Source organism: Azolla caroliniana, unplaced genomic scaffold (genome assembly GCF_043228905.1).
Source record: "Azolla caroliniana isolate FFs.n. ecotype wild unplaced genomic scaffold, voAzoCaro1.0.p SCAF_1, whole genome shotgun sequence".
Classification (NCBI taxonomy): domain Eukaryota; kingdom Viridiplantae; phylum Streptophyta; class Polypodiopsida; order Salviniales; family Salviniaceae; genus Azolla; species Azolla caroliniana.
In genome coordinates, this window is record NW_028230436.1 from 27,806,390 (window position 1) to 27,870,884 (window position 64,495).

Consider the following 64,495-nt stretch of genomic DNA (forward strand, 5'->3'; position numbering starts at 1 on the left):
GCTTACATAAGAACAATGTCTTGCAATATTTGTTTTTATCCAGATTAAGAAATAGACATTATCCTATGCTATTAAAGCTCAAGTGTATGGTTATAACTTATAATGATGCATGTTAGAGATATAACAAAATCGACTTGCATAACTTTGTCAGACAATTACTATTAAAGCTTTATGGTGCGTTTTCGATTCAAAGGAGGAATTCGACTAAAGATAGTATTATTGTATATTCACTAAAGCAATGTGACTGAATTTTAAAATACTTCACTAACAAGGAAATCTTAGATTTTCTTCATAAACAACAAAAACAATGATAAATGTGCTTGTGCTGGCCAAAAACAGGCATGTTGATATATATGTGTGCACCTCACAAGAATCTAAGATTATGTTCTGATGTATCTTCACAATATATGCTTCAATGATGTTTTCATTTCTCAATGTAGATATTAAACTATATGAGTATTTTAAAGGGTGCATAATGGATGGATGTATCATAAAAGAATGCATTAAAAAATTTAGAGTGACGTAATTGGGGCACCCCTCCCCCCATTGAATCAAAGGTTTGAAAGGAATCAATAGTGTTTCCTAAGTGAACAGATGTTTTCGTGTATTATAATTGATGTACATAACAAGCACAATGTACTCAATGAACCACTTTAAGGACACAAATATATATATATTATGCCAAGATTGCCACATGAAATACCATATTACCATGCACAATGTATAAGGCTGTTGAAGACACGAAACTATAGCCAATCATGGCACTGTTTGGTGCTCGACACACTACAAAATATAATAAATTAACTTTAATAAGGAGAGCACAAACGAGTCGTTTAAGTGCGGATGTATTGCATTTCAAATACCTATCGAGGAACCAACAAGTTGTGGGCTTTACACCACTTAGGTGAAGGCGAGTGGGTTTTGTTTATACTAAATTCTAATATGAATACCTTTAGTATATTATAAAGGCCTTACTTGTATGTATATGTACATTGAGTGTGTGCATAGATATGTATATATATGAAGATAGAGAAAGCCATAAGAGCCAATGAATGAACACTCCCGAGCTATAATGGCTATAAGGACCTTCTTCACTACCAGACCTTCTATTGGTAACATAGCTCCTTCTTCTTCTAGTAACATTAACCAACATAGATATAGCCATGGTCGAGGACCAGCCCCCCTTAAAGAACAACCCACAAGCACCCACCCTTTCATTGGTGTCAATAGAGCTCCTAAGAAAACCCAGCATAAAGAAAAGAATGAATTCCAACCATTTTCTCATGAACAAGAAGAACCAATTGATGATGCCATAAGAGGCTACGAAGGAAGCTCATGTAGAACTAACTTTAGAGGCACAGGTAATTCTAGCTACAAGAAATTTAGTAGGGTATTGGAGAAACTCATGAGCCAGAAGGAGAAGAAGAAGCAGAGCAAGAGTTATGATATTGGTAGGAGGGGGGATCTAACCATAATAGGGAGCCCAAATGGATGCTCTCCATTGAAGCTCCAAGAACAAAACAATAAGAAGAAGAAGCAGCATGTTGGTATGCATGATAATGAGAAGGTGCACAACCATGGTGATGTGGGTTTGATTTGGTGTCCTTACTTAGAGTGTTGGCTTGGGCTTCTCCTATGCTTGTTTTCCTTTCACACTAGTAATCATCCCTCTAGTGGACTCCTCGTTTCTGTCCTTGTTCTCACCTCTTGGTGGTATATGGCCGCCCAATTCCGCCCCGCACCCAATTGCTCGCCCGTCCATTCCTTGTGTCAAACCCCCACCAATCTATCCCACCTCCCACAATGCATGCACTTGCCATCCTCACCTCCTCCACTACTTATTGACCGAAATTTAAGGCCCCAGCTGCCTACCCAACGTCGTTGTAGGTCGTTCTATATTCGACGATCACAACCACTATCAATGGTTCGGGCTTCCTCTATTCAGGTCTTTCAAACTTAACTCCCATCACAACACCCTATTTGCCCCTAAGGGTAGTCCTACTTTATCAACTAGTCCACAATGGTCTACGACACCATGATTCACATAGTCCTTGCACTAGAAGAATACTTTTGTAGACTCCATGAAGAGATATTTACAACTCTTCTCCTTCAAGAAGATAAAGGAAGAAGATAAGTTCCATCTTCCAAAACTATCATGATTTGTGGAGATGTACTTCCATGGCATTGTTGGACGAAAGAATGTTTCATCTTGACATGACAAAAGTAAATCACAATGACATTGTCGAGCAAAATGTACTCCAATCTCATTTTCAAACAAAAGAATGGTGTGCTCAAAAAGCATGGCATTTGAGAAAGACAGCCCATAGCAAAGAAGGATGGGAGTCATATGTGTAGCTTGAGAGCATGGGAGATGAATAAAAAATAAATTAAAATCTGTAATTTAAAACCAATTTCATAAATTACATGGCTTAATTGTAAATAATGCTTAGCAGCATGGAGAATTTTGTTTTGGCTTTACCCAGCATACATGATGAAAAACCTGTAACACTTATAAACTAACTAGAAATGGCAAACTTATCAATGTTCTGGAACAATAAAAAGGCAATGTTGGATTATCATTTAAGTAATATCCAATTACTACATTATTCTCGTGCATAAAAGAAAGTCCATGTGCATGAGAGCATGACCCATGGTCTTAACCATGTAAGAATAAACTAATCTTTTCAACGCTATAAAAGCATGAAAATAATAATGTTTAGGACCGACAAGAAACTTTGGTACTCCCTAAAACAAGAACTTCCATAATGTGAGAGAACAGCTTTCTCATTTATACTATACAATTAGAAAATATCTATGGAAATCTAGGCATTAAGACTATGTTTTAGGAAACTCCAAAATTTCTTCAAATACAAGAACCCAAAGTCAACTCCTTCGTATTGAACATATGGCATGTTGGTCATTGATGATGTTTACACAATCCTTCTAGCTAACTTGTAGCTGTTGTGTCAACACTGCCTAACCATTTAAGTCCCTCGTCTACTTGGTTGCACATCCTCCATCTAGCAATGCTCGTCATAAGATTACAATATCCTTTTATGTAAGGTTGGATAATCTTTTATTTCATAACACAACATGATACTTCTGGTTGAAAGCGAATCATTAAAGATGCATTTGAGGTCCAGCCTCAACCCACTTCTTCTCTATATCCAAGGTAAAAGTAGGTTCGAGAAACCATCAATAACAAGTAGGAAAGTCGGACTTATGGAATTATGGAGATTTAACAATGGCATGTGACCAATCTGATAAATTATTCAAAATAGTGGAAACAGTATATAACCAAATGGATATTCATATGGATGACTATTTAAGATTAATATACTTATATCTTACAAGTAACCACGAACCAAGACTAATTGACAACATATGGCAGATGAATAGATACATTACAATGTAAAACAATACTCAAAACATGTGTGGTCTTAAGCTCTATATGAATATGCATCACTCCGGACTCACATGAATCATCTGATCTAGAAATTTAAAAAATGGATCTGTATATGTATAAATGAACAAAATGTTACATGGACAGGAATCTTATTCAAGAGAGAGATTCAGCATCGAGGGGTTGTGCAATTGTGATGAATTTTCTGCTATTCTTAAGGCAGTGAAAATGCTCGTTAATGCAAACTCCACAGACCCCCAGACCCCCTTCCCAAGGAAACAAGAACGAATTCTTGGCAAAATCAATTGCTCATACTATTTTGAGTTACCATTCTCAAGGTCGATATTGGCACCGCTCTGGAGAAGGGCTACTGCATCATCATTGGTGAAACTAGTCTGATTAAGAAACAGAACAGGTTGAGGGGCAACTTCAGCCCTCTTTTCCTTCTCAACTGCCCAACTGTAAACTACCATTCCCAATACTGCCGTCAACATGCCTATGATGTTCTTTGTCGTCAGGACTGAATCGAGTAAAATCCAACCCAACACAAGCACACACACAGTCTTCATGTGACCTAAAACTTGGTAACTTACAGCTGAGAACCTCCCAATGCAAAGGTATTGGCTGGTGTTGCAAAATACTGCCAATACGCATGATAACCCTATGAAAATCTGTACAAACCAAAGAGTAAAAAGGAGACCAAAGCAATAAATGAAAACAAAATGTTCTCTTAGTAAAATTTAGAGAACCAGAAGTGCTTTTCTATTGATTTTTTGGCATTTTAATTTTGTGTTATTACTTACAATAGAGCCAGCTGAGAAAGGATACTCCAAGATATTTTGGCCATTCAAAATGTAGTCTATGAAAGGTCCTACGAATAATAGGGACATGGCTTGCAAAGGCGCAGTTTGCTTGAGCAAGTCAAAAGACTTGACTGAGTACTTCTTCTGGAATGACCCAATATACTGAAAAAAGAGACAGATTTCTCGTCAATCAGGACTACTTGCGAACATGAACAATCAAATGGGTTAAAAGCATAGAATGTGAACTATATCATAACTTATGTATGGGGGTAAGTGTAAGATGGTTAAATCAGTATGCATATTGTGAATTATACCAAACTATTGAACTCTTAATATCTCTATAGTAGTTAGTTGGTGTTCATGGAAACCTACGCCATTTTGTGTTTTTAACTTGTTATGTCACTTGAGAGAAATATCATTTATGATTTCTTCACTGGCAAGGTCAGAAAAGGTACTCCACAGCTTCATAGTTGGTGTTGATGAGCACTAAATCATTGAGACACCCTTCTATGTTACTATGCTTTAATGTTTCTATTGAGACTCTTATACCTTCATAATTGATGTTCATGGACATTTAACTATTTGAGACAGCCTTCTATGGTTTAACACATAAGATGAGTTTGGGAAATGTTTGCAAGACAGATAGGTGGGCACTTACAATTTGTTGCAAGGATGAGCAAAGCACGGCCATGACCGAAGCAACAAAACCTCCAAGGTTGATATGTACGTGAGTTACGGTGCATATGCCTATGCCAAAGACCACAACCACTATGGCTGACTTGATCTCTTTGGTGTATGTTTTGCTATGAAGTATCCATTCCAGAACACATACCACTGGTATCATGCTCAATTTTGATATCTATAAATAATTACCCAAAAGACTCAGTAAACTAGCTATACAGTTGGTCCAATCTTTCTTCTGAAAATGTGCATTCAAATACCTGATAAAATCCGACAGAATTTAGCATAAGGCTTAGATTCATGCAGACTATGGATGAATTACCAATGAAAGAGAACCACAGGAGGTCATTGAAAGGCACAGTCTCCTTTAATACTTCTCCCGATATGGATGAAGATATATAGCCCACTATTGCTGTGACCGTAAAATGGAAGGCAGTGAGGCTAGTTGCTGCATCCACAACATGATTACTTTAGTTTTTGAAGCATATCAAAGAAATTGACATCCTTTTTAATATTACAGTAATGTCCTTTGAAAGGCTGAATGGTCTTGGCTTGGCTCATATCACGACATGAATGAAAAAAGCATGCAGAAGACACATTAGTTTAAAATCCTTAATTAGGCTGGATAATCTTGTCTTGCTTTACATCATCACAACATGAATGATGAAAGGCTTATTATGTAACATGATTTATAAATTATAAGCTGTCAAAATCTTGTCAAAATCCTGTAGTTCTCAGAAAAAAATACAAAAAAGCTATTGAAAAGGCAAATATTATGGAGAAACTCTCCATTGTTCCATTTCTATCATATGCATACTCACTCTTTATGTAGGAGATTTGTGTGACGCCTAACCATCGGAGGATTTGTGTCTACTATGCTTGGCAAAAGAGAGGGTGACATACTCCATTTTTTTAAGCCTTTCGGTTTAGAGAACTGAATAAATGTGTCACTTTTTTGTTACTATCTGTCTTCGTTATAATCAATCACAAAAGCACCCTACGTTTGATGGATTTAGGAAAAAGAAATGATTAAGGTACCAAAAAAACTTGATATATCCCAAAACATGGAGTGTACACTGACCACATTTAAGGACCTACTAGATACAAGTCCTAAATATTGCATTTGATGGATCTACATGAGCTAAAAGTGGTGCAATTGATGGATCTACAACATCCAAATGAAATGTGTAGCATTTGATGGATATACAAAAACCAAATGATATGTGTTGATTCATAGAGTGCATTTACTTGCACATTTCATAGATTTCAATAACCCAGTGTTAATTCGTGATCTATTCATTTATTTACATTATGCTATAGTGATTTATAATGCATATAATTACAACATGAAATCACATCAAAAGTAGCTTTGTTTAGATATCCTACTGGATAAATTTTTAGTTCTTAATCACATCATCACAACATGAAACCACATCAAGCGGACATTAATGTAGAGCTACAAAGTAGAGAAGAAGAGAAATAAGATTACCGAATCTGAAAGCATAGCCTGTGTGGGACATGACCTGTTTGTTGACCATGATGATGCCCACTGAGCTTATGATGTTCATGCCCCATGCGCCCACATCGCCCAACAGATCCTCTCTCTTCTTTATCATCTCCACCTCAACTTTGTCCGCCATCCTCACACTCTTGTGTCTCACTGCATCACTGGCTTCACACAATGCCTGTGGGAATGAATTTCAGATGCCAATGATTGGAGCTCGTTGATATAATAAGATTCATATAAATGCTGTGAACGAGTGATGCTAGGGCTTGGACGGCCCTGGATTCGTTTCGGGAATGCCAGATGATTATATCTATACATATAATAAAAAGCCGGAAATGTAAAAAGTAGAGAGATTTTTAAAAGGAAAAGAAAAGTAATCAAAAAAAGAAAACGAAGAATAGCGACAAAAAATGCTTCTTTTTTGTGTGGTTTTGGGGGGGAAGATTTGAAATCTCTTCTTTTCTCTGCATGTGCATCTGTGTTGAAATCTCATTATCTCTCTGACACAGCAGGAAAGTGGAGCAAAAATAAGAAGACATATAACAATCTGATGATTCTGTTGAACTTACAAATGCAAATGCAAATGGAGAATTTACAGCCCAACGAATTTGTCTACTCCAACCATGAGTAGACATGTATACAAAACTCCAAATATGAGTATTATAGCTTGTAATACACTGCTTGATCTCTGGTCTTATTGAGCAGGATCAATGCCTTTTTGCTTTGAATAGTGCCGACAGAGTGATTTCCACATACAATTGATGTATTCATGATAATAACATCTTTTTCTTAAACATTTCTCGTATCTTCATAATAAAAACATTTTCGTTCTCATTTACATTCTTCTTGGTTAATCAATGCACATGGGTACCTCCCAAAACCATTACATTACACATGAAAGAGGACCTCAAAGACTAGAAATTTATTGCATCTATGAAAACAATAAAAGATAAAATCACCATATTATACAAGAGGCACACATAATCAAATGGAACTCAAGTTTCCTCAAGTGTCATATATTCAAAAAAGGTATATTGTTCGAGTATGAGTATTTACAGATGTTGAAATGTGAAGATACAATGTTCCGACGTACATGATTAAGACAGATAAAGTAATTTTGCCATCTACGCATAGAGCCATTACATAACACTAAGAGATACAATATTCTGAGTATGAGTATGAGTATTTACAGAAGATGAAAACTGAAGATACAATATTCATTATCTAGACTCGCCAGCAAAACTTAGTTTACAGTGCTTGTCTTGACGACAAGATTATGCTTAACCATTCGGGATCCAGTAAATCTTGATGTAGTGATTCAGGGAAGATCTTGACACCATCTAGGTTGCCAGTAGCACAGATTTCCTATGTGTGAATAGCCGCCCTTCTAAATAAAAAAGAGAGATTTGAAAACATCACTGCATCGAGAAAGATTTTATCAATATCTTTAATCATATAGAAACGGAATCGTATGTAGAAGAAGATTGATACATGCTTACATGCTCATTATCCAATACTAACTAATGTAATGTAACATGAGATCTTGCGGTTGAATGTTGAAAGGAAACATGAGATCAAATGGAGTCTTTCCCATTCGGAAAAACATCAACTTCCTGTTTTAAATGAGTTATTCGGCAGTTATTGATACCAATGGAATTCGGAGTACACTTCGAATCCCCTACATTCTGGTCATGAACATATTGCACATGAATAAATAAATAAATAAACAACATGGGCATGCCTCTCCGACATCCATGTATTGCAGTGCGACAATTCCAACTGTCAAGTGCTTTTGAACTTACATGTTTCCATGTTCCCCCTACTAGAAATGCATCTTTCATATGAAGTTAATTTGTTCTCTTTAATTCTTATATGCATTGGTTATTCTATCATCTTAAAAGACATTTCTGCTCTTTAATTATCATACACATTGGTTATTCTATCATCTTAAGAAACAATCATATCTCTTCTCAATAGTTGTTAAATTAATTTCACTCTCTTTGAAGCTACTTGACATGCCAAGGAATTTATAAGTATATATATGCAAAGTGCATGTACCTACGCGTAGACCGGGTCTTAAGGGTATAAAGAGGGTACCATGATTACGTTCCAAGTCCTCCAACTTTTTTTGTTTCTAAGTGAAAAATAAGAGAATGCAAATTTATCTCTACAAGCCTTTTGATGTGAGGTTATTCTCATATTTAAATGTATTTCCTCTTTCACTTCAAGAGTACACCTCCCCTTTAGAAATGCACGTTTTCATATGCTCAAACACAATTAGGCATCCTTAACACTTGAGAAGTGGTGTGCCATTTATAAAGATTGGATCTCCTAAACGAGACTGCAAAGTTATAACTCCAACTGTCATTACATTGAAATTAAGAAGTAATTGGAATCGCATACTTAAAAGATACTTCAATTGTTGTCAAGGGTACAACACAAACTAGGAAATACACATCACAAAAATGAATATTGTATTATCATTAAATAGAAGAAATAATTACAATGCAGCTTCAGCCCTTTTCCAAGCTAACATGAAAGCCTTTCCTTTCATGTCTTTGGCAATCTATTCAAACCACCTCATGATCATATAACATGCCCACCTTCATTCTAGGCTAGCTTGTTCCATACTGCCTAGTTAAAGTTGAGACTCTAGACAATCTTCATTGTCCAATTGCATTAACACTGTTTTAATTCTCGATATTGTCATTTACAAAAACCCTGGACCAAATTTACAATTATCAGCCAGAGTTTGTCCGTGTGTCCAAAACAAACTGCATGGAGAAATCATGATATGTCACATGTTCTGGGGATCAACATCATGCTTTCCATGTCCCTCACATCAAAGGGAATCATTATATGACCCAATATAGCAGCTTATAAAACACTGCATCAATTTACCATATCACCTAAGTTTGATATCATGCCCGAACATTAAAGCACATAATAGTGAATTTTAATTTTGCCAATGGATTGCATAACTGTTAAGTGTAACACAAACTTACGCCTATCTCATGACTCGCCATAACTTTTCCTTTTTAGATCCTCTGTGAATTCCCATTAAAATACAAAAATAATCTCATGGCAAGTATAAACCATCAATAAAAGTGAGTTGGACTTATAATCAGAATTCCGATATCCAACTTATAGTTTTCCCTTATCAAAAATATTGCATTCCTTCTAAGGTCAACAGGCATAAAAATTTTATGAAGTAGGCTTGAAGACTCGCAAACTAATACATGGCTTGAGAAACATTTATAAGCTTCAAAGACCAAATATGATCATAGGCTTCAAATACATTAACTTCCATGTAAAAATATATGGTTCGAGAATAACTTTACCGACCTATCTGCAAGACAAGTAAACCTTCGAGCATCAATGCCTTAAACGTAAGCAAACTTTCATTGGTTAGAAAAATATGGTAATTCAATAGTCAAAATTTCAAGTAGTAAGGTGGATGATAAGTTGAAGTATTATAATTTGACAAAAGTTGCCCTTCATTTGATCATACTCTAGACATCTAGTATTATTTGGGAAACCGATCCTGATCTAATCACCCCCAACCAACACGCCATCTCTATTAAACAATAATCACCCTAATCAAGACCTCATCACCCCAACTGAAGCTCTTATCCTGTTAATCAACTTCAATCATGATTTACGACATAAACACCATCTAAGGCTATTCAATAACTAATCACCTCCTATTGACTGTATTTCACTCCTACTTAGGCAGCATTCATTCAGGTTTTACCTGATGGCTGTTGATCAATTTCTCATCATTTTGAATGGCTTTATGGAATTTCCTCAAAATAGTGAAATATTATATAGGTAATTTGCCTAAAGAAACACTTCTCTTGCCTCCTATTATTTTCTTGTAATTGTCTCATAATTTCCTAAATTTCCTACATTTTGAGGGGAACTAAACCGATCCACCAAATAATTTTTCTTTTCCTAAGCACTGGGAAAATTTGTTCAAACTTATGTTTCAATGACCTTACTTCAAACTTCTAGAAGAGTGAAAAAGAGGGGTGAACTTCCTCAAATAGTCTGGCTGAAGCTTGTAACTTCAATAAGATACATGAATTTCGTCAGTCAAAAAAGAGTTCTCTCCGATCTACATGGGCATACAAAAAGAACATAATTAGTGTGTGGAGCCATAATGCCAATCACCTTGTGATTTGGTAATATGTTAAATTTGGAAAAAGAAGATAAAATACTATGATTTCAATAATTACATCAATCATTACACCTAAGCAGCTACTAGCCATTTAAGTAAAGCAATATATTTGTTTTCTAAAATATTGGACAAAAAACTTAATTATTTTCCACTACATTTCCAATCACTTTTGTGACTTAAAACTGATAGCCAATCACAAAGAAACAATCATACATCAAACTTTTTTTCTCTCATGGGATCCATTCAGTTGCATTTACACTTACAAACACTTGCACATCACCTCATTCGAAAAGTTCAGGCTAAATTGGCATCAAGCACATTTATGACCTTGAAAAGTTAATCAAATTCAAACTGCTATTGATCCATATCCAATTTTAAGAAAATATATATATGACTTACCGGTGTTAATCCAACCTTTGCACAGCAATAGGAATAGAGCCAGAAAATCTGTACCACAAGATGATTATATTCTTTCTACCACAGCGTAATAAAACCACTATATGTGAAAAACATTAGTCATATTGTGGAGCCGAGTAACTTTGGCTCAATGAAGCCAATTCAATTTCTATATCTGAATGGTGTTTCTCATGTTGATATGATATAACCTAAGATAGGATTTGGAGATCATATGGGAAAAAATAATTTGTTAATGTTTTAACTCCACATGTGATCTGAAATTATAAATGGTCAAGAAACTGTCAGTGATGTTAATTTTTACACTTGATGGGCGATGAAGCTGAATATAGGTAGAGAGAGAGAGAGATTTGCCAACACAAGAATTGTTTACGATGATGCAGATGAGCAGTTTGATGGATCAGTAGAAAAGCGAAGCTTCAAGCGCAATCTAGAATCTTTATTCCTTTGAAGGGGGTTTTCCAGACTGTTCTCAAATTCCAACTGCTTACATAAAACTGCTCAAAGTTGCATAAATCCAATAATGCTCAATTTGAGTAAATTCTTTACAAACAGAGTTATACTCACCATGGTTGAGGTACAGCTTTATATCAAAGCATGTATTTTTGGAGCAAACAGAGAATGAATCACACAGAGTTCCGAAAGACGTTTTAAGCATCATCCCTTTTTGTCTGATCTTTTCTTCACTGGGCATATAAATGAAAACCCCAAGAAACAACTCCAACTAACCGTTGAATGATATTTTCAAAGGCCAGAAAAACCGTTTTGGCACCCTTTTTGTTTTGGACGCACGGGGGTTTGGGGGTTTGGGGGAGATAAAATATAGAAGGCTACTCTCTTCATGATTTGTTACACTAATCCTTCTGCCCCTCCACTTCTTTTACTTTCTTTATGCTCAACCAATAATTTGGTAATTCTGATGTATCACCATTGGTTCAGCACAAGCCCCCAGATTTACCTCAATCTCTTTACTTACATCTTGCAGCGGTGAGGAAGATATCACTGAGCTATCCGCAAAGATATCCTCAATTAAATTTGTAGCTACAAAAGTTGAGCTGCTTAAATTAGCAGCAACTCCCAAATCCAATATCTCCCCATCCACATTTTGTGTCGGTGCTGAACTCATCTCTTTACTCTCCTCCACCATTGTATCACCATTATAAATTCCCAACAAAGGCTTTTGGAGCAATTCAGTTCCCGGAAATACCATCATGCTTAGATCTTTAATTTCTAACCTCGGAGATTTACACAAAGGTTTAAAACCAAAGGCATGTGTCCAAGTATGAAAGAGCTCAGGAATTGCAGGTAAAATGAAGGTAGACACTTCAAGCGAACACAAAAGCTGAAAAACATAAATAACAAACCACAGACATTGAGATCCATAGTAGATAATCATTCAGTTCTGTCAATACAAAGAAAGGAATGAAAAACAGGATAGGGGGCTCATAGCCACCTTCTCAATAACATCAACAAGCAGCCTACACATTCCTTTCCGACGATACTTTTGGCGTGTCCCTATTAGAGGCATTTCAGCCACCCGTGAACCATGTATCCTGAAGCAAATTACATAAGAAAATTAAGGCTGTCTTGATATGACCTAGCATTGCACATTCATACAATAAACATGAATGTATGGTAAAGTGGCATGTACCTTATTGTTGCAACGGAGATAATTTCCCCTTCCCTCTCTAAAATTGCTGTGTAGAACCCATCATAATTTAAACGATCAAATTCCGACCTAGCATATAAGAGAATAATTAATTTGTTTTCAATTGCTTCCAAAGATTCCATCATATATATTCTTTCCATTCTTGCTCTGTACATCTGGAAAGAAGATTTGAACCTACAACCATATATTCCATGAATATGAAAACATAATATATTGTGTACCGTCCTCTAGTGTCAGTACAGAACAAATGCACACTACATAAGAGGAACCATATATAGCGCTCCATAAGATAAACAAAATGCTCACATACTGACCATGATAATCCTGCCTTGCAAACCCACATCTTTGCATAAGTCTCTCTATACATGAGAGGACTTATTGAAGCACACTCCTGATGCCAATATATCCATCTATATCCTTTTTGAAGTTTTACTATCAACTGTGCAATGTAACAAAGGATCATGACCCCAAAACTTGCAAATATACATGTCCAAATACAAAACAAGGGTAAGCTAAGAGTCTATTATTGGCTATCATATTCACCATAACTAATGATGGGTGCGTGCATTTGGAAAAGAAGAGAACATAAGAAGTATCCTTGTCATATTGAGCATGACAAACGGATGTTACGTGTCCCCAAATTAAGTAGAATGTGAGAAGATGGGCAAAGATAAACCTTGAAATTCCAGGTCCAAACCCCATGTGATCTAGCAGTCTTACTCAAAACCACAAGTCAGACGATCTCTTCTTGTGAGTTTCTAACTGCTACATACGCAGGAAGTTAAGAAATATCCCCCTGCCCAAAATGAGTCATATTGAGCACAATTAATCAAGGACGCCAGATACTTCTGTAGTCTATTAGCCAGGGCTTTGTGAAAGATTTCATACAATTCATCTAAAAGAAAAATAGTTATTCAATGAGCAAAAACAAGAGAGGAATGCACTCTAGGAAGAGCTTTATAAAGCCAACGATCAACACTCTTGCTAATTGCATAGCCTTCCTTTATATGCTTAGGAAACATTGATGATCAACAACACTAAAGCAATAATGCCAGTGACCAATAAATAATTGATCATACTAGGGTTCTTGGGTAATCACTTATTAGCATGTGTTTCTGCTCAAATGTTTGCATATTTTTGGTTACTGATATTACATGCATTAGGGATCCTTGTCTCAAGTATTTGATGCTCAATTTGGCTATCTAAGAACTAATATTACTGGTAGAGATGACAATGGTTTGGTTTGGATGATAACTAGTGATGTTTAATGGAGTTGTGATCATGTGTTTTGTTTGTTTTTTAAAGATGAGTATGCCTTGGGACTTTAATTTGAATAGTGTGGGAACAATGAGTGATATTGGGAGTGTCTATGATGGATCACCGTTCTGGAGAGAGACCCTACAATGAGGCATGGGTTCTTATACTTCTAGGGCTTTGAGACTAGTATGGAATTGTGATGATTTGTTTTTAAAAGATGAGTATGTCTTGGAACTCCAATTTCAACAGTGGAATAAATAGTGTACCAATGATTAGTATGGAATTGTGATGATTTGTTTTTAAAAGATGAGTATGTCTTGGAACTCCAATTTCAACAGTGGAACAAATAGTGTACCAATGATTAGTAGTAGTTAACAAGAGACTTTATAATGAGGCATGAGTTCTTCTAATTCTTGAACTAGATTTGCTGACTGTGATGCTTATTGCAGTTGTGACCATCTGCTGTTGGATTTTGTTTCAAAAATATGAGTGCGTATCTTGGAACTTCAATTTTAATAGTATGTGAACAATGAATGTAGAATGTCATAGTGATATTGGGAGTCCAATGAAGGATTATGGTTTTAGAATAAATACGTTTATAATGAGGCATTGGGTTCTTATATTTGTAGGGACTAGAGACCGGTGTCGGCTCAATTGGCTGCAGAGCTATGATAAGCAATATTAATACATGGAAAAATAACAGAATAGACATATTTAGGGATGATGCTCAATTTTCAGCTATGCATGTATGAAAGATATAAGCCTTTCATCAAGATTATTAAGGTAGTTTTTGGAGAGGATTTGTGAGGCTTTAAACAACTTTTTGGCAGTGGCGAGCATCATATACATATGATTAATTATGAACATAATTCTGTGTGGGTGGCTGCATGTAGATAAATATGAAATACATTATGTTAATGGATATTTGCAATGCCGATTGATGCAAGGACGGTTTGAAAAGGAACAACATCTAGATGGAATGTGTTTTTTGTACATGACATTTACTGGCTAATGTTCTGTCCACAAGTAATGCTTGACATGAATGAGTGGAAAACTTTCTTGAGGAGCTAATATGGTGGCTGCAGGAACCCAAAAAAGGTATGAAGAAAGAAAAAACAAAAGATATAGCAGGAGTTGCTCATTGTTGGTATGCAAAAATGATGATTATGACTAGCCTTCACCACACATAATGTGAGAGAAATAAATCAGGCTACTGATGAAGACCAATGTACCATAGTCTATTCACAACCATCAGTTGCTACACAGATACATCGGATCCTCATCCATTACAAAAAAAAAAGATACCATGAAATGAGCAGCTATTGGTGAATCAGTAGTAGTGAGCAGTGACGTATTGTGAGCAATTTACAAGCGTACACACAAATAACACACCAATAAGATACTGGAACTACAATCCAGTTCATTATTGAAAAATAAAACGAGACGGGAATGTGTCACACTAACAGTAATGTATCGTTGTTGGTCCTCGGTGGTGCACATACCATTAAATATTGGGTCCACATTGTGCAGTTCTAACCTATAAACTTTTCCATCTTTGAGATCAAGCATTTGGCACAATCTATCCGTACCTTAAAATTTGAGCATAAGTAAGTTACAAACAGAGAAAACAATTAAAAGATACATACCACCGGTTATACATTGATTGTGTGATCATATCAATGTTTGTCCGAGGATCAACCATGGGATTGAAGCACTCCTTTATGACAAGGAGTGCCACAGCAAGTTTACTATGTTGTTCCACCATTGACTTTCTGTCAGTAGGCCCTGTCTCAGTATCTTTATCCATGCATCGCAGCAAACTCCACGACAATCCTCCAGTGAGTGGTTGCGGAATTCCAACAAGCTGTCTCAAACCAGAAAATATCTGCCAACAAGAAAGCACACAATCATTATTCTCACTTAAAATAAAGAATTAATGAGATCTTTGCCATTTTCAATCAGATATGTATTACAGTTTTCAAGCACATGAAAAATATTTAGTGAAAACTATTATTTTGCTAGACACATGCATTGCAGTTATTGCCAAACATCATTAGAGAGCACAACCTTTTAGAGATGCTAAAATCTATAATTTACAACTTGTTTCCTTTTTATTTGGCTCTGAGATTGCTCTAAAGATCAATCCTATTTTATATCAACTTTTATTACTAACCTTGTTTTTGTTATTTCGAAAGTCATTAATTTGATTGTTTTTCCATGACATTGTGCATACTAACTGAAGGCATGTATTTCACATCAAATTCCCAAACTCTAGGACCATTCAACCATGTTATATGTGGAATTCCCATGATACTGCTAATATATTTCAATGCCATAAGCCATAAATCTACACAAGAACATTCTTTTGTGCTATAGATCTCAAAGGACAGATACGTATTTAATCTTTCGTAAAAACACATTGGCAGCAACTAAATTCATGGAAGTAATTATACCATTACTCCTACATCAAAAAGAAGTAGCAGATCTAATAGTAAATTCTTTGTAAACAAGCATAATTACAAATATCGATTTAAAGGCATACCTTTTTACATGCATGCCCACAAAAAGATACTTTTCCATCCACGATAGGATTGCTTTGTAAACACGCAACATGATCTGCCAAGGCATGGTTGAAACCAATTTATCAGTGAATCACAAAACCCTGCTGAAATCTGAAGAAATTGGTGCATCACAAGTTGGATCCGAACTTCATGCACATGATTACAATATTTTGGGAAAAAACTTATTAGAAAATGTACTTACAGCTATGTTCACACTGTTTGCATTGTACCATAGTCAGCTCGTCCTGTATGCTGTGCACACTACCACCACATTTACCACATCTACACTTTGGGCAATACCAGTTCCCTTCTGGAATGTCCTGTATCGTGGTGTTCAGATATCAAAACTTTTTAACCATAATCTAAGCCCCAATAGCTTCACCATTATTGTATCTATCAAACTAAAATAAAAATGAATCCAAAACTTCAAGCAACACTCACATCAATTTCTAAGCAAGACATATGGAATGTTGACGGACATCGATCACAACAGATTAAGTCCCCTCCATCACCACACAGGATACAGGTATCATCATTTGTGTCATTTGCACTTACTCCAACATAATTTTGGGTCTTCCTAAGATCCAGTTCAGCAGTCCAGGCTTCTAATTGATGGTCTAGAATAGACCTTCCTGAGCTAAAAACTAGATCAAAGAGTGGCTCTGCAACATGATGTGTAGCATGTGATTCAAAAGCATGGCTTGTGTACACTTTCTTGCAGCATCTACAAAGAATTCCTTCTCGCATAACTACCCCATCCTTCAAAGTTCGGTTGCTAAGACGATCCACACAGAAAATCTTCTCTTTTTCTAAAACTGCCCCTCTATCTATCATCCACGAAAAAACTGTCCACTCACAATGGCTTTCTGGACCATCATCGATATTTGTAGGACGAGCCTCAAGCCTAAAACCGTTTCGTGCTCTAGCTTTCTTTCCCTTTTTAGATGAAGCCTCTTGCTTTTTACATTTGGTTTTTGTGATTTTCGAAACATCTTTCTTTGACACTTTTTCTTTCCGATTCTTTTTACGAACAGTCTCAGATCTAGATATATTACTAATCTTAGATATTTGAGGTGTGTGTTGCAATGCCTTCTTTACTTGCTTTGACTGCACCTTGTTACTTGATGGGGTCTTGACGACAGTCATTGAAATATTGCCATTGCCTCGTTTTCGCTTTCTCTCCTCTCTCTCATCAATCGGAATTGGAATCTTACAAGCTTCTCTTTCTTTAGATTTACTGGTGAGCCTTCTCAAAAGGCCCAAATCTACCAACAATATGTCAGCCAATGTTGCATTTGTCACTTCTACTTGGCTAATGATATCGTGTATACATGTACCAGAGAAATTACACGATTTTTTGAGAGCTGATAGAAGTCGCTTATCATCACCGAACGATAGGAGCACTTGCTTCAATGTCCTCTTATCAACTCTGCCAAGGCCATTCATTCTTCTCCCATTCAATATCTCTTCATATTTGGTCTTTTTTGAGTTTTGATTCCTATTAATTTTAAGATTCATCTCAGCATTTTCTTGCTTGAGAGCCTCCCATGCCCTTGGGAGAGACCAATACACATGGCCTGCTGGTGAAATGTACACTGAATCATTATATTCCCTACTCTGCCGGGGCCTTAACTCTATAGTAAACCCAGCCTCCAGAAGGGCCTCCTTCGCAACATCTCGTGCAAGTTCATTTGGAGTTTTTGTCACTATAGTGACAGGTTCCCTACGTAACTCTCTTGGTGTCTGCCTACAACCAAAATCATGAGTTCTCTGCAGCACATACTTATTATCTGTGTTGATATCTATTCTCTTCTTTAACCCTGAAACTTTTGCATTTGTCTTCCTTTTCAATGCTTCAGCTTGTTTTTTGCGTAGCAACCGATTTTTGAATGACCTTAGGGTTTCTCCTATATATTCATCATCACTTTCGGATACATCATTGTTTGGCATTCTGCTACTCGATCCCTTGTCTTGCAGGTTAAATTTTTCTTTGGTCTTCTCCAGAGAAAGGTTACTCATAGAGTTAACTTGCTTCCTCCGGGGAGATGTCCACCTCTTGAAGTTCAGTTTCTTTTCCTCAATAAGAGCTTTGGATTCCTTTCTTCGTCTCCCTCTCACGCCACTGCTATGCAACTGTTGTGACCGTGGTTTTTGTAAAGACTTTACCTTTTGTAAAATTGACTCCAATTTTGTGTCCTCTGGCATGTCTGATAAGAGAATGTTTTCCCCATCTAAACAAGACTGTGTTGATTCCGAGATGAGATTGCATAAAGGGTTTTCTATCTCATCCTCCAACGTAAATTTGGATATTTCATCTGAGTGATCTTGGGAAAACACAAATGCACAGGCGTGTCGATCCAAATCTTTATCGCAAGCACCTACATTTCCACTTTCTACATAGACTTTGCCACAAACAATACCTTCATCAGGAACAGGAGATAATGCAAATGCCACTATGTCTTCTCCCTCTCTCAGTGTTTCATCAACATCAAAAGTGGGTCTCACACACTCCAAATTTACATAACTAGGCTTTAAAACTTTGAATTTGGGTTCTCCCAACTCTGATAGACCATTTGCATGAATGTCATCTGTTAGTGTGAAATCATTTTCCATATGTAACTGCAGAGATTCTTCACCACCGACATCGAGATTACTGTTTGATTGTCGTCTTAATAACAATAATTCGGCCAGAGAAATGGGCACAGAACTTGAAGCATCTAGCATACAATAAGAAAACACTTTAACAATCCAGTATTAGGCAGTAGCATTGCTTAATATCATGGAATTATTTCAGTATCCTACATAATGCCTTGTTTTTAATTAGCTGTAAGGCAAGTCATGCATTGTTGATATCAAGACACTTTCTAGAATATTTTCCGTATCTTATACCATGGTTTTCCAATTAATTGTCAGTATTACTATGCTTCCTTAAGGATTTCAATATTCTAGACGAATGTTTTTTTCTGATGAGGTGTTACACAACACAGGCATTGTTAATATTATGACATGTTTTTAATGATTTTTGTTACTTTATACCTCTTTTTTTCTGATTAAGCATCATCCAACAAATGCAACATTGAAATTATGAAATTTTCTTGAACATTTCAAGTATCCTATTTTTTCCCATAGGCATGGTTGATATGATCACACTTTCATAAAGATTTTCCATCATATCCCCTGGCAATTCAAGATGAATTCGCCCTACCTTTATGTTCGATACAACATTCAGATCTTATTTTCGTCCTATAGCCTTGATTTTCACCTTCAGTTTGAGTATGAATAGCATTAATGTTGGCCACTACCTGTATATCAAAGACAAAAAAAGGAGTAAGAAGAGGGAAATGCATGAAAAAACTTACTACATTGCAAAAATATACTTCTTAGTGTACTATTATGCAATATACTAGTTTGTTATATACTACTACCGAGTAACATACAACTACCTAATGTTATCCTATGTGATATTCTATCATGTAATATACTAATATAGCATTTACTCCTATGCAATAAACTACCATTTGACGTACCACTATAAGATCCACTACAATGTGATATACTAATGGAAGATACTAGTATTTGACATACTGGTAAGCAATATACTATTATGTGGCATTCTACTAAGCATTATACTACTATGCAAGATACTAGCATGTCTTATACTATATAAAACATATACTATAAAAATGGCCTCTTACCACTATTTACTGGAGATTATCACATAATCCTCAAATTTTTAGGAAAGGATGAATGAAATCTCAATCTTTCACAGTTTTAATGGAAGAAAATAGCATCCATTTTATATCACAGATGATGATGGGTTGCTACTTGTCTGCAGAAAAAATTAGGGGTTTTTTTGTGTCCGAGACAGAGAACAAATCAAATTAAACAAAAGAAAACGAAGAATTCATGGGTTAAGAGATGAGTATGTATGATACCCCGACATGCTGTGTTTCTGGTTGTTGTGTTGGGTCGGAGTCCTGGTCGATATGCATGTCCATGATGAGCTCTCTCGATGTCTTCAAATCGGGAAGGAAGCCATGAGTAGGGTAGCAAAGAAACCTTCTGTTTTTGGGAAAGGGAGAATGGAGACAGAGTAAGCAAGTCGGGCGTCTAACTAAATCTATCTCTCTCTGCCCCTGCCCCTGCCCCTGCCCCTGCCCCTGTTCTTTTCTTCTGTTTTGTCATCAAAACATGGCATATGTATGTATGTATGTATGTATGTATATTATTGACTCAACATGGACCCCATCAGAATTGGCCTCTCACATCGCCTCATTCCCCAAGGTCCTACATACATCCGGAGAGGTATAAGCATTGCATGTATTACAAAAACCAACTACAAATACAACTATTAGCACAACCCATTATATAGATCGATCAATCAATAGATAGATAGGTCGATCGATTGATAGATAGATCGATAGATTGTCTCCTCACATACCTCCTGAAATAATGCCCATTCCTAAGTCGATTGAGCTTGGATGATTTTCTACTGGGTTGAAATCTCAATATAGATGGAACCTTTATTCTAATACAATGAAAGGCCTATGATCAATGTGTTTCCCTCAATGGACATGGAAGCTCCTAAGTATGAGGAGGTGAAGGAGAGTGTGAAAAACACCTATACAACACTGAATGCATGGCTTATATAGTTAGGTTTTCCCTCAAGATTAACGATATATAAATTGGATCAAGACACTATACAATGAGAGAATAAAAATAAGCTCATCAACTTTCACGTAATTATAGTTGGATGTGTATGGCTAAAAAATAAGGAATGTTGTTGAACATCAACTTAATGAATGGGTTGGGAAACACAAGAAGAGAGATGTGGGATGACTATGTTTTTTTTATCAAAAACAACTCACTTGATCACCTTATTTATATGCATGTCATAAAGGACGAGAGTTGGCATGAAAGAAAACCCGTGTACTATTGTTTTGTAGATTTTCAAGACAAAATTTGACACAAATCCAAATGTGAATTTATGGAAAGAATGGAAATAGTTTGAATACCAAATTGGTGAAAGTAATTGTACTCGTGAAGAGTTCATCCAAGAAGGATCGAGTGAAATTTGAGAAAAACCAAACATCGTGCATTCCATAATGTCACTTGCGATTATGAAGACAAGTTTGTAGTTTTAACATATTATTAACTATTACAAAAGCTTTTAGATTACATACGTACTTTATGTGAACATTGTAGCCTAGAAGTCAATGTTACTAAGACCAAAGCTACGGTGTTAAGCACTCCCAAAATTTAACATCACACGCGAGTAGTGTACAATGAAGAGGATATAATTAAAGCGGTTCACATTTACATAAATACCTATAGTTGAATTACCTCAGCTACACAATTGTAAGAAGTGTCCAACAATGAGAGCGGAATGAACACAAGCCAATATCATCAAATTGAGAGCATGGGTCGCTTGAACATTCCCCGAATATGGGAGCGAGACTGGACTAGTAGTATTTTGATGCACACATGTTGCAAACTTCACATCTAGTGATGGGTTTTGGGAGGTAGAAAAATAGCAAATTCATGCAATGAAATAGAGAAAATATAGAAGAAATATCTACATTGTCATGTAAGGACCAAGGGCACAATCATGTACTCCATAATGCTCCTGGAAATGTGAAGAAGAAGGCCAATATATTATTATGCCCTTCAAGGAGTGTAAAAGTACACATTGAAAGTCAAGATAACGAATAGAAATCATCATTTGAAGGTTGCACTGGATTTTGGATGCTTTCCACCACATCAAATCTAGAAAAGGAATTCCATTTCCTTTAGTTGTGGTAGATACATGCGGAAATTGTCAACAAAATGGTGGCGCGTTGAAGAACATGTTTATGTGCATGTACATACATGAAAACAAAGAGACACAAAGAGAAACAAACCCATTTTTTACTTAGACACATTAGAAGCCATCCATATGAAATAGAGAACAATCACCCAACATAGTTATGAGTTTGAGCACTTATCGTAGATGCATTCATAATCAATATCGAGAAAACTAATAATCACTAACGTAGCTGCATTCATAGTTATGTGTTGGTTAATATCCAAATGCATGCACCCAAAGAGAGTTAGAAGTGGCATCACATTAAAGGCAAAGGGCACATGTTGCATACCGAGTATTGGAATGAAAATACACGACAAATGATTTATGTTTTGGCCAATGTTCCACATGGACAAGACAATGTCAATTTGGAACGCTCCATGTACAGGGACATCACGAATGATTTTTCCGGATATTCACGAGAGGTTGTAGGAGCATGCAAGAGTCGAGTTCGTAGGAGCAAAAGGACGGAACCATCACAGGTGACTATGGGCGTGCACATTGGACTCGAGCAGATGACTGACAAAGCTCATTAAAGATGAAGCTTCCAAAGGTTCCATAAAGAAACTAAGGTTCTTCATTTTGCCTTCTACCCATTTTTTGTCCTGCCATTTTTTTACAAACAAAAAACACTCTGAAGTCCCAAGTTCTTATCAAAACATTCTCCTACAAAACATCCAACATACCCAAAAAAAAAACAGAGTGTTCGATAACGTAACGACTCAATCCTCCATTTCTTTAGCCCTCGAGGAGTGAGAGAACTTCTCTAAAATATCACCATCATCCAATACCCGTGGAGAATCAATGTAGGTCCTCTGATTTCTTTGGTAAGAGAAAACTCATACATTGTTTTGATTATCACTAAAACATGATAATTCTGGAGGATCTTTTCTGGGCATTTTCATCACTTTTTTCTCTGTTTCGTTTTGGAAACAAATATGATATTCTTTTTCAGCATAAAAAATCCAAAATCTAATTCATTTCATGGTTATCACAGCATATGAAGATGTGCAAGAAAGAGAAAAGAAAGGAATATGTATTTGTTTGAGATGATTCCACAACAAGGACGTGTATGTTTACATCCTACAACTTTGTGCTTGTTGAAATCTTGTATAAACCAAAAGTCGTTGATCCATGGAAGATTGATGAATGATCATATCATAAGAAATGGTCAGATTTTCGATGTTTCCATAGCCACATCACTTATTGATATGTATGCAAAATGTGGTAGCACAGATGAAGCTCAGAGAATGTTTGATGCGTTGTCCATAAAGAATGTGGTCACTTGGAACGTGTTGATTTCGGGATGCATTCTTGGAGGGCAAAATGCACGTGCTTTGCTTCTGTTTGAGAGAATGAAGAAACAAAAAGTGGTTATATATCCTGTGAAAGTTACATACTTGTATATTCTAAAGGCATGCGGTGGTCTAATTGCTGTTCAAAAGGGTAATTTGATCTATCGCGATATCATAAGTAGTGGGTTTGATGTAGATTTGATGGTTGGAAATAGTGTCATTGACTTCTATGCCAAATGTGGTCTTTTGCAGGAAGCAAGGAAAGTGTTTACAAGGCTGCTGATCAGAGATGTAGTGTCGTGGAATTCATTGATTTCCGGATTTGTTCAATTCGGCGATGCTTCTACTGCAGTCAAATTATTCAAGGAAATGCAACAAGAAGGTTATTTTCCGGATATAGTTTCCTTTTCATGTGCTTTTCGAGCTTGTAGAAGTATGGAAACTTTGGACCTTGGTATGTCAATGCATAATCAACTCGTGGAGGTCGGTTTAAATATCGATGAAATTGTCGGGGGTACCCTTGTTGATATGTATGCAAAATGTGGGAGCCTTGAAGAAGCTCGCCATATATTTGATGGATTGCGACACCGAAATAGTATTGTGTGGGGTACAATGATATCAGGATATGCAATACATGGACAATATATGGTTGGAATCAAGCTTCTCAATCAGATGGAAAATGAGGGTATATTTCCAGATACTGCAACATTTCCATTCATTCTTCAATGTTGTGTGGGCATAAGAGATCTCAGTCAAGGTAGGGTTGTGCATGATATAGTTCTTAAAAGACAATGGGAGGTTGAAAACACTATAACTAATGCTCTCATTGATATGTATGCTAAATGTGGTAGCCTAGAAGAGGCACACAAAGTGTTTGATCACATGTTAAATCAAGACATGATTTCATGGAATACATTGATTGCTGGATATGTTCAGCATGAGGATGGGTTTAAGGCATTAGACCTCTATGAGAGAATGCGAGAAAAAGGATTCATCTCAGACAAGGTAACATTCTTAGCAGGGTTGAAAGCATGTGTTGATACTGGAGCTTTACTACTAGGAAAGATTCTTCATGATGAGGTCTATCGATGTGGTTTTGAAAGTGACGTAGTTCTCAGTAGTACCCTTGTTAATATGTATGCACAGTGGGGGAACTTAGGGGATGCATGTTCAGTTTTTAACACTTTATCTCAGTATGACGTGGTATCATGCGGTTCAATGATAACAGGATATATTCAACATGAACAATGGCTTTCAGCATGTAAAGTATATGAGTTAATGCATCAAAAAAATATTAAGCCCGACAACATCTCTTTTGCATGCATTTTAAAGGCATGTAGCGGGTTGGAATCTGTACATGTTGGGGAGCATATTCATGATGATGTAGTAAGAAGTGGTCTCGATAAAGATATGTTGATTGGAAATGCCCTGATTGATATGTATGCAAAATGGGGAAGGTTGCAGGATGCTCGTTATTCCTTCGACAAGTTGTTGAGTAGAAGTCTTGCATCATGGAATGCAATGATGACAGGCTATGCACAATTTGATGATTCTTCTCAAACTCTTCTACTTTTCCAACGCTTGCAATACGAAGGACTGCACCCTGACCAGGTTTCCTTTGTGTGCGCACTAAAAGCTTGTAGTAATGCTGGATCTATAGAGCATGGAAGACAGATCCATGACCAAGTGATTAGACGTTCTTTAGAATGTGATTTAGTTATTAGCAACTCAACTATTGATATGTACGCAAAGTGTGGAAATCTTGAAGAGGCAAATAAAATATTCGATGGGTTAAGACATAGGGATGTGGTGTCATGGAGTGCACTCATTTCGGGCTATGCACAAGATGGAAGCTTTGAGAAGGTTGAGCATTTTCTAATGAAGATGAAGAAAACTGGATTGAAACCTGTAAGTAAGACTTTTACGAGTGTCCTTGGTGCATGTAGTCACACTGGCAAGGTGAAGGCAAGTCACATGTATTTCAAATCAATGAGGGAAGAATTCAAAATTATCCCGAGCATTGAGCATTATAATTGCATGATTGATGTCCTTGGTCGCGCTGGACATTTTGATGATGCATGCAAGTTTCTCCAGAGTTTTCCCATATTTCCCAATGTTAAGACCTGGATGTCTTTGCTAACATCATGTAGAACTTTTGGGAGAATATCCTTTGGGAAACATTGTTTCAGTGAACTCATGAAACAAGATCCCAACAATGCATCGGCTTTTTTGATCATGTCGAAGATATATGCTGACGCAAACATGTGGGATGAAGTGTATAAGCTTGAAGATGCGAGAAGAGAGAAAAGTGGATGGAAAAAGCCGGGAAAGGCGTGCCTTGAGATTGCAGCTGGAGTCCATGAGTTCATCACCAAGGAAAGGGGTTATCACCAGCCTGAAGTTGCATATTTTAGGCGCTAAAGACTTTCTATAAGAGTAATCAAGGAAAAAGGTCATGTGCCACAATCAGACACGGTATTGGAACAAGAAGTTCTAGATTTGTGTAGAACTTCTTAATTATTTTGACAGCATGAAATATTGTGTTTTAAAGCTCTGGAGCATGCAAAAAATGCATTCCACAGAGTATGCGATTGCTTTTCCGACGACTTTGGAGAATTGAAGATAATTTTGTGTATAATATCGAAAGGTCTCTATTTTAAGGGTTGTTCTGCAAAGCCGTCACATGAAGATGTGGCACTTGAGGAAGACCTCAAATAGCAATGGAGATATATCAGGTTGAAGATAACACACTAAATGCACCAGCAAAAGAAGATGGAAAATCAAACTGCCTTCAACTAAGGTTTCGGCACTTGAAATGATCATAACTAATTGTTATGTCTTTTGATTGAGTTGTTTTTTCTTTACAAACCATTTTTTGTTTATAAACCATTGAATATTCTCTAGGTCAATCAAGATCTTCAATGCCACACAAACATCCATCAGCACCATTGCGTAATAGTATATGTGATTTCGACATGGTAAGATGTTTATTGTTAAATTCTTACCATCACTTACATTCCCCTTTATCTATTGTGGTGATTACCCTTTTTAATCTACTCTACGAGGAATCCCAAGTACCCTTGGAATTAATTATAAGAAAATGTGAAGCTGCCATATATCCATTGCAATTAAATCACCAGCCATGTTGTTGATTTCATTCATATTCTTTTACATCACGTTTTATATTCTTAGAAACTTTCTTACTCTTATTGTTGGCACAATTGTTTATCAAAACATCTATTAACTTTCTCATGGTGTACTCGATTTCTAGAATATATTACCAAACTACCCTACTCAATAGAGTAGGATTGGTAAGTTTTATTCAATATATATCAATGTGCTGCATTGCACAATCTACAAATGAAACATGTCATAAATTCGGGCTTAAAAGCCACAATCAAGCGTGGTTCCATCTGTAAGGTGGAGGGTACAGCCGGTTGCATCGGGCATGCAACTCGAAAGGATACAACAATTGTTGTATGCCGGTAGCTTTACTTCTGATCCCCCTGTAGATGTGCAAGTCGAGTACTCTGTGGGATAGAATACAGCTGGACAAATAGCTCCCCCACAAGCTGTGAAAACAACATAATCATCAACATCATAGTAAGTCAGGATCATTCTCCATATCATGGATTGATTGGTCGAATAATATAATCTCACAAACAACCAACATAATTCACACATAAAGAAAGAATTGGGATTGAAAATGCAAAGGTGGAATAGATTAGATTAGGGAGAAGTTTGAATGGATTGTCAATTAAATGATATATTCATGACACACATGATCACGACACATGATCAAGTTGTCCATAGATTGATACACACTAGTTTTAGGGTTTTTTGGCATATAAAATATGTTAATAGATATATCATATGCTATACACTAGTTTTAGGGATTTTTAGGGATATAAAATATGTTCATAGATATGATATACTCTAGTTTTAGGGATTTTTAGGCATATAAAATCTGTCAATAGATATTGGGATGAACTACAAAAAGATAATATGATTGAACAAATCAAATGAACAGATTTCATATGACTTATGACTCACCTTGAGAGTTGGCGCTAGTTGAGAAGGTAGCCACTAGCATAGTGACCACAATCAAGAAAGCAATGAATGTTTTAGTAGTCATCTTGGGTATGCGTGTACTATATGCTATGGATACCTATATTGATATAATCGAGTGATTAGCAAATATATATATATATATAGGTGATTTAAGTGGATTATAACACAATGATCAACACTTGTCTCATTTGTTTGTAATTTATAGTGCCCACTTCTCCTAGGGGGTAACACCCAACCCAGCCTACTAATTTGACTAGGCTTCACGGAGCCTACAAAATTTGACTAGGTTTGGGCCAATGAATATTCTGAATTATTCTTAAAAGGAGAGCCCTCATTTGATATCTGTGTGTACACATTGACATTATAGTACATTATGTGTCCAATGTAGTTATATCAAGATTAAATTCCTATCCATTGTGTTAGAAGACTTATTTGGATAAGCTAAGTGTACATAACCAATTTATCTTGTCATAATATACATTCAACACCATTGGCGTTTTTGAACGATACTCTTAAGCACATGTCAAAGTTGGCGTACCGATACTTTTAATTCTAGGGAGCATGCAAGCTCTTTTACGTCACATTTTATTGCCAAGTCAATGCTTGGAATTTCAATGTACACACAAGTATGACACCTCATTTGAGATAATCAAGTACAAACTTTTGAACTTTTGTTTCAATCATTTGCTTAATATCAACTATCAATTTATTATGGCAACATGTGAGATAAGAAGTACATATACGACACGTCAAAATTTTGCATAGAATGGGCCTATACACATGTTAGAAACAATGCTTGCCAACATTAAAATTTGATGTGCAACCTATGATTTCATGGGACTTGGATATCCATTGACTTTTTAAATATTGTTTTAGTCGGTAAGACATTTTTATAGATCCACAAAACTATATGTATGTTTTTTTATAGCTTCTTGTAATATAAACAAATGTAACCTTTACTCAAAAAACCCACATAACATTGTAGAAAGATGATGTATGCAATGTGGATTAAAAGACTAACTACATAGACCCACATCATACAAGAGAAAGATGATAATTCTACTCATACGTTACGTCGTATTCATTTTGTTGGAGACTTAGGCCGTCAATGCGGAATTTGAACAACACCATGTGATGACAATCACCAAGTTGATGATAGAGATTAGCAAGGAAACTTAATAAAGATCAAGATCAAACAGAAAAAATGTGTGTGAGAGAGAGATAGAGAGGCATACAATGTAATTGTCTTATTCCAAATATTACAATACAAGAATAACACTATCTAAACCCTAATTCTTAAACCACATAACCGCTTAAATGGTTTGAGCAATTTGGCGAGGCTCGAACCGAGCCGAGCCGAGCCGAGCTCAAATCGTTTCGGTAGGCTCAAGCCTAAACTGAGCCGCTAAACTACTAAACGGTTTAGGCTTGAGCCGAGTCGTTGCTGATCCCTACTTGGACGATAAATGGATTATGGAAAGGAGACCAATATCTCGATTAACTTGGGATCGTGAAGAATTGTATTGGAAGGTGTGGATTAAAGATCAGATAAAATATGTGGCTTTTTTCCAATATTTTGTGAAGATTGGTAGGAAAACATTAGGGGCTACTAGATCATAGAAAGAATTGACCGCAAATGTTTTCTGGAGATGGAATGGACTTTCTCCACAACATCTCAAGCAATTTTGGAAATGTTTGTGGAACATAAAAATGAGTAGAAAATTGTTTGTTTCCGTTAGTTGTTGGTTCATAGAGCTATACCAATTAATGGTTGGCGAAAAGGGAATGCAGACAATATGTGCTTGTACGGATCTAGAAGAGACGGTTAAGCATTGTTTGTGAAGTTGTTTTCGTTGGTTGTTGGTTCATAGAGTTATACTAGTTAATGGTTGACGAAAGGGGAATGCAGACAATATGTGCCCTTCTTGTACGGATCTAGAAGAGACTGTTAAGCATTGTTTGTGAAGTTGTGACCTTGCAATGGAAATATGGAAAATAATCATAAAGTTTTAATACCAATATTATATCCTCAAGCAGTGTATACATGGGGGGCGGTATTATGGGGGGTGGTACAAGATAAACCAACGGTATATGAACAAGAGGATGTTGCAAATGTTATTGCTATGATACATGGCTTGATGCAAAAAACATTGATACCTTTGAATTCACAAATAGAGTTTGATAAACCTGAAATATGGCAATTAATAAGTAGTGTCATAATTTGGTATATTTGGGAAGCTTGACATTGAAGGTGTTCCAAAATGTGGCTAAAAGACCTGCCTAGATAAATTATGGGATTTGGACATAGATTGTGCATAATCTTAGAGGTTCGTTGAATAATGTAAAAAAGGTAATACGTGATAGGCAGAGCTCAAATGATAGGAGTTTCATGCCATATGGGACAAAGGCATATTTTATAAGGTGGAGTGGTTCTACTCTACACCAAAGTTTCTTTTTTCCCAGAAAAATTTGCTTACCATTAGTATGTGAATCGCATATACAAATCAAGGCTCAAGCTATGTACACTCTAAGTATCTATAGATACTCTACTATTTACAGGTCACTTTCATATATATTTGACTATCGTGTGACACCTTAGATAAAAAAAGGTGGGGCAATTGTTGTCCACATAACAACAAATGACTATCGAACAAAACCTGATATTTTTCAACAAGAATCAAGACACAACTAGCAAGCTTTTAAATGCAACTAGACATTGATATGACCAATATGGATGATTTGATGGCCAGGGGTTAGAGCTAGTGAGGCGGTTGGAAGCACCATTTCGGATGTCTTGACATGAAGTCCACCAATGGTGTGGTTTCCCAAAGTGAGATAAATTGTGCTCGTGCCAACTCTTGAGACTTTGAATCTCCTTGTAGGTTTTCAAATTGTGCACACAAGGATACTGCTAGATCAATCCATATAGTTGTGATGACATCTGCAATTGTCTACGTTAAAGTATTTATTTAAGTCGGCGATTAGAATTAGAAAAAGGGCTCATTACCAATAGGTACATCTTTTTATGTATAGCCTTAGTGTGTTTCTTATATCAACGTAGTATCCATTTTTTGGGAAAACAAAAATTCTTCTATTCTTTATATTCATCAGAGCTTCAAAGCATTTGCTCTACATAACCTCTTCAATTTTTTAAAGAGTTTCTTTTGATCTAAATCACCTTAGAAAACCCTCTATCGTATGCAACTAATGAGATGGTAAAAAAACAAGAACCATACTCCACATTCTCATTATCCATGGAAAAGCATGTTCCTATTTATTTCGGATATGCCGGTCTTTCCAATATTTATGCATGTGTTTCATTTTGAAAACAATTTCTCATCCTCAATATAAAAGATTGTTTTTCTCTTTTTGTTTTTCTTCTTGATTAATCAACGTACATGAATTGTTTGTAAATGGAATTTTCAACATAACACTTCTAACCACGCTCTTATGATATATCCAATTTGTCAAAATCATGATACTAGAGCCGTGTTCCTTGTATCGTAAACAATTCAATGCAACGAACAACCATTTGAACAAAGCCACATAAACATCACAAATTTCAATATATCATACAATAATCAAATCTCGTATACAACTTAATATAGTTGGATCATATGAGCATTTGCCATGGTATACATTTCATGTACATATTGAACCAAATGTAGGTGATGATGACGTGAAAGGCCTTCAATATCAACCAAAGTCATGAATCCATTATTAGTACCATTTTATTTATTTATTACAAAAAAAACACTACTTCTCATTAGTTAGCAAAAAAATACAACAAAGTTCAAACATTAAGATCCACAAGGACTAACCTTTAAAGAGGGATCGATATATACAACAACATTAAAAACAACAACAAATTCAACAAAACTCACACAATCCTTCCCCCCTCATATACAACAAAATTAACCCACCTACGCTTTTACAACAAAGTTAATCGAGTACCACAACTATGGTAACTGACTTGTACCACAACTATACATATTTATATCTATCCACCATTGGGATCCATTGGTGGAAACAATCACCCCGGTGCTTTGTAGTTCCATTTAGGCCCTGTCGAAGATTTGACCATTATAGGAGAACCACCCCATTTCAACATAAGCTTTAACCTTGCCATTAGCAATGGGCATGGTTCGGTTCGATTTCAAGGCAAAGAAACCAAACCGAACCAAATTTGAACCGTTTAGATAAACAAAAACCAAACCAAATCGTTTATGAACTCTCAAGTATTTAAACCAAACCATTTAAGAAAAAGTAAACCAAACCATTTAAACCGAATCTATTTAGGGAAAAGTTGAACCAAACCGAACCATTTAATAAAAAAATTTAAACCTAACCATTTAAGTCAAACTAATTAAACATCTAAATAAACAAAAATTAAATTTATTAAATCAGTAAAAGACATTAATTAAACAATTAAATTAATAAACTATTAAGGTAAAAAAAAGGTTAACCAAAAACCTATAAACCAAATCATTTAAACCTATAAACCTGAGTTTTAGAACCGAAACTGAACCGTTTATAAAAAATCCAAACCACTAAAAAATTTGGAACCAATAAACCGTTAAACCATGGCTTAACGGTTCGGTTCGAGCCGAAACCGTGCCCATTGCTACTTGTCATTTCTACTTTGTTTGAATCCCCCTGAATCAAGTCATACCTATTATGAAAGATTCAATATGAAGTTCACATATAAGTTATGCATACAAGGAATTCCATGTGAGAAGTTTCAAAATTTGATTTAGATGTTCTCCAATGCTTGAAAACTTTGGATGTGCCTCGTGAAATTTGCTTTTCAACAAGTTAGGAGCTCCAACTTCCAAGCACATTAACAAAACAAAAAGTACACTTTATAATGATGAAACCAATCTAATTACTTACGTTGCAGATGACAGGTTTTATTTTCAAATATGAAATAAAAGTTTAATGTAGTTAATTATTGAGGATGATAGAAGTTGTCACGGATACACCGTGTCCGTGACAGAAGTGATCAAAGAATAAAATGTTTGATGCATATTACATATATTTTTGATGTGTTTTATTTTTTTCCAAAAAAGATACTACTTTAGTATTAGAAAACACCATAAGGCTAAACATACAAGATATACAACCCGATCCCCTATGTTTTTCTAACTTCTAAGTTCTAATCATCGGCTTAAATAAATACTTTGGTGTTGAGTAAAACCACTCCACCGTATAAAAAAGTATTCTATAAAAAGTCCCAAATGGCATGAAACTCCAAACACTTAAGCTCCACTCGATGCGTATTACCTTTTATACTATCCAACAACCCTCTGAGATTATGCACAATCTCTATCCACATCCCGAATTTATTTGGGCAGGTCTTTCAGTCACATTTTGAAATACCTTCAAACATTGAGCCTTCCAAATATACCAAATTGTAATACTACTTACCAATTGCCATATTTGAGGTTTATCAATTTGTATTTGTGGATTCAGAGGGATCAAATTTTTTTCCATTAAACCATGTCTCATCATAATAGCATCAACAACCTCCTCATGTTCATATACCATAGGTTTATCATGTACCACCGCCCATAATATTGCACCCCATGTATACACTGATCTAGGATATACTAGAGTTAATAATTTTATGATTCATTTCCATATGTCCAAAGCAAAACCATAACTCCCCAAATAATGTTTAGCAGTCTCTATTACATCTGTACAAAAAGGGCACATCTTGTCTACATTTCCTTTTTGCCACCCATTAACTGGTATAACATTATGAACCAACAACCATCGAAAACAAGCAATTTTCCTACTCATCTTATACCCCATAGCCATTTCCAAAATTGTTTGAGATGTTGTGGAGAAAGTCCATTTTGTCTCCAAACAACATTTGCAGTTGGTTCTTTCCATGATCTAGCACCTAATATTTTCCTACCAATCTTCACAAAATATTGAAAGAAAGGCATGTATTTGATGTGATCTTGCACCCACACCTTCCAATATAGTTCTCTAGGATCCGAAGTTAATCTAGATATTTGTCTCATTTCCATAATCCAAATCGTCCAAAAATAATTCACCTTTTGAGGATCCGGGTCTAAGACCCAATTTGATCCATCATTTGCAATCACCCTCACTTCTTTATGCAAACAAAACCTAAACAAATCATTTTCCTTTGGTGTAAAGATTAACCTACCACCATCTTGTACATCAAAACTCATACACTCTTGTTCCCTAATATAGGCTTTAACTCCAATTAAAACATCCAATGGAGTAAATAAACCCATCCACTTCTGTGTAGCAGATCCAATTTGCATCTGAATATTAAAAAGGGCATTTTGTATTATAGAATACATTATCTTCTCACCCCTTATATTACTAATTAGTATCAGTTGTTGATCTATAGGTTTAGACAGAAATGTTGTCCATGCACCTATAGACTGTGCTAGCCCATGATCTAATTTTGCCCATGCACATCTAGTACGCATTCCCAACATCTGTCCTCCTTGTTCAGTCAACCATGAATTCCAAATCAGGGATTGTCTATAGAATTCAGATTCTGTTTTTGGCAATGTCTTAACTAAATCAAGAGAAATATCTTTCCATGCATTAAGGACACATTGAGCAAATCTGTCTTCCCAGTTTGTGGCAATAGCCAATTTATTATGTTCCATAAAAGCCCATCTAAAACTAGGCCTCCAATCCCCACCAGTTTTGGGACAAAACTTTTGCAATTCATAAAACAACAATTGTTTCCAAGGTTCCAATCCTAACAACAATCCTCGAATCACCAATTTTGCAATCAAAGCTTTGGACTGTTGTAATGGATCTACAATCCCTAATCCTCCTTGATCCAATGGCTTAACAATTGTGGACCAAAATACCTTTCCCCTGGCATGGCTTAACAATTCGGATCAATCTTTGTAATTGTCCCATACATGATCTGGAAAAACTCCAACATGACATAATATACCAAAGACTAGACAACAAAACTTGATTAACGACCATCACTCTACCCGCAAATGATAGTTTAGCTTTACTCCAAAACAATAGTTTTTTCCTAATTTTCAATAGCAAAGAACTAACCTGAATTTCTAAAGAAATATTCAAACCTACTTGACATCCCAAATATCTAACTGAAGTGCCCTTAGGAATCCATCGGAAATCTGGATGAGGACTCCATTGCGGAGTTGTGGAATTGGACGAGACCAAAAGCCCCACTGATTTATTCCAGTTAATTGATGCACCTAACGCCATACAAAATGTTTGCACTGTTGTGTACATTTTCTGCAAATTATTATTCTAACAATCTAGATACAAACTTGTATCATCAGCAAATTCTACATCGACAACATTTGTCCCATCAAGGGGCATTGCTATTCCTTTCAATCCAACCTCTTTAACAGTAAAAAACAAACTCATCGCTTCAGCAAAAACAAAAATAAATATGGTGCAAGTGAACAACCTTGTCGTACACTTTGGGAAATTTGAAACTCATCATTGTTAACCCCTCCTGCCAAAACAGAACTGCACGTTGAATTGTACAAAGAAGAGACTCCTATCACCCATTTCTCCGTAAAACCCAGTCTTACAAGAGTACCCTGAAGGAAGTCCCAATCAACTCGATCATATGCCTTTTCAAAGTCAAGTAACAAAATCACTAAATTCTCTTTTTTCTTACGAGCCAAGGTAATGGCTTCCCCAAAAAAGAACAAATTATATAGTATAGTTCTTTCTTGAATAAAACTTATTTGGGTGATATGAATAAAATCATGTAAGAAAGGTTGCACTCTCAATGACAATTTTTTTGCGAAGATTTTATATATTGTATTTAGCAAAGTTTTTGGTCTCCATTTTCTAATATCATCTGATATACCTTCAACCTTACGTATTAAATAAATCAAGCCAACTGCCATACTACGAGGCATGTACCCAATGTCAAAAATAGTTTGATAAGCTTTTGTTAAGTCTTCCCCAATATATTCCCAATATTTGAGGAAACAATGTGGAGTAATTCCATCCTCCCATGGACAAGACATAAAACTTAAAGCTCTAAGTGCATTATGTATTTCCATAATGTCAAAGGGCTTTAGTAATGCAACCTTCATTTCATTTGTGACTTTAGGCTTAATTTTGTCCCACACACATTTCCTACTTGTGTGAATAGATTCGGTAGCAACTCCAACGAACAACAATTTAGTATAGTAAGTAGTAGCAATTTGTACAATTCCTGACTCATCTTCTGTTAAGGAGCCATCTTCTCTCCTTAGTTGTTTAATCCCTACTGCCGACCATTTCGGTGCAACTTGGGAAAAAACCATTTTGTTTACTCTGTCACCTACTTGTGTCCATTTTGAAGCAAAAGCTTGATATTGAAATTGTAAAATGTTGTCCTCAATATTTCTTAATTCCCATTTCGCATTATGTAAAGCATTTGTTGTCCATTCACACAATGGATCCCTTTCTTGAAAATGTTGCAACGATGTCAAGGCACGATGCATACTGATAATTTTTTGTGTTTATCTTTCCCTTTTCCCGTGTGCCCAAGAGATTAAGAAACCACTAATATGTGATATTGCCAAGGCCACATTATCTTCCACATTTCCTAATTGCAATAAAGTTTGTCTCCATATACATAACTTGTTCATTAATTATGGATTTTGTAAACAATTCCGGTGGAATCCTTATTCTCCCTTGTTGCTTACGTTTTTTCCCATCATTAACTTGTAACACAACTGAGGCATGATCGGAGAAAGTCGTACATGAATAAATGCCAACACTCCCTCCTATCTCTACAAATAAGTCATCATCATAAATCCTATAAATTCTTGACAGATTTGCCCCATTTAATCTTCTATCAAACCTAGAAAACATTAAAGAATTATGCAATTTTCCAAAGGATGGTAAATGCCAAACATCCAACAACCTTCTACTTATAGTAAATTTTTCCCATGCAGATAATTCTAAACCATGCATTGTTGCTCCACCTTCACCACTCCTATTCTTAGGATCCTCAATCATATTAAAGTCTCTTGCTATACACCAATGATCTATAATTGGCAATGAACTATCCAATTCAATCCACATCTTTAATCATTCTCTAGAAGAATTAGGACCATACAAATTCAGAAAGCCAACCTTTTTATTATGAAATTTCATATAGCATATTGTGCTCTTCCTAACAACAAATTTCCTACATCCAACATCTTTACTTGCCATATATCACGAATAGCCATACATACTTCCATATTTCCCAAATCTTCAATCATTTGAGTTTGTCCATCTTCTACGTCGGTTAACAAATTGTATATATTATCCTAGGTTGCCATTTGGATTTATCATGACTTGTTTTTTTTTATCATGTGTCTTTTGGCAACTTGAACCCAAGAGCCGCCAACACTTGTTTGCGGCTCATCATTTACAACATTTCCTAAGGAATGACATCATCTGTTGCATCAATTAGGAGGTTTAATTGGAGTTGTATTAGATGCCTATATGCATAACAAAGACGGACAAATATTTGGAATACCAATAGTTAAATTATTATGTACTAGAGGAAAACCGTTGCCGGAATATGTGAAATTACCTTGTTTGGAGAATGGGGGATGTGGAAAGAGACAAAAAAATATATATGTTGGGTAAAACTCGTAGTTAGAACTAAAATATCATGTTGGGTCTCTCTCATAGGATCAAAACCCTGTTTCCATTCTTGAAACTTAACCCATGCTCCTCCTCGTATATCAACAAATTTCATAGCAAGTAATACCTGGACAGATGCCTCATCTTGAAACTCGACATGATAATAGCCTCTTCCTAGAAATTGCACATCTTCAATCCGGCCAATTTCAGCCTGCAATCGAGCATGTAGCAAGTGTCTCAACTCTTGACGATGTGGCCGGAGACCTAAAACTTGTATAATTAGAGAAATTTGTTGCAATTGATCGATCTCTTGTCTCATCTATACTTGTTCTTGCTCTGATAGCTAAAGCTCGACCATCAGCCCCACAACAGGTTGAAAATCGGGAAGCGATTCATGGGATCCTCCCACTGTCGCAACTACTTGGGCCTTTGTCGTTTTCTCATCCATGCTCTGTTCTCTCGTTTCCATCTCTCGCTTCAAAATCAATGTGTTATTTTACTTTAGTTCATGAGAGTCATCTTTATTCATTGTATTGGATGGAAACCTACTTTGTATACCATAATCATAATATAATAATTATGTAGACACCATATAAATTATGACATATTTTGCTTTGTTTTGGATGGGCACTTTACGAAGTTAGTAGTTTGCCTTGGATGACAAACATTGCCGTGACTCGTGACTGGGTTACATGGAGAAAGTAACCAAAGTCTTTGGGTTCATACAAGTTAATAAAAAGTAAAAGAAAATAAATTAGAAAACGGATTTCTGACAAGGTGGAGTGGTTCCGAAGTATTTATTTAAGCTAACAATCAGAACTTAGGATGGGGGTCATTAGCTAAATAAGCGACTAAAGTAAATTATATAGTTAGAGGTAGGTTAGTAGGGTATTTATTGTGTTAAACCTATTTTATGACTCTATCAATAATACAAAAAAAAAATCATTAATACATTAGACATGATTAATTAGTGCATGAGTTTAAAAATATACCTTATAAATGATTATGACATGGAAATTCTCTCTTTGTACTAAAAGGTGATGTTTTAGTGCTTTTTAGCTCTTAGAGTTAATCATAATAGAAACATTCGATTTCTTTTTTTTCGTTTACAAAAGTCAATAAATTTAGTAATGAATAGAGTGCCTACACATGAAACTTATGCTCTATGATTTCATCATGATATGGAATCATTTATATTCTCCTTAATGTTTACGAATTGCCCACATATTATAGTATCACTTGAGGTTTGCTTTATTTTTTTAACTTCTCCTTTATATTCATTTCCCTTGAAGCATATCATAGTTGACATGGCCTATCAATTTGTTGAGAGTGATGTTATCAAACATTGATATCATTCATTCAACGGATCGTCATTGATATCACCCTTATCAATTGTGGTTACCCTTTTTTATCTATGTTGATATCATAGGAGTTGCAAGTTACCTTACATTGATTATAAGGAAATGTGAAGTCATACATTCAATCTATTAAAATCACATGTTGTATTGTTAATTCATGATCTTTAGATCTCCTTTTATATTTTTGGATACTTTCTTACTCTAACACAATTGGTTGTTAGAACACCTATAAACTTTCTTATGTTGTACTTGATTTCTAGAATATATTACCAAACTACCCTACTCATGGAGCAGGTTGATATTTTATTCAATATGTATATTAATGGTCTACATTGCCAATATACAATGAAACATGTCACAAATTTGGGCTTAAAAGCCACAATCAAATGTGGTTCCATCCGCAAGGTGAAGGGCACAACCAGTTGCATTAGGAAAACATCGCAAGAGGAAACAACAATTGTAGTATGCGGGCAACTTTACATCTGAGCCCCCAGTAGATGTGCAAGTCGAGTAACTTGTGTTAAGGACAAATTGTGGACAAATACCACCCTCGCAAGCTATAGAAATGACATAATAATCAACATCATATTACGTCACAATTTTCCATATAATAGATTGAATGTAATCTCACAAACAACCAACAGACTTCATGTGTAAAGAAAGAACATGGATTGGAAATGAGAAGGTGGAATCTATTAGATTAGGAAGAGGTTTAAAGGAATTGGAAATAAAATGGTGTATTAGTGTCTGTGTTGGAAATAAGTCATCCTTTTAATCAACACACATGATGAGGGCACATGAAGTCTTTCATAAGTTAATATATGCTAAATTGAAGGATTTGAAGGTAATTTTAGGCATATAAATTAGTCAATTGATATTGGCTGAGAATCACACAAATACAACATAATTGACCAAATTAAATGATTAGATTTAATGAAATGTAATGCTAGTTATGTCTCGACTCTCACCTTCACAATTAGTGCTACTTGGGAGGGTAGCCATGAGCATAGAAACCATAATCAAGGAAGCAACAAGTGATTTAGTAGTCATTTTACTTATGTTTGTACAATATACGTTATGATTCATGAATTCTTATTATAGACCATTAACAAATATATTGATGGGAATCATAGCACGAATGATAAACAACTCTCCGATTTGCTCTTAATTTATAGAGCCAACTTCTCCGTGGCTTAATACCGAGCCTACTAATTTGACTAGGTTTGGGCCAATGAGTACTGAAAAATATCCTTAAAAAGAGAGTCCTTATTTGATATGCGTGTTCACATTGACAATATAGTACATTAGGTGTATGTAGTTATATCAAGAGTAAATCTCCACCTATGGAGTCAAACGACTTATCTCCATAAGTTAAACATATGTAACCAATTTATCTAGTCACAAATTACAATATATTCAACACTTTTGATGTTCCTAAATTGAACAATTAATGATGAGTCATGTAACATGTTAATACTTTAATTTTAGAGCCATCTATACTCATTTTCGTCACATTTTATTGTCAAGTCAAATGTTAGAATTTCAATGTACACAAACACTTTAATTTGAGGTCATTGTGTACAAAATTCCAAACTATCTTTTCAATCATTCACTTAATTTCAATTGAAAATAAGTCTACAATATCAACCATGGATTTATTATGTGGACGTGTGCTATCAATATTAGGATTTGATGTGCAACCTTCAATTTCAACAGACATGATTGTCCATTGACATTTTAAACGTTTTGTTGATTATCCAAAAACACAAATGTAGACATATTTATAGATCCACAAAATGTTTCTTTCGTAGAAAATGACAGGTATGTTTTTTCCATAGCCTCCTATAATATATACGAATGTAACATTCACTCAAAAAATCCACATAACATTGCAGAATCATGATGTAATGGATTGTGGATTAAAATACTAGCTCATGTAAACCCACATCATATTTGAGAACGATGCTATTTTTACACATATGTCATGACATATTCATTGATCAACATTGTGTTGCTATCAATGATCCAATTCTTATAATCTTCATGCCCATCTAAGCTTGGCGGTGTTCGCTCTACATAACCTTTTCTATTTTGGTTTCATTTGGTGGAGTTGGTTTTGATCTTAATCACCTTAGAAAACCCTATTTTATATGCAATTAATTATACACACTAAAATCTAAAATCATCCTGTAAAGTATCATTATCCATAGAAGCTTGTTCGTATTCATCACAAACACTAGATTTGGCAACAATTCAGTTTGAGCCGAACCAAACCGCATAAACTGTGGCATAACAATTAAAACAATTTGGTTTAGTTTTGTTCAAGTTTGAAAATTTGTGACTAGTTAAATATGGTTCACGTTTGAAAACTTGTAAAGGGGTCAATTTGGCTTGGGGGGTTCAAGGGTTTGGTTCAATATGAACCTTTATAAATTTAACATTTGTAGTTTAATTGGTTTTAAATTGCCATTTAAACAACTTAAATGGCGTAATGGTTTAAGTTTAAGACAATTTTGTATAAATTACTTTTGAGTTTGAGATGTCCAAACCAAATTGAACTAAACCATTGTCATTTGCAGATGAAGAAAACAATCTTTCCAAGACTTATACATGTTTTGTATCTTCCAAACAATTTCTCATACTCACAATAAAATATTGTTTTTCTCTTATATATATTTTCCCCAAAAAACTTATAAGTTCTAGCCACTCTCTCTGGATTAATTTAATTTGCTATATAATCATATTACTTATGGACAAGAAAAAGCTTTACAATTTCAAATCTATCATTCTTAAATGATCACATCATACAATAATCAAATTTCTTATATAGCTTTGACATAATTGGATCATATGACCATTTCCCATGGCATACGTTTTCTTGTATATTTCACTTTTCATCACCTTTATACACATGTACATACTTATACAAGTAACCATACACATTTATATATGTATATGTGTACTTACTCACATACGTATACACAATACGTACACATTTATAGATAAAATCAGAGAGCAGCTGTGACGGAGCAAGCAGCGGAGGCCGACATCGGAGCAATGGAGGCAACAACCTCGGGGGAAGAGTGCAGCAACATGACCACCTTTCTTCTCATTAAGAGTTAGCAGCCACTGCAGGAGCAGGAGCTGAGTACAGGAGCTGGAGCTGATTTGCGCAGAGCTTTCCGAAGGGTGGGCGTCGCCATAGCCCCCCCCTCGCCGCTGCCATCTCTGAGCAGAGGCGCTTTAGGGTTAGGTTCGAGGATTCGAGAGGAGTGAGGATTCGAGGAGTGGGTTCGAGAAGTACGGTAAGGTGTTGCTCCAGCCGTGGTCACTAGGGTTCAATCCAATTGAGGAGGTGCGGAAACTTAACAATCCTAGGGTGATCACCGCAACATTTCCTGGCCTCCCTCCCCACTTGTGTCTTCTGCTTCCTTTTTTTGGTGAACAAATAGGGACGATTTGCCCTAACAAAATGTCCATGGCAGATACAGTAGCGGAGGTGCCCAAGCTACGCATCTTAGTGCCTTCCCTCCATGGACTTCCTACTAGAATTAGGCTCTACTCTGAGGAGCTAGGTCTCACAATGGTGAATGTGGTATATGAGGGACTCCCTGGGCAGTGTTTCATCTGCAAACAAAAAGGGCACCTAGCTAAGGAATGTCCTCGTAAGACTGGAAAGGGAAGCTTGGGCCCTCGAACCTCAGGGAAGGCCGAGCCACCCAAGGGCAGTGAGGCTCCTTGGCACCTAGTTAAGAAGCAGGGGAAACTTCAAAGCCTAGGTGCAGCCTCTCCCCCCCCCTTTCAAGATTGTCTTGTAGAAAGAAGTTCTCCTACCTTGTAACCAACAAGTGTGGACAAACAACCCTCGAAACAGGTGAAGATCCTCTCGGGGAGTGCGGAGGCGCACAACCTACAGGTGAGAACCTCCAATAGATTCACATTGCTCCAAGGGCTAGGGGATGGCGACCCAGAAGCGTTGGCAACAACGATGTCCCCCTGCGAATCCTTGTTCCCCAAACTCGTGTTCTCCACCCCAATGGAGATGCAACCACAACAGGTACCGTCTATGTTTAAGCCTCCTTGTATAGTCTCTTTGTAATAATCCTACCTAACTAATGGGAAAGTAGCTTCATTTTGGAAAAAATAAATAAATACGTACGCATTTATATATACACATATTCAAATATATTCACACTTTGTATTTTCACATACAAGCATCACACACACACACACACGCACACGCACACACACCTTCACTTGCGTATAGAATACATATGCACCCACTTTAAATCATCAATTGGATCGATAAACCCATATTTCGTGGTTTAGGTCCAGTGGTTCTGTTCACGTTTCACATGCGTACTGACATCTTTGTGGCAATGTGCCTAGTGAAATTTACTTTTCGACATGTTAGGTAGTCCAAGCACATTAACAAATGAAAAAGTACACTTTATAATTATGCGAACTATTCTAATTACTTACGTTGTAGATGACAAGTTTTAATTTTCAATTTTCAATTTTTTTTAATGTAGCTAAGTATTGAGGACCATAGTCATAAAGAACAAATGTTTGGTACATATTCTATATATTTTTGATGCATTAGTTTATTTATAAATCTTGAGAATCAACCTTATTCATTGTTATTAGATAGGAACCTACATTATATATTATGATGGTTATACAATTATGCACACCTCATAATGTTGCTAGGGTCAGAAGCTTGGAAAGAAATGTTTCTAAATCAGCTTATGAAGTTAAGTCCTAAGATGGGGAGAGTTTGGTCACCCTCTCTAAAATGGTTGTTCTTGAATATGTGCAAACGTCAAGGCGGGATCTAGCATCTAATTGATTTTTGTTAGGAATCATAAGGGCACGGGATGGGATTAAGCCATTTCTGATTAAGCAGAAGCCATCTACTTGGGATGCACTGCTTAATCAGCCTCTTCTTGCAAATTCTCTATTTCGGGATACTGTAGGAAAAGTGTTGGATCTTAGAACTCACCTTGCCTGGGGTAAACTGGATAATGGGCCAACTGCATCTATAAGCAGTCAGATTCAATTCCAGCAAATGTCACAATTAGATTGTCTTGCATATTTACAAGTTGTTCATGGTGCCAAGATAATGACGACTACCATTTTAGTGTCATATTCCTCATTGACGACAACCTTCTAACCCATACAAGAACATTTTTTGGTTTGGATGCTTCATAAATGACATATTGTTGGTTGTCAAGGGTATCTCACCTATTGGGTGCATTTCTTATTTTGAGGTTCTTGATAACAATAGATTGCAGACTCATGCAATTGACTGCAACTATTTACAACACGCACCAGTTAGTGTTGTTGCTAAAATGGGAAAGAAGTGGTTGCTTGATCCTTACCCTTCCATCGCTCATATGTGTGATATGTATGTGGTTGTACGCAAAAGAACCTGTTGCAAGATTACTATGGGATGGGGGGGTTGGTTCTGGACATATTCCTTGGGGGAATAGATCATAAATGTGCCCTTCTTTCAATATTCAGTGAAGCTTGGAAGGTCATTACTAATGTCTACGAATGTAATGGTGTTAGTAGCTCAAAAACATTGGACTAACTGGGGTGTTTCAACGTTGCAATTGAAAACCTATTGGAGATGGATCTGATCTTTCAAGGGGCCCACTAAATTTATTCTTCTTAGATGGCTATTAGTGCATGCGACATTACCAGTTGTCCAATCATTGAAAGGGAATGTAGCACCTAAGCTTAGGCAATGTGGATTTTGCTATGGAACTCAGGTGACTACTAAGCATGCCCTCTGGTTTTGTCCCTTGGCTCAGCAAGTATGGAATAAAGTTCTTTCTTTATTCCTAACGATCAATGTTGGTTGCTTGTTCTCATGGGGAGCAATGGTGTGGGGAATTTTACATTCCAGCTTGATGTTGTATGAGGCAGACGATATTCAAGAGGCCATGACGATACACAACAGAAGTTTGATATCGGTTAGTCCGTTTCAATAACCTCAAAAGCAAGTGCGATCTGTCCAGATTTGGAAAATTGTGACTACGGTAATGTTATGGGTATGATGGAAATGTAGAAGCAGTCGACTTTATGATGCACTAAAGCTTGGTCCTTCAGATGTACTGCTGGAGATATGGGAAACACTATTGACAATACTCCGTGGGCAGTATGATAATATGAATGGTTCTCCAGGAAATATTCATAAGAGAAGGATGAAGGTTCTTCACTTATGGAGGAAGTTGTCCTTCTTCGTAGTGTCAAATTAGGGACCTCAATGGAACTATCAACTTCCATGGACCCTTTCTTGAATATAAAAACATCATGCTAATGTACCGTATCAAGGTTCAACACCCCTGTATAAGTTGTTTTTGTATGTACAGGTTTTGGTGTACATACATTGTCTTTTATTCTACGTTGTAAGCCTATGGGCAGATAACTTCAACTTGACATAGTCTTTAGACGTTTTTTTAATTCTATTGAAGAAAATCTTTCAAGGAAAAAAGATAAAATTTGATTGGACTTTGTGTTGATGGTAATTACTGTTGGTAACCCAAAGTTGTAATATGGCTTCTTTAGTGTCGGTGCACCTATTAGTGCCCTCATGGTTTTACCATAGCCTTACTATACTCTTCCACCAATTTGAACCTTTGCCCATTTTTGTGGTAAGTGATATAATGGCTTGACAAGGTGTGCATAGCATGGTATCCATATATGGATGTAGATACACATGCCCCCAACAATGTATGCACTTTCGACAATGTTTCACAAACTTCCTTCATCTTTTGTCATGTTAACCTTCAACATGGATGGATTATGATAATCGTTCTTGCATAACTATTTCACAATGAGGATGTCTAATTGTCCCAATACCAACTTATCTCTTGATAGATGTAGATGTGTCCGTTCAAGCTTCTCTAATATCTTCTTCACAATCAAATATGTGATCCCATGTGAACTTTCTGCACCCAAGTGCCATCCTTATTTGACTCTTCGTGGACTTCATTGGAATGTCATCTAGGAATGACAGAATTATGCTTGGAGTGCAATCTCATCAAAACTTATCCATAGAGTTCATCAATGAGTGATAGAGTTTCTTGGTCCTTGTGGTATAGTGCACATTGATACTAGCCTAATTCGACTTCATATTACCGCAACAATACGTTGTCGTTGAGCATTGATTAGAATTTATCATAATCTGATTAGAAATTGCCAATTAAGTAGGTAGATCAACTCGCAATTGTTTTTAGCAAACTCATCGATGATTGACCCAATCATAGAGTTATGAATCGTTACTTATTAACCTTTTCTTTCTCCTTCTTGATTGCCATCCAATTTCTTCTCCTTGGCTTGTATTGCGAGTCTTGTGTTTCTTTGATGGGCTATCCAATCCATCCTTCTATGGGGGGAAGTTTGGGACTTATCACGAGTTTTACATAACCAACCTAGAATCAAAACTTACGAGTTCTAGGGTAAATTATAATCATTTGTTGGCAAGACGAGTAGGAGAGGGTGTCAATATGCTCCTAAGCCGATGGGCAAACACCAGAGAATGAAGAAAGCAAGCTCTAAACCTAATATTCAAATGCACAAAAACGGGCCTAAGCTCACTTAATCACTCTTAAGAACACAATATTAACGATTAAGGTTGATGAAGCTTAGGAGGAGATGAGGAGGTAAGAGGCTCAAAGCTCTAGCTTAAAAGGGCGTGTAAAGGTGTGTGACACAAGTCTCTCTCTCTCTCTCTCTCTCTCTAGTTCTAGTTCTAGTGCTGATTGGGTTAATAGTTATGTTCCTTCTTCTTCTTAATTCGTTTTGTCCATGAGCAGAGCGTCTAATCCATACATCCAGCCATGTGCCGGCAATTCAAAAATCCTGGTCGAAGAACGAAGCTAGCAGGAGCAAGAAAGCAAGAGAGCTATGGCCATCGCCAGGTCCGCCTACGCGATTCTCTTTCTGTTCCCATATCTTCTTCTTCTTCTTCTTCTTCTTCTTCTCCGTCGATTCCCGCAGGTCTCCGGAACCGCTTCTTCCTCGCCTCTCCGTTTCCACCATTTCTCCCTCTTCGGGTACTTCTTCTTTCCTTGCTTCCTGCCTCTCACAGTTTTCCTGTTTTCTTTTCTTTTTTGTAGTACATCGTCTTGCATTACTTACCTGTTTTTAAATTCAATACGTTTTCTTTCTCCTTTCCACACTTTCGCTGCTACTTCTTCTCCCTAACAATTTTACTCTACTAGAATTCCCTTCTTTCATCAACCTGTTTTGCTTCAATACATTGTCTTCTTCTTTCCTCTCTTTCAGTTTTTTTTATCCACTTCCTGACGGTTTTCTATCGGTTTGAGCTGATTCTTACTTAAGAAAAAGACCAGAAAATGTGGCATCATTCATTACATTGACAATTTTTTGCATTGATTATTATGTTTTTTTCTTTGATTATTTAAGTTCAACATGTCTTAGAAACACAAAAAATGCTTGCTTTAGGCCTAGTTTAGTTTCTCACGGTTTCGCCGTCCGCATCTTCCATATCTTGCACATATTTTTATTATTTTCAGTTCCTGTTTAAGTACAATTCATCTTAAAAGGCTACACTATATGGTTATCATCCAGAGGATTGTTCAACTTCCAAGTTTTTCTTTCTTCTACAGGGTTTACTATTGAAATGCATGTATTTCTGGAAAATTTCATTTATTAATTGGTAACGTTTACTTTTTTATGCATGAAATAAATAGAAGCTTATGAGACAATACTATAACGTTGTAGGATTTTCCTTTCTTTCTCTGCTTCTATAAACGTAAAAGTCTGGAATGCCTGTATCATTGATCATATTGAGATATCCTTCTCAAGTTCCGTGATTTTTCTTCTAAGATTAAGGATTCAAATGCCTACAACAGTGCCATTCTTAACATGTATATCTTGAGGAATTTCCTTTTTATGTGTGATATGATTATGTCTTCTCAATATAGTGGAAGCCAACAATTTATAGGATTTTCTTGACTTCTCAATATATCTTTAAAGAGTTTAAATATATGCATCACATTGAGATCTACATCTCAACTTCCCAGACATTTCTTCTATGGTCTAAGATTCAAATGCATATAAATGCATACTCCTATGCATGTATATGTATGTGGACCTTGGTTATTCTCTTTTTTTATCAGGTTCCGGAAATTATGAAGAAATTTTATTAATTAATAGAATTTTCTTGACTTCACTGCATGTCTACTTTAGTGTATCGTAAATGATTATATGGCGTGTGTGATGTGTGACTTTGAATTGGTTTTGACTCGTCAACTTCCAAGATATGTTCAGATATTTTCTACATTTTAGGTTTCAAAGTATATACAAATGTGGCCTTTTACACACTTATGTCTCCAACTAAGTGTATCTAGATGTATTCTTGTATTATAGCGAGAAAATACCAAAATTATAAGAATTTAATAGAAAATGATATATCTTTGTCAAATTTTGTTCCCTTGACAAATAATGAACTGGTATTTTAGTGAATGAGAACATATGGATAAAAGGCATGTATGCTGCATCACTTTTGATTCTTAACTTCCAAGACATTTTGTTTAGTCTTCAAAATATATATGGAACTGTTCTTTAACACATCTACATCTTCAATCAAGTATATGTGGATGTATTCATACATTATAGTGATAAAATACCACAAGTATAATAGTTTAGCAAACAATTTGTTGAGTATCCTTTTAATGCCACAAATGATAAGAATTTAGCAGAAAAATGATATGTTTCTGTTCTCTTGACAAATAATCAACTGGTATTTTAGTGAATGAGAGCAAATTCATCCTGAACACAGATCGTATTCTATATGATAGGATTGAAAGCATTTGACAAACCACACATGGTTCATTATATGTATAGGCATGTAGATGCTTGATCACTTGCATTTTATTCTATAGATGGAAAGTATTTGATAAAGCATCCCTTGGTTCTATTGAACTGTCAGTTATACCGACAGATCTTTATGTTTTATATCCTGGATCCAAAAAGGTTAAAAATATATTTTTAAAAAGAAGCTGCTATAGCAGTTTTTAATACAGGAAAGGAATGTGTAGGGTGCTTGTTTAGTGGAAACAAAAATGTGTTTGATGATATGAGAAGGAAATCGTGTACATCATGTGCATTAGAGATTATCAGAGAAAGAGCGATTTTTTATACTCTTGGACTTATAATCTTATTTAGTGTGTCTGAAGCTATTCTTATTTTCTTCCAATGAACATGTGGAGGATTTGGATGATTATCAGTATTTGACTTTACCCCAAACTTAGTTGACTTTTTTTATTTGTTGACCGGAAAACCTGACACCAGAAGGGCTAACATGGATAAGGTTTAGTCAATAAAACTCACAAATTTGAAGGGATATGTTTTGATGCCTGGGATAGATAGATAGGTAGATTGTCTTATATCCTTGAAGTTAAAATATTACCTAGGGGATAAGGTGAACAGTAGTTCTCATGGAGTTAATAAGGGTCTTTGGATGCTCAAAGGGTGCAAATTGTATTTGAGAAAGAGTGTATATAGGGATAGGCTAAGGCTGAAAATATGGGAAAAGCAAATTTTAGTGTGACTGCTGTAGAGTGATAATCAAACTTGCAAACATGTTCTGGGCAAAACGTACTTAGTCGATGAGTCTCCTCATTGGTGCCCAAATGTCCCATTTCACATTGAGGAGAACGTAAACGAAGTTTTTGAAAAATGACTGTGGATGCAGACAAGGGAATTGGCTCTATCCTGTATGACTGTGTGTAGTTTGCCCATCTGGAGAGGATGATTGTTGCAAAATATGTAATATAAGATGTTTAAATATAAACATCTCTCCCAAGCATTGATACATTGGCATTGCAAAAAACCTCATGCACCAAGGAATTTATTGAGGCATTATGAAGTAAGTGTAATGCATCCCATTCTCCAAATCGTCTCAGCATATATTGCATCCAATTAAGAGGGAACCTTGGTTATAGGGTCATATGGGATGGTGAATGTATGCTAGAAGGCACTTAAGAATGATAAGAAAGTGAGAAAAGGATTCAGAAGCATTTTCTAGTTTAATTTGAGTTCTCTTAGTTGTATCATTGGTCCTCATATAATCCATTCCCATTGCTCACGCTAAAGATATGGGTAAGCATGAAATCCTATTTTTCTTGACGGATAGTGGGTTGAAGATTTGACGTGGTTATTATCTTATGACATGGTTGAAGATTCAACATGGTTTCTCTTATGACACATTTGGATATATGCTCATTGTTGTTGTGATAGGATGAATCGAGTATGATAATATCCTTGGCGCATTTGCTTAATACAATGTTAGCTGCATTTCTACCTATTCCAGGATGTGGTTTTACACTGTAATGATTAAATGAAACCCTTTTTTATGGAGTCATAAAAAATGAATCACTATGTTGCATTCATTTGTGTAACTGCAAGGAATATTAGCTCATATTAATATCTATATTTTGGATGTAGCCAAATATATACATATGATGAGGTAAACTGCAGATTGAGACTCTACATAGAACTTGGAGATCATGTAAGTAGACTGATCATTCTCCCTTGATACTAAAGGAGTTCTTTGTTGTATTTCTTCACTTGTTTTCAAACATCTTATTTCCATACCCTTCTAGGTGTGGTTACAAACTATAGACGACAAATACTATATAGTGCAGCTGCCTATGAATAATTATTCTGGCTTAGTAGGCCAAGCTTCTGTGCTTTCATGTCATGAAGGGGATGAATCTATGTGGAGGAAACCATTTGTTGTTCATGGTATAATCACTGCTCAAAACTTTATGTTTCTAGTTCATTGTTGATGTAGTAACCACATGACTTGCAGAGTATGTTAAATATAGAGCTGCTGCATTTTCATTATTCAAAATCTGATAAGAGTATCCAACCTCCATCAGTATATGAAATGTACCGTTTTGTTCATGCATGTGCATGATATCTTGCTTTCAATTATCCACTGGGCATGTACGATTTGAAGGATTACATGCATGTTATTTTTCGATATTTTTTATGAGTCTTACATCTGAGTTTGTGTATCAGGTGATATTGGAGCATATCGGCTTGATATCATTCTTGGAGACCAAAATGCTAATACTAGCAACCAATGGGATTATACTGAAGGTACCATTTTAACATAATCTTGTCATGTGTTGGGTTACAATATAAATCTTGTAATCAGAAATACAGTCTCTTGTTTTTCTAAATGAGGACATAGCCTAATACTGTTAAGCTCGTGAATTTGCATATGTATGTTATTAGCATGAAAAGGAATCCGTGAGGAGTTTCAATATACTTTAGTACACTTGTATAGAATACAGCAATGTTGTATATCCTGCAAACCAACCTTTGTTTCTGACTTTACGATCAATTTTTTGTTCATTGTTTTTATCTTCCTTTGTTTGGGATGCATTCTCATCTATGTGAATGAGGGTATTTTCTGGAAAGTGGGCCAAACTTAGAATAAACTTGTTGAACCTTATTGAGCATTTAGACTTTCCTTAGGTCTGTGAAGTAAATACTGAGATATTTTTGTTTCATGTGATAAATACACATCTAATAAGCTTAATATTAGACCATAGAAGGCATCCATGGGGTTATTTGCGAATGCTGATATATTATTTCTTCATGTGATTTATATCACATATATATCTATGATCTAATACAATTGCCACTGCAGTGCCGAATTTGTTGAGGGATGTGGGTGATGCGATAAATATCAACTTATACACACATCACATCATTCATTCACATAACTTGTCATCAAGTAAGCTGGTTTAGTTCTGGATAAAGTTTGAATTAAGAGACGAGGCAAACTGTAGATTTTAATGCAACGATATCAACAAAATGTAATCAAATGGGCGAAGATGAGAGACTTACTGCTTTTAGAAATGATCCATATGGTTTATTCAGACTTATATCGAAGTCATCATACATATAGCACAGCGAGATTTGCAAGATTGATACATGAAAATGGGCACTTATCTTATCCTTGGAAAGTGATTTTGTATTCCCAGTACATCAAAAAGTGGCAGATTTCTCTGTTGATAGCTTCTTTTGTGATATTACAACTCATAAACAGCATCCTCTACAAAGGCATTATGCTCTTCGAGTTGGCCCTATCATTGGGACCAAAGGTCAATCGACTAGAGGATGAATTTGCAAGGGATGATAACGTTGATGATGACGATACAAATACGAGTCTTGCATCTTGGCAGTTGTGTATGACTAGACCATGTTCTATGATGAAACATCTTGATTTGCAGAGTGGACCAGAAATGCCTTTATTTCGTGGGAAGGGCACTTTTGAAGAAGCATGGCATGTTGCGGAGGAGTGCTTGAATGAAGAGATTGTTAGTAATTATCAAGGGACTTATTTCTTGTATAATTGTTTGGCTACAGAGCATGAAAAAAAAGTGGATGAATCTTCTTCACTAATGTTCGGTAAGTGGAACAGGGATAATGATGGCCGTTTGATTAGGCAACTATGGTCGTGAATTACTTCTCTATCAGTTTAATTGCTGTGCTTGAATAGAATTTATTCCCAAACGGCTTCCTGTATAATTTTCAATTAATTCTAAAAGTTTTTGTCAAATTATTGCAATTCGATGAGATACTAGTACATCCCGATTATTTATTGATAGTCTCTGTGATTGGCATTCAATCTTGTTATGGTCTCTCTCTCGTGATCTTGCATATAATCAACAAAGTACTTAGGCCCAAGGTATGTGACATAACCAAACCGACATTGATGAACTACTGAATTTCTTCCATTTGCTTTGTGTGTGGTGTGAGGTGAGGTGCAAATATTATTAAAACACATTGGATGTAGAATATAATTACAAATTTGATTTGTGTCTGGAAAAGCTTATGCTTTTAGTGGCTTGAAGTTGCATCCGCATCAATTTGCAAGTGTTGAATTATTGATCAAGTATGTTCAGATGAATTTGGGGCTACAAAATTATCAAAGATAAATTGGACACCTTACATTGAAGTAGCTGCAAGTTGTTTGGAGAAAGTTAATTTATACAATGATTCTCTCGAGAAAACGTTGATTTAGTCCACGTGCAAAATAAAATAAAAAGAACAAGGTGATAACGAAGCACAGGTATGCAGCCTGCAAAATAAAATAAAGAGAATCAGATGATAATGAGGCACAGGTATGCAGTGGAAGGGATGAGACTAAATTGATAAGAGCATAAGAAAGACCATGTCAGCATTGCACATACAAGCAACTAGAGATATTTGTACAATGTTCTCACTTTCAATGAACAAATCTTTGGCAGGGGCGTGTAGTAATGCATTTACTTCAACAATGCATGTTGAAGGATGACAAACAATTTGCACCTTAATAGTTTTCGTTTATGCATCTATACCACATCCATTCAAATTTAAAAAACATTAATGTACAGTCCAAAATTGATTTTCTTTTGATGTCTTTGACAACTTCTGAGCAATGTTAGCTAATTCATGAAACACAGATCGTCATCTAATTCTATTTTTCTCATTCATACATCGTACTCGAAGGTTACATCCCAACAAATATAATGACTAAAACCACACATTTTCAGCTCAAGAAAGTCATGAAGCTCTCTTCCCTTATATTTTACACATTATCTCAAAAAAGTCACAACTTTGGGTGAGCTTTTCATTTTTTTTATGGTAGGCTTCTGAAGCAGAAGGTCAGATTGATTTTGCTTTGTTTTAGCTAGTTTTGGTGGCTTTGTGCCTTCTTCTTCAATCCCAAAAAAGTCATCTTCCAAGTCATCTCCACTTCCAAAGACAATTCGTTTTGCATGATTTCCGGAGGCTTCAGAAGGTTCTTTAGCTACATTATCAAGAAGACGAGAGCCCAACATTATTAATCTCTTGATAAAAACCTTAATGCCCAAAGCTTTAACACCCACATGAAAGCAACTCTAGATTTGAGATTACAATTACATTAGCCTTTTCATAGAGCGGCAATGCCCAAATGAAAGAAACTCCAGGTTTGGGGTTTACTCACATATATGCAGCTTCAGTTGTCCACGTTTTCCACTGACAGTAGTCGAAGATTTACTAGCAGAACAATCTTTTGCAAGATGGGTCACGCCTCCACAAATCTTGCATGAACCTCCCTGTATGTGTGAATAAAAAAAATCAGTAAAGAAAGTCAACGTAGCATGTTCCAAATATAGCAAGATATATTTAACTTCAATCTCTATTTTCTTTCCTGCATCTTGGGGCAAAAGAGCAATGCATATATTTAATTTCTCTTATAAGGAGATGGTCGATAGCTGCAAAAAATGTTACCTTTGGATAAATGCCATGTGTATTTGATGGACAATTCTTACTGAGATGTCCAGTCTGTTTGCAAAGGAAGCATTCTGCAAATTTAGTACCCCCTGACAACAAAAATAGTGAGAATTCATCCCCTAAATATATATCTTCTGGAATAAGATAAGGGAAAACTCCTAAATGACCTGAACTTTTCCTTCAATTAGTCAAATGCCCCTACTTTTTAGTTATTTCTCCATATAATTGCTCAAATAGCAGATATCATCGTGGAAAGGGAATTAATTAATCATACAATTGCTCAAATAGCACATACCATTGCTTACATAGGGTGGTTGACCAGGGGTATTTCTGGAAATAACAAAAACATTGGGGCATTGGAGGAAATAAAGAAAAGATAGGTATTTCAGTGATTTTCAAATGCAACGAGAGGAACCATAAAGATTATGCTTACCCTCTTGTAGTGGCTCTTTGCACTCAGCTAAACGATGACCATCCTGTCCACAGTTATAACAGAATTTTTCGTCTTGTCCTTTTTCTTTCCTTGGGCAGTTCTTCAATGTATGCCCTATTCTTCGACAGCATAAACAGATCTGCAAACAAAGATGTGAAAAATACTAACATTTTAGATGCCAACTTCTATTCTTCACAGTAAGATTAAGAGCCATAGATAAGTTTGTCTTGTAGACAGCATAGCATATAATATTTCAAACAAAATTGTAACTTCATTTATACAAAACTTTGACCCATCATAGTAAAAACTTATTAACCCATCATAGTTTCGAGTCATAGCATAGGAAATTATAAACCAAATTCAGTTTTTGCTTCTAAAAAGTTTTCACCATCAAAGTTAGCTGACACATATGACAGCATATGATATTTCAAACCATACAGAAGTTTACTTCATGAACAAATTTCGATCAACATAGTTTGGTGGAAATTGCATGTTAATGTTGTTAGTGTTTATATAAAGACTTCATTCACTGGAATTTGGCTGGAATTAAAATGGTATGGATCCATAAAATATATTGCTGTTGAAAAATCTTGTTATTTGGCCAGGAATCCTAAACCTGTAAGTGTACTTAGCTTGGGTTCCAGTACCATATGAAGCAGTAGGCAGAAATCCACAGAAGGCACTATCATTAATCCCAGTATAGGGTTGTTCGTTTCATTTCATTTCATTTTCAGTAAATTTACTACATTGAATTCTTGTTGACTTGCAATCTCCTCTGTCGACTGCTATTTTTCTTCAAGTGATAACTAGAGCTGTTTTGCAATTGTTCAGAACCTCTTTTTCATGGTTGCACCAAAGGTATTGAGGTGCACTTTCATGTGCAGCTTGACGATTGTCCATCTGCAGAAAATGCCGTGGACATCTTCAACAACGGTATCCTTTTGAAGACTTGGCTTGCTTGTAGGTGGGGAATTTCAAATTTGTAGAACAAAAGCAAAAGTAAAAACTGAGATTAAAAATTAAGATTGTTTTCTAGCCATAATTTGGTGCTGTGGATGAGTAGACAAGCATTAAACTTTTTCAGTATTGCTCGTTCAGTTCATGGCCGGAGTTCTTTGAAAGCTAGTACAATCTTGTAGCATTCCTGAAAACATGCTTTGTGTCCTTATATGTGATGCATCCCACAGTGAAATGTTTTTCTGTTCAGGTTAGGAGTTCTTGAAAGGTAGTACAACCTTGTAGGTATACCTGAAAATATGCCTAATGTTTTCATATGCAAAACAATCCAAAGTGACATGTTTTTCTGTTTCTGCAACATGAAGACAACATTACTCGCTTTTTTCAATGCATGAGAGTGTGTACAACAATGAGATGGCACATCTAGCCCTCTCAGGCATAGGTGCCCCTTATTTTTCTTCTATGTGCACATCCACATATTGTTCAATATGCCATCATGGAAACCATTTCTGAATGTTATGAAGCACAACCGAGATCATCAACAGCATTGTGTCTGGATAGCTAGACTGCCTTACCACAGATCTCTTGCAATCCTTTTCAACCCATTCACTGAATTGATGTTCAGTGGTACTGCCTAGAAGTATTACGGAGTTTTGGATTCTGTTCTTAACCCTTCGTGATGGCACAAAAATATATTCTGTATTATCATTCCATTAACTTGCCAAAGTATTATCATTCAATTAACTCACCAACACTTTATCATTCCATTCTCAATTATGACCCATGGATAGCCGAGATCATCAACAGCATTGTGTCTGGATAGCTAAACTGCCTTACCACAGCTCTCTTGCAATCCTTTTCAACCCATTCACTGAATTGATGTTCAGCAGTACTGCCTAGAAGGTTGGAAATACAATATCCAAGCATAATCATGTGATAATTAGTGAGCTGATTCCTGAATGCTATTCTCTCCATTCAATATCTTGATGTCGTAAGCTTCACTATTTCAGGAAAAACGTTTTGCCTGGTTCATTAATGCATGTATCCATTATGTGGCTACTGGGACACTCTATTTTCGCATTTCTGATCATAGGTGATGTACATTTGCTGACTTCCATTTTGAAGAGAGAAAGAGTGTGTCTGGGCGTGTATATACTCAGTTCAAGTAATAAAAAGGGCCAAGAAACGAGTATCAAAGAAAAAAGGAAAGAGGTGCTATTAGTTTATTACAATGGTCATTCCGTTTTACGTGTTAGTATTTCATTTCTCTTGTGGAAATACACCACTCATTCCCTTTCACATGTAGTGACGCATTGTTCTTACTTCCCTATAATTTCATAATGAAGAAGAAGCGAATCATTTTGACAAAGTTCACAAGCTGATCACAGTGTACAGGATGATAATGGCAATAATCCTCTTCATTCTTCTGATGAATGGTCACACATCTTTCCAATAATCATAATAAAAAAGAAAGAGTGTTGAGGGAAAGACAATCAAAAGCGTCGCTTCCCCATTATCCATCTATCTTCGATAAAAGGCAAAGGAATGAGGAAAAACATCACCTTTGTATCCATATCTACCTTCGAGAAAAGAAATAAGAAAAAGCAAATAGGCAAGAAGCATACCTTATTCTTATCTTTGCTGATTTTCTGGGGACAGGTTTTTGCGACATGGGAACTTGATTTACAGATGAAGCATCCATCTCCAGGTTTACTTCCAGGTACTCTGAGAGGATGAACCTTCGACTTGGAAGAAGAAGAAGAAGAAGAAGAATGTCCCTTCTTTGGCTTGCGAATAGATTTCTTCTTCACACTTAGAGAAACAGGTCTCACATCTACCGTAACAGAGGTGGAGGAAGAAGAAGAAGAAGAAGAAGAGACACCAGAAAATCGTCGTTTAGCGATCCGCTGCCTTCTGTTCGCCATGGCCAAAGCGTCAAGCTTAGTAGAGAAGCGCAGGCAGGAAGGGGGGAGGACCTTCCACATGATCTTCCCTGTCGCCCTATATATATATATATAGCAAGAATTACAGAAATGTCCCCTCCCAACTTTATGATAATTACACACGTGCCCTCCTGAGACTTCTCTTGCTCTCCCAACCTTCATGATAATTACAGCTTCTACCCTTCTGACACTACCTTTTAGTCTAGTCTATGTGTCCCTGCTTGCTATCCTAGCTAAGAGAGAGCTTCGAATATCTCTACAACCCACCCTTGTGCCTCTCACTATCTATCCATCTATCTATCCATCCATCCATCTATCACTCTTTTTTCTTTTTACCAAACGTGGAACTTTTGAGGGCTCGATTGAACTCGACACCAGGCCTTCTCATACGTCTAGACATTGACCTTCCTACCTCACACCCGCATCCGTCTTCTTCTTCTTTTTCCAAAGAAAAGATACACCTTGGTATTCTAAAATCATTAGCAATACAAAAGTTGATGGCTGGTTCGGTGAGAACAACACTACCACCAAAACAAAGTTAATGCCAACCATAAATCCATCCGTCCATTCATGAGGAGAGAAGGACCTAAAAACATTTTCAATTCTGCTTTTGCTTCAAACATGATGGTTGGTTCGGTCAGAACAACAGCACCACCAAAACAAAGCTAATGCCAACCATAAATCCATCCATCCATTCATGAGAGAAGGACCTAAAAACATTTCTGATTTTGATTTTGTTGTCCACATCTATTGAAGTATGCTAAGAGCGATGCAAAGATAGAGCTTCGAATCCAGACACATACAACTAGGGGCATCTATCTTCTTCTTCTTCACCTTTCACCGAAACTACGCCCTCGCTTTCCACAAGATATGGATTTTGTGGGGTTTGAGGCATCATCGGTTCCTCTCGTAATATGTCCATCGGATGCAAACCTTACCAAGCTTCTTGTTACCATCGTGATCACATACGTGTCCAACTTTGACAAACATGAAGATGTAAATCTTCCCTTGTTCAGAACCCTAATGGGGCCACTCGATATTTCACATGCACACACAAATTCCCACAACTACGTTACAACTTACCTAAAGAGGTCCTTTAACCATAAGCCCCAACTATACACGTCCTTCTGATTAGAAACATACACTTTTATTTAATGCCTTGAATGTGGCACTAGGAAATGACATCATCCTTCCAAGTGTTAATAATGGGTTTTCAATCCCAACTACTCAATCTCTACAGAAAATGAGAGCTATTATAACATAGAGTGGGAAACATAATGCATTAACTATATTGTGTGAATAAGGTTGGACAGTATCTTTTTGGTTGGAAATTCACATTCAGTTGCAACCACTCCACCGTCCTCCATCTCATGGAAAAAATCTCACTAGTCATTGAGCTTCCTCATTAGATGTTTCTCCTGTAGGAATTTGAGTTTTCCATTTTACAAATGTTAGTGTCCATGTTCGCAAAGTATTAGTTATGGTAGAAGTTGAGAAAAAGGATACTATAGACAATTATGACTTCTCAGATATTGTTGTCTTGTACATTCACATCAATGACACATCAACGATGTCTAAAAACATGAGGTTCATATTAATGTGAGGTTTTGTATTGCCATTATCAAAGCATATCATATTCTAGTTATGCATGACAACAAGGTGGCAAGCGTGCATCATAGCTATATAGCCGAAATTGTTGGTCGTTTGGGTGTGACGATGTTGATGAAAGGCTATAATGTATGCATAAGATAACATATATGGTACAAAACCAGAATAAAGGCCCCTTAAATAAGAAGGGCAACTTTTAAGGCTAAAAGCAACCATTGGTCAATTAACCGATGTATGTGGCTTTATATCCAAACTCTAGGATGGAAACTCACTATACCACTATCAATATTAGCCAATGTAATATAGAGACATGGATGTAAGAACTAGACTTTTATGCTTTAAACGCTATTTGTTGTACTAATATCAAAGTCTTCTTTCTATTTTGTTGCATTATTTCCCTTTAATGTCTTTGTTTAATTGATAGTGAGAGAACTCATAAATATATTCTAGACTAAGTGTGCATTATAACCAATAAGAAAAATTGTGAATAAACCCTTTGTGTGAACCAAAGTGAGTATTAAGAAAAGGATTGTGGTTGTACATTAGTGAAGTGATTCTCTACTCCATAGGACTAGGTATAACCTAGGTCAAGGTACGATGACATTGTGAAGGTTGTAAACCAAAACGTGAGTTAAGGTAAGAGTTTCGAGCTTATTGTTAAGCAAGACATTGTTGAGGTGGGCCTTAGAGAACTCTTGGTGACAATGAAGATGAGGTGACGACTCATGTAAAGAAGAGTTGTAAGCACAAGGTCAAGAATAAACAACTAGAAATTCACAAAAATATTGACACAAGAGGGGTCCATAACACTTGTTTATGGTGATGGAGTTGTTCAACATGTAGCAACAAAAGACAATGGTAGTTATTATTTGTAGATGTCTCATGTAAAGAAGAGTTGTAAACACAAGGTCAAGAATAAACAACTAGGCATGGCAAGGACATGGCAAGCCAAAACTTGGTGCCGATTAGCGAGAAGGCGAGATGGTTGTTGTGGATAGAAGAAGCAATTTATTATGAGCAATAAGGATGAGTGTAGATGGTGTGGGGGTTGAAGAAGCATATTATCATGAGTTGGTGAGGGAAATTTTTACATTAATTTGTTTACGGTCTATATGGTAGGATGCTTGATGGAAGGAAATCAAGGACATGGCAAGCCAAAATTTGGTGCCGATTAGCGAGAAGGCAAGATGGTTGTTGTGGATGATGCTTGATGGAATTTGGTGGCATGGCATGGAGTGAAGAAGATTTTAGGTTTCATCTTAGGGAGTGCAACAAACAGGATAGTCTTCTAGTTGTTGTCATGTAGTTATTGTCTTTATAGAGTTTATTCATGACGAGAGGATGAGTGACGATGGTGTGTGGGGATTGAAGCAAATATATGAGGGGATGAGGAAACATTTTATAATCACTTTGTTATTATGTATACAAGAATTTGGTGGTAATCAGCGAGATGGTTGATGTGGACTTAAGAAGCAAATTTTTTTTGAGGGATAAGGATGAGAGAAGATGGTGTGGGGGGTGAAGCAGAATATTATGAGTAGGTACATGAATGGAACGTATGGTAGTCTCTGCCAGATTGCTACATGCATTGGAATACTTTGTGCCCTAGTAATTGGGCTTCCAGTAGAAACTGTTCCTGGCTGTTGGAGGAATTGATTTTGGATATCCATCTTGCCTACTGCAGTGCTCTTAGTTGGGATGGAGTTCTGTTCTAAGAGCCCGAAATGGTCAATTGGAGTAGCCATGTTTGTTTTGCAATAGCTCTCTAGAATCAATGTTGTGTTTTATTTCTATTTTATTTCTCCCCAACAATATTCAGAAATGTTGGAATCAGTTTTGTTTTGTCCGCAAGTGTTTATGTTGGGATTGTAGATCCAGACCTGACATATATGATTGGGAAGACAGAGGACATGGAATATCATGTGAAAGACAAGTTTTCTGAGGAGGTGTTATTATGTGGCTCATTTGGTGACATTGTCGCCTCCTCTCCTTCAAAGATGTCGGTCTTTGTGAAGTTGGTCTTTGTTTTCGTTTTTAGATGTGGTTTTCTACCTAGTAAAGGTGTTATTGTCAAGGCTGAGAGTTATATTCATGGATTATAATTAGTAGTATCTTGATAAATGCCAAAGCTTTATTTGGTCTTGTTTTTTATAATATATATTTGTGGAGATGAAACAATATTATGTACTATTTGTATACTGCCTCCAGGCCTTTTATTAATACCAATGGAGCTTGTTTATGTCAATGTCACTACAAGATCAAGCGAACATACTCCATGGAATCAGGGGCGGATGAACTATGAGATCGGAAATCATTAACGCTCTACTGATTAGGGAATCTGCTACTCAAAGGACGACAATGGAGAAATGGATAGGCCACGAGGAGGAGGGTTCTCTGATCCCGAGAGGTAGGGGATCACCAGACAAACTCGAAGGCCATGAATTGCGAGACACTAAGACACCAACACAGAATAACGCCATTCGAGTACTCGCGTACACTGGTCATAAATGGATTGTAGATCCTGATCCGATCAAAGTACAACCCGATTGGCATATATGTACTCATGAAAACACATGGCTACGTAAGGTCAGTTGGGACCCTTTGCAATGGACATGGCATGATCCCTATGCGGGGCAAGGAAGCAAACCCATCCCTTTCTTCCAATTCACAACTAGATTGGGTCGCCACATTCTAGTTGCTCAAGCCGCCCGAGAACCGGTTGCTGCGAAGGTCTAGCACACATTTCAAGTTCCCTCCGCAATAATCACCAAGTTTTGGCAGAAAATCTGGAAGCAACAACACGTGAGGCGAATTACCACTTTCCAATGGCTGTTAATACATAAGTCCCTACCGGTGGGAGCATGGCAACGTGGGAACCTTAGCTCTCCTAATTGTGTAGAGTGCCCACATGCAGTAGAATCCATACGACACGCTCTGTGGGACTACCCAACGTCCTATAGAATATGGCGGGGGGTTGGCCGCTTGTTGCAATTATGCCAGGTGCAAGGTTCAATCAAGTGGGGAAATATATGTTGGCTATCATGGCAGGCTGCAATTGGCCGATATGAGCATCAGGAGGAGGGGATGACTTTGGTGATAAAAGCACAAGAGGTCCTTTTCTCCTCCAGCGGCAATGTCCACTCTATTCCTCTTAATGACAAATCTCAAGAGGTGTTGGAATTGGTCAGCCCAATAACCCTTTGGATTCTATGGAAACAACGATGTAGGCAAGTCTTCTCCAACCAAACCGCCCATCCAACAAGGTTACTGCAAGAGATATGGAGTGAAATTGTAGCCACTCTGAAGAGCCAATATGATGGACTTAAAGGCGGCTCTGAGGGAGTTGAAAGACAACGCATAGCCTTCATCCAACAATGGTCGTCCTCTCCCTTTCTTGAGTCAGTGGGCTTCCACATTAGATGGAACTATCGCATCCCTTTAGGGATTTGTACATAATCGTCTCATTTGTAAAATTTTATAACTAATGGAAGGAGTTTTTTTTTTGGAAAAAAATAAAAAATATAAAAAAATACCAATGGAGCATATTGTGGTGTCCCTTTCATGCAAGAGCATGCATTTGAACACACCACTCTTTTAGCCACTCCCGTTTAGCACATCACCTATTTTAGCCCACCCTTTTAGCACACCATTTTGGGACACGTGTAGCTAGGCCGTCCCAAAATGGGTTCTTTGTATCTTCTATATATTGAATGATAAGTATGAAGCTAGCTAGACTGGTTTTGATCTCTTATGTGCATTTCACAATATGTTTTATGGTAAAAAAAAGAAAAAAAATAAACAACTAGAAATTAACAAAAATATTGACACAAGAGAGGTCCATAACACTTGTTTATGGTGATGGAGTTGTTCCATATGTAGCAACAAAAGACAATGGTAGTTATTATTTGTAGATGTCTCATGTAAAGAGGAGTTGTAAGCACAAGGTCAAGAATAAACAATTGGAAATTCACAAAAATATTGACACAAGGGGGTTCCATAACACTTGTTTATGGTGAGAGAACTTACTAATTGTATTGGCACTTGTTGCAAGAATTTATCATTAATATTGTGATAAATCAAGCTTTAGTTCATGCATTGTGACTTTTGAAACTTGTTCTTGGAGGGGGGGTTAATTTCTATAGGTTTTGGAGATTATGTTAACCATCACATTATCATATCATATGTGACTATCATTGTAACATTTTATATATATGATTGTACATGTTCACATTACTATGACACTCAACGTTATAATTATCATATCACATTGTGATTGGTATGCATAATAATCAAGTGGCAAGCATGCATCGTAATTAGGTGGCAATTTGGCAAGCATACATAAAACTAGGAGGAGATCATGTAGAAAGAATATCTAATTGTTGTCGACTATTTCTTGTTAACACTAGTCTTCGGCATATTCTTGTAGCTTTTGCTATTATTGTGCAATTAAATTTCCTTTTCTCAAACTAATATTGTTTTTGGCTTCGCCCTTAACACCTAGCTTGGCAAAGAAATTGAATCTTGTCTACAATTATTGCAATAATTATGAACAATTGTTCATTCACAAAATACCATGAATGTCCAATTCTACATTTAGATGACCTTGAAGCTTGACGATTGATCACAAACAATGGATCAACCACCACCTAAGGTTTATTTTGGTATTCATTAAATGTTTAACATCCTTAATTGTAATTTCTTTGTCATTTTCACCCTTGTTTATAGAACATCATGATCAATTAGCATGTAGAAATTCGACAACAAGTTCCTTGGAGTGGACAAGCTATTAGCATACCTATGACCACTATGTGTCTAAGGCATGTGTTTGCATATCGTCAGTAAGAAAGTAAATGTTTATATTATGGCAACACTATAATATTTAAACATGTACGAGTAAATCAAAACACAATAACATCTATATTAATGTAGAGTTACACGGTTATGTTGTTATAACCAGAAATATTCAGTTTGCAAATTTACCGCATAGGTTTTGGTTCAAGTTTCAAGCAACATCAAGCAGGATGTAAAAGCCAATTTAGTTCAAGTGAATACTCTAGTAGGTATGTGTATTAAGTTAATTACTATTAGATTCATCGTTGTTGATCATGTCAATTTCAATATCCTCCCATTCTCCATTGCCTAACAAATAAGCAAAATGAAGTCTAGAGTCAAGAACTTATAAACATTGTATTATCATACTATTTCAATATATAAGCAAAACATACTCTTTCGAAGCGTCATTGCCACAACATCATTGTTCTCAACCTAGCATAGAGAAACCCCAAGGCTTTTAGGATTAATGAAACAAGAAACCTCTTATTTTCATATGTTCATAAAAGCACACCCAATAGACCTAAAACCATGTTTTAACATTACGTAGTATTGCTCATCATTGTGAATTTCAGGTTCAACATTTATAGCAAGTATGCTCTACCTAGCAAATATATAGAATGATAATAAAGTTAAAATTACTTCAATGGGACCATTGATCTTGTTGGAATTCCATCATCACAATTGTTATATTCTATTGAATTGTGTAGCATGTGAGAATTTTGACATATTTGGATATACTCCTCTACT

General features: G+C 36.2%; 5 protein-coding genes and 1 pseudogene across 13 annotated transcripts in view; 2 read left to right on the plus strand and 4 right to left on the minus strand.

Moving 5' to 3' along the window:
- Nucleotides 1-3,314: 3,314 nt before the first annotated feature.
- Nucleotides 3,315-6,662, minus strand: LOC147869406 (UDP-rhamnose/UDP-galactose transporter 3-like). 2 transcript variants are annotated; one of them, XM_087329062.1, is made up of 5 exons: nucleotides 6,377-6,662; nucleotides 5,148-5,335; nucleotides 4,865-5,065; nucleotides 4,207-4,368; nucleotides 3,315-4,074 (listed from the first exon to the last, which is right to left on the minus strand). In XM_087329062.1, exons 1-5 carry the CDS (start codon nucleotides 6,525-6,527, stop codon nucleotides 3,718-3,720), a joined length of 1,059 nt encoding a protein of 352 aa, XP_087185188.1. In that variant the 5' UTR covers nucleotides 6,528-6,662; the 3' UTR covers nucleotides 3,315-3,717. The 2 variants fall into 2 exon arrangements, with proteins under 2 accessions (XP_087185188.1, XP_087185195.1); XM_087329069.1 differs by having other exon boundaries at nucleotides 6,411-6,661.
- A 4,400-nt stretch (nucleotides 6,663-11,062) lies between these two features.
- On the minus strand, nucleotides 11,063-20,616 carry LOC147869407 (uncharacterized). 6 transcript variants are annotated; one of them, XM_087329093.1, is made up of 10 exons: nucleotides 20,411-20,616; nucleotides 20,171-20,304; nucleotides 19,681-19,777; nucleotides 16,917-19,192; nucleotides 16,678-16,795; nucleotides 16,457-16,530; nucleotides 15,561-15,799; nucleotides 12,640-12,726; nucleotides 12,442-12,541; nucleotides 11,063-12,330 (listed from the first exon to the last, which is right to left on the minus strand). In XM_087329093.1, the coding sequence occupies exons 4-10, from the start codon at nucleotides 19,086-19,088 to the stop codon at nucleotides 11,884-11,886; spliced, it is 3,237 nt and encodes a 1,078-aa protein (XP_087185219.1). In that variant the 5' UTR covers nucleotides 19,089-19,192; nucleotides 19,681-19,777; nucleotides 20,171-20,304; nucleotides 20,411-20,616; the 3' UTR covers nucleotides 11,063-11,883. The 6 variants fall into 6 exon arrangements, with proteins under 6 accessions (XP_087185219.1, XP_087185215.1, XP_087185213.1 ...); XM_087329089.1 differs by having other exon boundaries at nucleotides 16,917-19,213; XM_087329087.1 differs by lacking the exon at nucleotides 20,171-20,304.
- Nucleotides 20,617-22,994: 2,378 nt separating this feature from the next.
- On the plus strand, nucleotides 22,995-26,771 carry LOC147869408 (pentatricopeptide repeat-containing protein At3g09040, mitochondrial-like; annotated as a pseudogene). Its single transcript, XR_015530669.1, has 2 exons — nucleotides 22,995-23,144; nucleotides 23,315-26,771. The product of XR_015530669.1 is annotated as a pentatricopeptide repeat-containing protein At3g09040, mitochondrial-like (transcript).
- Nucleotides 26,772-46,462: 19,691 nt separating this feature from the next.
- LOC147869409 (uncharacterized) lies at nucleotides 46,463-52,283 on the plus strand. Of its 2 annotated transcripts, XM_087329111.1 has the most exons (7): nucleotides 46,468-46,590; nucleotides 46,670-46,725; nucleotides 50,144-50,207; nucleotides 50,302-50,443; nucleotides 50,723-50,803; nucleotides 51,360-51,446; nucleotides 51,593-52,283. In XM_087329111.1, exons 1-7 carry the CDS (start codon nucleotides 46,510-46,512, stop codon nucleotides 52,174-52,176), a joined length of 1,095 nt encoding a protein of 364 aa, XP_087185237.1. In that variant the 5' UTR covers nucleotides 46,468-46,509; the 3' UTR covers nucleotides 52,177-52,283. The 2 variants fall into 2 exon arrangements, with proteins under 2 accessions (XP_087185231.1, XP_087185237.1); XM_087329105.1 differs by having other exon boundaries at nucleotides 46,463-46,725.
- Nucleotides 52,284-53,164: 881 nt separating this feature from the next.
- LOC147869410 (VASCULAR-RELATED NAC-DOMAIN 6) lies at nucleotides 53,165-57,314 on the minus strand. The gene is made up of 5 exons (XM_087329119.1): nucleotides 56,990-57,314; nucleotides 54,408-54,546; nucleotides 53,972-54,063; nucleotides 53,685-53,796; nucleotides 53,165-53,507 (listed from the first exon to the last, which is right to left on the minus strand). The coding sequence occupies exons 1-5, from the start codon at nucleotides 57,287-57,289 to the stop codon at nucleotides 53,293-53,295; spliced, it is 858 nt and encodes a 285-aa protein (XP_087185245.1). The 5' UTR covers nucleotides 57,290-57,314; the 3' UTR covers nucleotides 53,165-53,292.
- A 6,523-nt stretch (nucleotides 57,315-63,837) lies between these two features.
- The window catches only part of LOC147869411 (polyubiquitin 9-like), a 3,653-nt gene continuing 2,995 nt past the window's right edge, over nucleotides 63,838-64,495 (minus strand). The window contains exons 3-4 of the mRNA XM_087338404.1: nucleotides 64,141-64,180; nucleotides 63,838-64,054 (exon numbers count right to left, since the gene is read on the minus strand). Coding sequence (XP_087194530.1) covers nucleotides 63,990-64,054; nucleotides 64,141-64,180 — 105 coding nt within the window. The 3' untranslated portion in view covers nucleotides 63,838-63,989. The remainder of the gene's footprint in view (nucleotides 64,055-64,140; nucleotides 64,181-64,495) is intronic.

Coding starts and splice junctions, on each gene's coding strand:
- LOC147869406 (XM_087329062.1), bottom strand. CDS start 6,527: ATGGCGGACAAAGTTGAGGTGGAGATGATAAAGAAGAGAGAGGATCTG. Junction 5,336..6,376: donor AGGCTATGCTTTCAGATTCG/GTAATCTTATTT, acceptor TTGTGGATGCAG/CAACTAGCCTCACTGCCTTC. Junction 4,369..4,864: donor GCTCATCCTTGCAACAAATT/GTAAGTGCCCAC, acceptor CTCTTTTTTCAG/TATATTGGGTCATTCCAGAA.
- LOC147869407 (XM_087329080.1), bottom strand. CDS start 20,473: ATGGACATGCATATCGACCAGGACTCCGACCCAACACAACAACCAGAA. Junction 19,214..19,680: donor ATGTTGTATCGAACATAAAG/GTAGGGCGAATT, acceptor GGATTGTTAAAG/TGTTTTCTTATTGTATGCTA. Junction 12,331..12,441: donor TTGTTGATGTTATTGAGAAG/GTGGCTATGAGC, acceptor TATGTTTTTCAG/CTTTTGTGTTCGCTTGAAGT.
- LOC147869409 (XM_087329105.1), top strand. CDS start 46,577: ATGGCCATCGCCAGGTCCGCCTACGCGATTCTCTTTCTGTTCCCATAT. Junction 50,208..50,301: donor ACATAGAACTTGGAGATCAT/GTAAGTAGACTG, acceptor ATACCCTTCTAG/GTGTGGTTACAAACTATAGA. Junction 51,447..51,592: donor TTCACATAACTTGTCATCAA/GTAAGCTGGTTT, acceptor TGGTTTATTCAG/ACTTATATCGAAGTCATCAT.
- LOC147869410 (XM_087329119.1), bottom strand. CDS start 57,289: ATGGCGAACAGAAGGCAGCGGATCGCTAAACGACGATTTTCTGGTGTC. Junction 54,547..56,989: donor TCAGCAAAGATAAGAATAAG/GTATGCTTCTTG, acceptor CTTTGTTTGCAG/ATCTGTTTATGCTGTCGAAG. Junction 53,797..53,971: donor CACATGGCATTTATCCAAAG/GTAACATTTTTT, acceptor TCACACATACAG/GGAGGTTCATGCAAGATTTG.